The sequence below is a fragment of the Dendrobates tinctorius genome, unplaced genomic scaffold (genome assembly GCF_039654945.1).
Source record: "Dendrobates tinctorius isolate UK_male_01 unplaced genomic scaffold, ASM3965494v1 ptg000051l, whole genome shotgun sequence".
NCBI lineage: Eukaryota > Metazoa > Chordata > Amphibia > Anura > Dendrobatidae > Dendrobates > Dendrobates tinctorius.
The window spans coordinates 22,933,129-23,005,217 of record NW_027361719.1 but is presented as its reverse complement, the minus strand read 5'-3'; the positions used below and the strand labels follow the sequence as shown (position 1 = coordinate 23,005,217).

The 72,089-nt window shown below is 45.6% G+C and overlaps 1 long non-coding RNA gene across 1 annotated transcript; it reads right to left on the bottom strand.

The window, feature by feature from the left end:
- Positions 1-40,274: 40,274 nt before the first annotated feature.
- Positions 40,275-69,444, bottom strand: LOC141091403 (uncharacterized). The gene is made up of 3 exons (XR_012232505.1): positions 69,345-69,444; positions 42,504-42,702; positions 40,275-42,416 (listed from the first exon to the last, which is right to left on the bottom strand). It is a non-coding gene; the product is annotated as an uncharacterized lncRNA (long non-coding RNA).
- Positions 69,445-72,089: the final 2,645 nt, after the last annotated feature.

Sequence of the window (72,089 nt, the reverse complement as noted above, 5' to 3'; positions counted from 1 at the left end):
TTTAGACTTGCAGAGTTTGTAAGTCAGGAAAAACTATTAAAATAAATTTAAAAAAATTTAAATTAAACAATATACACACGAGGTCAAAATTGTTGGTTCCCCTCGTTTAATGACAGAAAAACCCACAATAACATAGTAACATAGTTATTAAGGTTTAAGGAAGACTTTAAGTCCATCTAGTTCAACCCATATCCTATCCTACTGTAAAGCGCTGCAGAATATGTTAGCGCTATATAAAAATAAAGATTATTATTATCCTAACCTGCCCTAATATGTTGATTCAGAGGAAGGCAAAAAAAACATGTGGCAAACAGTAAGCTTCACATTGGGGAAAAAAATTCCTTCCCGACTCCACACACGGTAATCAGACTAGCTCCCTGGATCAACGCAATATTAAGGAAACTAGTGTTTATATCCTGTTATATTATACTTTTCAAGAAAGGCATCCAGTCCCCTCTTACATTTTAGTAGGGAATCACTCATTACAACATCATATGGCAGAGAGTTCCATAGTCTCACTGCTCTTACAGTAAAGAATCTGCGTCTGTGAGTACGCTTAAACCTTCTTTCCTCCAGACGTAGAGGATGCCCCCTTGTCCCCGTCACAGGTCTAAAGGGCATGTCACACTAAGAGATATCGCTAGCCATATCGCTATAACTAGTGACGTTATAGCGATATTGCTAGCGATATCGCTGTGTCTGATACTTACCTCCGACCCGCTCCCCCCCGCTGGTTATCGCTGATCGCGCGAGAACGTCCAGGACTGTTTCTCGTCGTCAGCTTCCTGCGGCGCTTCCTGCTGTGACGACGAGCGACGCGTGGAGCCGAGCGGGAGTACGCAGGATCACCTGGTGTGACAGGTAAGTAGCGATCCCCGTCCGTCGGCGATGTCGCTGGTGAAATCTGCCTGTGTGGCAGCTCACTAGCGACCACTTAGCGATGTACCAGCGATCCTGACCGCGTCATATCGCTGGTCAGGATCGCTGGTACATCGCTAAGCGTGACAGTACCCTAAGAGTAAAAAGATCATTAGAAAGGTCTTTGTATTGTCCCCACATATATTTATACATTGTAATAAGATCACCCCTAAGCCTTTGCTTTTCCAAACTAAATAACCCCAAGTGTAATGACCTGTCTTGGTATTGCAGACCCCCTAGTTCCCTAATAACCTTGGTCGCTCTTCTCTGCACCCGCTCCAGGTCAGCTATGTCTATCTTATACACCGGAGACCAGAACTGTACACAGTATTCTAAGTGTGGTCGCACTAGTGACTTATATAGAGGTAAAATTATGTTCTCCTCATGAGCATCTATGCCTCTTTTAATGCATTCCATTATTTTATTTGCCTTTGCAGCAGCTGCCTGACACTGGCCATTAAATGTGAATTTGTTGCCCACCCATATACCCAGGTCTTTTTCAGTGACTGTTTTGCCCAGTGTTTTACAATTAAGCACATAATTATACATCTTGTTTGTTCTACCCAAGTGCATGACCTTACATTTATCCCCATTAAAGCTCATTTATTTATTCCCATACGGTATATATTGTGCACAGGTCCTATTCAGGATGCTAATAAACGTCTCCCATTTTCTTTGTGTATTTTTATGTCTCAGGATATCGTCCCAGTTTATTGCACCAAGATCATCTCTCATCCGTTGGAAATTTGCCTTCCTGAAGTTTAGTGTCCTTGTAACCCCTCTACTACACATCTTATTAAAGGACACATGAAAACTTATTATTTTATGATCACTATTACCCAAGTGACCCCCAACCCTTATATTTGATATGCGGTCTGGCTTGTTGGTTAATATTAGGTCTAGCAGTGCCCCCCCTCTTGTTGGGTCCTGAACCAGTTGTGAAAGGTAATTGTTTCTCATAGTTGTCAGAAACCCATTACCTTTGCTGGAACTGCAGGTTCCGGTTCCCCAATGTATTTCAGGGTAGTTGAAGTCCCCCCATAATAATGACTTCTCCTTGAGTCGCAGCTTCATCTACTTGCTTTATGAGGATATTCTCTGTTGCTTCCATTATTTTTGGAGACTTATAATAATAATAATCTTTATTTTTAAATAGCGCTACCATATTCCGCAGCGCTTTACAGTTTGCACACATTATCATCACTGTCCCCGATGGGGCTCACAATCTAAATTCCCTATCAGTATGTCTTTGGAATGTGGGAGGAAACCAGAGTACCAAGAGGAAACCCACGCAAACACGGGGAGAACATACAAACTCCTTGAAGATGTTGTCCTTGGTGGGACTTATAACAAGCCCCTATCAGTAATTTATTATTTTTTCCCCCTCCCCTTATCTCTTATCACGCAGGATGGGTTTTAAAGATGATTTTACATATAAACACACGCCTACCCCTCGCTTATTTGTATGGTCATTTCTGAACAGACTATAGCCCTGTAAATTAACCGCCCAGTCATGGCTCTCGTCCAGCCATGTCTCAGATGTCCCCATCATGTCATAATTATGTTCCAACAAAATTAATTTTAATTCCTTCATTTTGTTGGCGAGGCTTCTGGCATTAGTATACATGCACTTTATGTATCTCTCTGTACCTCTATTCTTTCTTAAATTATTAACTGTTCTAACCCCACCCCCCATTTCATTATTTGTGCCCAGGTCTCTATCTGCACTGTCTACCCCTCCTATAAAAGGAATACCCTCCCCCCAGTCCCTAGTTTAAACACTCTTCCAACCTTCTAGCCATTTTCTCCCCAGCACAGCTGCACCCTCCCCACTGAGGTGCAGCCCATCCCTAGCGAAGAACCTGTAGCCAACTGAGAAGTCGGCCCAGTTCTCCAGGAACCCAAACCCCTCCTTCCTACACCAATTCCTGAGCCACTAATTAACCTCCCTAATCTCCCGTTGCCTCTCTGACGTGGCACGTGGTACAGGAAGTATTTCCGAAAATACCAGCTTGGAGGTCCTTGCTTTAAGCTTGCAGCCTAATTCCCTTAAATCATCTTTAAGGACCTTACACCTACCTCTAACTTTGTCATTTGTGCCAATGTGCACCATGACTGCTGGATCCTCACCAGCCCCTCCCAAACCCCATAACCTAACTCTCCAACATCACTGAAGGAGAGCTTAATCGCCTCTTCTCCAAATCACACCTCACAACCTGTGCACTTGACCCCATCCCAACCCACCTCCTCCCCAACCTCACCACCACACTTATCCCATCCCTAACACACCTCTTCAACCTATCGCTAACATCTGGTACCTTCCCTTCTGCTTTTAAACATGCCACAATCACGCCTATCCTTAAAAAGCCAACCCTCGACCCAACGGCTATGTCCAGCTATCGCCCAATATCACCTACTCTTATCAATTTATACCCTTGGCCTGGGTCAACTCATAAAGTCCCATGGATTCCAAGTACCACCTTTATGCTGACGACACTCAGATCTACCTCTCTGGCCCATAAGTCACCTTTCTGCTGCCCAGAATCCCAGAGTGTCTATCAGCCATATCCTCTTTCTTCTCCTATCGCTTCCTCAAGCTCAATGTGGACAAATCTGAATTCATCATCTTTCCTCCATCTCACAGATCTTCCTTACCTGACCTATCACAATTAATGACATCACGCTTTCCCCAGTACTGGAAGTCCGCTGCCTCGGAGTAACCCTTGACTCTTCCCTCTCCTTCAAACCGCACATCCAAGCTCTTTCTACCTCCTGTCGCCTCCAGCTCAAAAATATTTCCAGAATCCGTCCTTTCCTCAACCCTCAATCTACTAAAATGCTTGTGCATGCCCTCATCATCTCCCGCCTCAACTACTGCAACATCCTTTTCTGTGGTCTCCCTGCTAACACCCTCGCACCTCTCCAGTCCATCCTTAATTCTGCTGCCCGACTAATTCATCTCTCTACTCCTCCGCTTCTCCCCTCTGCAAATCTCTTCACTGGCTTCCATTCCCTCAGCATATCCAGTTCAAATTACTAATACTGACCTACAAGGCCATCTATAACCTGTCTCCCCCATATGTCTCTGAACTAATCTCCCGATACCTTCCCTCACAAATCTACGGTCATCCCAAGACCTCCTTCTCTCATCCACACTTATTCGCTCCTCACCCAACCGCCTCCAAGACTTCTCCCGAATAGCCCCCATCCTCTGGAATTCTTTGCCCCAACACGTCCGACTATCAACCACATTCGGATCCTTCAGACGGAACCTGAAAACTCACCTCTTCAAGAAAGCCTACAGCCTGCAATGACCTTGATACCTCCTCACCACTATCGGAGATATCACCGCAACCAAAACCGGAACTGCTGTAACCCACCAACCTACTGTCTCCTTCCTCACCATCCTGTAGCACGTAAGCCCGAAAGGGCAGGATCCTCTCCCCTCTGTATCAGTCTGTCATTGTAAGTTTGTTTACTGTAAGTGATATCTGTAATTTGTATGTAACCCCTTCTTATGTACAGCACCATGGAATCAATGGTGCTATATAAATAAATAATAATAATTATAAATTATGCACTATTATGCACTATCAATTATATTCTTCTTATATGAGGTCTGTATTTTTATGGTAATTTATATACTATTTTATGGTGGACAATTTTTTCTTAGTGCACTTGGTATCAACATATGATGTATATTCATCACTTTAAATTCTTGCACTATTATTTAATTCATTTTTTCAAATATTTATAGTGATATTATTTTTGGGATGTGATATGAATTTTATTTAGTCACCTCTTATATTTATTATGCTTAATGCATTATTCATGGTGCTCTTGGCCTCCTATAATTGATTTCTTTTAGCTCTGATTTAATGGTTCTTGCCACCTGATCTGGCTGCTTTCTTGCCCCCGCACATACAATTCTTGGTTGTTTTTAATTATATTCAATAAATATTGTTTTTAATTTATTATTGAGATATTGTGCTTCCTTTGTTTATTTTAAATAAATATTGTTATTATATATATTTTTATGGGTTTATCAGTTGATGATCAGTATGCATTCTTAATCAATATATAAAAAAATATATTATTATTTTTTTTTTTTTACTATTGGTATTTCTTCTTCTGTGTAGGATTTTTTTCTGTTTTATTTTGGAAGAGACCATTAATATGGATTATAGAAATCGTGAATCTAATTGGATGTCACAAATATCCTCAATTTTCAAAGATGCGGGAAATAATGGAACTAATGGGAATCCTGATGGTATCCATGAGGATAAAGCAACTCTGAAGGAGATACTATATAAAAGAACAAAGTCATGGTGGAACAAGAATTCACTTGAACAGTATATGCGGCGTAATTTAATTCCACGTGGTTTACGGATACATGTATTTCCGTCCTTTCCATTAGAGGATGACATTTTATTGAAAATATGGGAAGATGCCTGTAATACATGATCCTGCACTTTTATGGAAATACTGATTGAAGTTGATAAGAAGAATATAGAGTCTATAGAAAATAATATTAAAATGTTTGGTATATGATTAACACACTGGCGCCAATCCACTTAAAAAGAGGAAGGTCTAATATTCCCAGCTGCAGCTGGTGGATAACAGGCTCTGTGCGGGTGCCTGTTTAAAAGAAGCTGGAGCTAATAAATAAGGAAATACGCCGCGCTATACTGGGATATAAAAAGTCGGGTGACCCGTTACTCACAGCCGTTGCTAGGCGACAAGATTGATATGATGAGGCGGCAAAATTGGTATATTTGCACTTGATAATTCTGATGCAAGAATATAGTGGTTAAAATATAAAGAAAAATGAAAATGAAAAAATAAAATATAATACAACAGAAAAAAAGAAGTATGTAGATGCTAGGATGGCAGACGGATGCTGAACTTACTGCAGGCTAAATTCAACAGGCACAGTCAAAATGATTTTTCAATGCAGAATTAATGGTAACACAGGCACTGCAAGGTAGATGAGCGTTAGTGACAGCTTGTGCCCGCTAGTGAAACGGGGTGCTGGATCTGGTGCACTTACTTGCAAGATCAGTGCTCAGTGAGGCAGACTGGGTGCTCAGCGTGGGGGCTGCTGCTGCTGAAGCGTATACACGTGGAGACCGCCGATGCCTCGCGTGCTCTGGCCGAGAGCAACGCTTAGGGAGGCGGCGTGAGGTGGGGGCGGAGCTAGCGTGACGTGAAACTGGGGATGGTGGCTCGAGAGCGGCACAATACCAACGCGTTTCAAGAGATAGCTTCCCTCTTCATCAGGGTTGTGCCTGTTAACGTGCGGACCGTCCATTTATAGCAGACTGAGCTTGAGTTGAATGATCACCCGTCCCAAATGCCTGTTTGAGCGCCTTGATTGAATGTACTGCATTATCATGATGTACCTGCATGTGGCTAAATGATTGCGGGACCCTGGAATTAACCATTGTTCCACAGAAATGGATTGAAATTTAACCCTATTCTAACCAGAAGTTCCTTGTGTAAGACAATAAAACATAACCTTTATTTAAATAGATATGTAAAAAAAAGTATTATTAAAAATGTGTGAAAAAAAATATGACAATAAAAATATGCCAAAGCCCAACCTTTACAAATAAGATTCCTCTTTGGATGTTAGTTTAATTATACTTAGAAGGTTCATAAGCTTATATGGCAACCAAATGGATGCATGATCCGGGAGTTTCATTTAGCATAAGAGCATGATTAAGACCACATAAAAACTTCATCTTACCAAATTTATTCATAAAATTTAGTTATGTGTTCCTATAAAGTAGAGAGTAGAAGATATCCATAAGGGTTATCTGCTTATATAGAACCGTTATTAAAATAAAAAATAAAATGTAAAAAACAAATAAAATGAAATATTTATTGAATTACATATGCACTACTAGCTTCATAGAAATGATTTTTCATGTTTTTTATTTTTTATTATTTATTATTTGTTATTGTTTAGTAATTGGTTCATATTAGTTGTTTGATGCCGTTACCACCTTCCTTGGTGAATTGCATACCTCTCTCAAAAATACATGGGCCCTGAGTTGGCCCACTCGTCCATTTATATATATTTTTGGAAAATTTTATTGTCAAGAGGTTTTTATATAATACATTATAAAATAGATTTAAAAATAAATAAAAAATATATATATATAAAAAAGAGGTGACAGGGAATTATAGATGAATAAGAGTCTGCTCATGTATAATGAGAAAAGAAAAGAAAAAGAAAAAAGGATAAAAAAAGAAACAAAAAGAATCAAAAAGACCCCTATGTAGTCTGAAGGGGTTATGTATAAGATCATACCCTTATGGATATCTTCTACTCTCTACTTTATAGGAACACATAACTAAATTTTATTCACATGAATACATTTGGTAAGATGAAGTTTTTATGTGGTCTTAATCATGCTCTTATGCTAAATGAAACTCCCGGATCATGCATCCATTTGGTTGCCATATAAGCTTATGAACCTTCTAAGTATAATTAAACTAACATCCAAAGAGGAATCTTATTTGCAAAGGTTAGGCTTTGGCATATGTTTATTGTCATAATTTTTTTCACACATTTTTAATAATAATTTTTTTTACATATCTATTTAAATAAAGGTTTTATTTATTTTTTATTGTCTTACACAAGGAACTTCTGGTTAGAATAGGGTTAAATTTCAATCCATTTCTGTGGAACAATGGTTAATTCCAGGGTCCCGCAATCATTTAGCCACATGCAGGTACTTCATGATAATGCAGTACATTCAATCAAGGCGCTCAAACAGGCATTTGGGACGGGTGATCATTCAACTCAGGCTCAGTCTGCTATAAATGGACGGTCCGCACGTTAACAGGCACAACCCTGATGAAGAGGGAAGCTATCTCTTGAAACGCGTCGGTATTGTGCCGCTCTCGAGCCACCATCCCCAGTTTCACGTCACGCTAGCTCCGCCCCCACCTCACGCCGCCTCCCTAAGCTTTGCTCTCGGCCAGAGCGCGCGAGGCATCGGCAGTCTCCACATGTATACGCTTCAGCAGCAGCAGCCCCCACGCTGAGCACCCAGTCTGCCTCACTGAGCACTGATCTTGCAAGTGCACCAGATCCAGCACCCCGTTTCACTAGCGGGCACAAGCTGTCACTAACGCTCATCTACCTTGCAGTGCCTGTGTTACCATTAATTCTGCATTGAAAAATCATTTTGACTGTGCCTGTTGAATTTAGCCTGCAGTAAGTTCAGCATCCGTCGGCCATCCTAGCATCTACATACTTCTTTTTTTCTGTTGTATTATATTTTATTTTTTCATTTTTCTTTATATTTTAACCACTATATTCTTGCATCAGAATTATCGAGTGCAAATATACCAATTTTGCCACCTCATCATATCAATCTTGTCGCCTAGCAATGGCTGTGTGTACACCAAGGATTTTATATTGTTTTGACATACTCAAATGAGTAATATAAGTTTAGTCTTATTTTTCTTTAAATATACAAACAGACTTATCTCTACTTAACCCTATATATTATCTACTCAGCAGCTTTTGCATCCAAATGGGATGCAATATACATCTGTGACAGTGTGAACAATCTCGGATACCGCCATACATCTCTTACCACGAGATCCTTCACACAATATCAAGTGAGTAACGGGTCACTCGACTTTTTATATCCCAGTATAGCGCGGCATATTTCCTTAAATATTAAAATGTTACAAGAAAAGCTTCAAAAAAATCTCACTGCTGAACAACTAACTAAATTTGATGGTGATCTGAACACATCATTTTCTAAATGGGAATCTGAATTTCAGAAACTCAAAGTAACAAAATTTCAACGTGACCTTCAAGATTATCAAACCAATAAGGTTTACAAATGGCGTGGTCGATCTATCATTAAAAGATCTGGATCTGTAAGCTCCTTAGGCCTGTTTCACACTTCAGTTTTTCACAATCAGTCAAGATCCGCAGATTTGCCAAAAAAACGGATCCGCCATTTTTATTGGCGGATCAGTTTTTTTTCCCCATTGACTTTCACTATCGGCGGATTTTGACTGATGATCGTCCGTTGCGTCCGTATTTGTGCGGATCCGCCAAAATTTTGGCGTCCGCTGAGATCACCGAACGGACCATGCAACTTTTTTTGCTGTCCAGATCCGCATTTTCCCCTTTTAACCCTGAATCAAGTCTCGCTGCTGGATGAAAATTCTCTCTCTCTCCCCTTCCATGATCGCTCGATGCCTTCTTCCATGATCGCGCGATGCCTTCTTCCATGATCGCGCGATGCCTTCTTCCATGGTCGCGCGATGCCTTCTTCCATGATCGCGCAATGCCTTCACTGCTGTACACCCGTGACTTCAACGCGCGATGCCTTCATATCGCAGCCATGGACCCCCGCTCCAACATGCAGGTAATCTGCTATATCGCGCCGATACGCTCTCTGCGAGGGTTCCTTTAAATTTTAACCATCGGCGAATCCGTACATCCGCCATTCCAGTGACACCCGTTCCTGTCAGTCCGCCTGCGGATCCGTTTTCCGCTATTTTGGCGGATTTAGACTGACAAGAAAAACTGATGTGTGAAACAGGCCTTAGCAGGCACTAGTTCCTTGAGTTCTACAAGTATCCCTAATGGTGACTCTTCTGAGGTTTTGAATAGATACAATACGAGATTTACAACTGGAAAAAGAAAATCCAACTATCGTGATCAGGAATCCAATAATGACGGGAATTTAAAGGTAATTAATTTGTCGGATGTGCAATTAACTCATGATCGAATTTCTGTATTATCTTTGGGTTTGGGCTTTTGCCCTACAGCAAAAATTGACCATTTTGTGGCTATTAAGGATACCTTTTTATTTGCACGAAAGTTATTATTTAAAAAAGTATCACGCTGATAAGTCATCGCCAAATTCTTTTTCCACAGAAGAGGAACTGGCAGCGCTACAGGCGTTAGAAGCTCTTCTTGCAGAGCAAGAAGAGACACCAGGTCAATTCCCTGATTATATTAAGAAGAAATCGAAGTCCTTCCCTCCTATTTCACAAATCTCATCTATTGAGGTGTTTGTGAAGATGGTTTGTGATGAGATACGTCAACTACCATCTACTAGGCCTTTTGATAACCTCAATTATGAACAGAGATTAGCATTGGAACAACTTAATGAGATGAAAAATGTTGTTTTTACACCATCTGATAAAGGTGGTAACATTGTTGTGTGGCCATGCATTCAAATTGAAAAGGAGGCAGCTAGGAAGCTAAATGATCCACAATGATATGAGCGGTTGCCACAGGATCCAACTTTTTCATATCAAAAAGAATTATTTTGTATTCTAGATGAAGCTTTGGAGGAAGGGATAATTTCAAAATCTATTCCAACATTATATTTACTGCCAAAAGTCCATAAGGATATGAAGGAACTGCCAGGACGGCCTATAATTTCTGGAAATGGCAGTTTATTGGAACCCATTTCAAAATTTTTAGATTTTTATTTAAAACCTATAGTAATAGAACTTGCTTTTTATATAGAGGATACCATGGAGGCACTGCAGAGACTGGATGGGATATACATAAATGCCAATATGCATATCGTAACATGCGATGTGGAATAGCTATACATATCAATTCCACATGAGCAAGGTCTTTTAGCAGTGAAGCGGTATTTATCCAGTCGTGGACTTGATGTTTCATTAGTAGGTTTTGTAATGCCATTGTTGGAGTATGCTCTTTTACATAACTATTTTGTTTTTAAGGATCGATTTTATGTTCAGAAGAGAGGCGTAGCGATGGGTGCGGCTTTCGCACCCTCCTACGCAAATGTATTCATGGGGGCATGGGAGCATGAATATGTTGACAATGGGGATTATATATCATCAGGTTCAGTCGTATTATTGATGAGGTTCATCGATGATATGTTATTTGTCTGGCACGGTTCCAAAGTGCAATTGGAAGGATTCCTTCGATATTTGAATGAAAACAGTATTAATATTTAACTTACCTGCACGATTAAACAGGATTCCATAAATTTTCTGGATCTGAAGATATCGGTTGATGACACAGGATTACTTCTCCCTTCCATCTACCGGAAAGAAACGAGTGTTAATGCATTGCTCCATGCCAGTTCATCACATCCAGCGCATATTATCCGTGTGATACAAACAGGACAATTCTTAAGAACTAGACGTATCTGTGGTCGACAAGATGTTTTCGAAGAACAGACCAATGAACTGACGAATAGATTTTTCAAAAAGGGGTTATCGGAGAGATATTGTGCATAATGCTTTTGTTAGAGCCAAAGAAACTGATTGGCAATTGTTGTTAATTTCTAAGGCCAAAAATTAAGAAACAGATGGTCATGTGCGGTTCATCACAAATTTTCACTCCAGATGGCATGAGATGACTGGTATCATCTCTAAGTTTTGGCCTATTCTTTTACAGGATCCAGGTATATCTAATTTAAGACCTGAGAAACCTTTGGTTGCTGCTAAACGCAGCAAAACTTATGGGGAAATATGAAGATTTGATGCTGTATTATTAGTGATATATATCATCTAGAACAATTCAAGTTTGAATGTAAATGCAGATCTTTATACTGTGAATTCATTATATGATTTTAATCATATATATTAACCCCTTCCCGACCTGTGACACAGTGTATGCGTCATGAAAGTCGGTGCCAATCCGACCCATGACGCATACCCTGTGTCATGACTTCAAAGCCCCCCTGCGGGTCAGGTGACCTTTCATTGACCCCGGTCACCCGACCCGCAGATACAGGGGGCTTTGTAATTCACCACAGGGGGAGTGGCTTCACCCCCACGTGGCTATGATCGCTCTGATTGGCTGTTAAAAGTGAAACAGCCAATCAGAGCGATAGTAATATTTCATCAATGAAAATTGATGAAATATTACAATCCAGCCATGGCCGATGCTGCAGTAGTATCGGACATGGCTGGAGACACCGATTCCACCCCCCCACCGGCGATCGCCCCCCCCCGCCACTGAATTACAGCGGCGATCTGCCGCCGCTGTCATCATCTGCCCCCCTCCCATTCCCTCCGCTCCCCACCAGCTTCCGATCCCCCCCGGTACCTTCTGAGTCCCTCTGTCTCTCCCGGTGTCCCGCGGGTCCGGCTCACGGGCGCCGCCATCTTGGAAAATGGTGGGCGCATGCGCAGTGCGCCCGCCTGAATCTGCCGGCTGAAGAGTCCATTCTTTCATTTTGATCACTCTCACAGTGATCAAAATGAAATAAAAAGTAAATAAATCACCCGATTATCACCCCAATAGGTAGGCACAACTAATAAAATAAAGAAAATATTTTTATTTTTCCATTAGGGTTAGGGTTGGAAAGAGGGTTAGGGTTAGGGTTGGAAAGAGAGTTAGGGTTGGAAATAGGGTTAGGGTTGGAATTAGGGTTAGGGTTGGAAATAGGGTTAGGGATAGGGTGGAATTAGGGTTAGGGTGGAATTAGGGTTAGGGTTGGAATTAGGGTTAGGGTTGGAATTAGGGTTGGAATTAGGGTTAGGGTTGGAATTAGGGTTAGGCTTGTGGTTAGAGTTATGGTTAGGGTTGGGATTAGGGTTAGGGGTGTGTTGGGGTTAGGGTTATGGTTAGAGTTGGGATTAGGGATGTGTTGGGGTTAGGGCTGTGGTTAGGGTTGAAGTTAGAATTCATGGGTTTCCACTGTTTAGGCACATCAGGGGGTCTCCAAACGCGACACGGTGCAACCATTGATTCCAGCCAATTTTGCGTTCAAAAAGTCAAATGGTGCTCCCTCCCTTCCAAGCCCCGACGTGTGCCCAAACAGTGGTTTACCCCAACATATGAGGTATCAGCGTACTCAGGAAAAATTGCACAACAACTTTTGGGAACTAATTTCTCCTGTTACCCTTTGGAAAATAAAAAATTGGGGGATAAAAATTATTTTTGTGGAAAAAAAATGATTATTTCATTTTCACGTCTCTGCATTATAAACTTCTGTGAAGCACTTGGGGGTTCAAAGTGCTCACAACACATCTACATAAGTTCCTTGGAAGGTCTAGTTTCCAAAATGGGGTCACTTGTCGGGGGTTTCCACTGTTTAGGCACATCAGGGGCTCTGCAAAAGTAATGACGACCGCAGACTATTCCATCAAAGTCTGCATTTCAAAACGTCACTACTTCCCTTCCGAGCCCTGACGTGTGCTCATACTGTGGTCATCCCCCACTTATGGGGTAACAGCGTACTCAGGACAAATTGGACAACAACTTTTGGAGTCCAATTTATCCTGTTACCCATGTGAAAAAAAATTGCGAGCTAAAAATCATTTTTTTTTTAGGAAAAAAAATGATTTTTTATTTTCACAGCTCTGCGTTATAAACTTCTGTGAAGCACTTGGGGGTTCAAGGTGCTTACCACACATCTAGATAAGTTCCTTGGGGGGTCTAGTTTCCAAAATGAGGTCAAATGTGGGGGGTTTCTACTGTTTAGGCACACAGGGGCTCTGCAAATGTAACATGACGCCCGCAGACCATGCCATCAAAGTCAGCATGTCAAAATGTCACTACTTCCCTGCTGAGCCCCGACGTGTGCCGAAACAGTGGTTCCCCCCCCCCACATATGGGGTACCAGTGAACTCAGAACAAACTGTACAACAACTTTTGGGGTCCAATTTCTCCTGTTACCCTTGTGAAAATAAAAAATTGCGGACTAAAAAATATTATAAACTTCTGTGAAGCACCTGGGGGTTCAAAGTGCTCACTATGCATCTAGTTAAGTTCCTTAGGGGGTCTAGTTTCCAAAATGGGGTCATTTGTGAGGGAGCTCCAAAGTCTAGGCACACAGTGGATCTCCAAACACGACATGGTGTCCGCTAACGATTGGAGCTAATTTTACTTTCAAAAAGTCAAATGGTGCTCCTTCCCTTCTGAGCCCTGCCATGCGCCCAAACAGTGGTTCCCCCCCACATTTGGGGTACCAGCGTACTCAGGACAAACTGGACAACAACTTTTGTGGTCCAATTTCTCCTGTTACCCTTGTGAAAATAAAAAATAATGTGCTAAAAAATCATTTTTGAGGAAAAAAAATGATTTTTTATTTTCACTGCTCTACGTTATAAACTTTTGTGAAGCACTTGGGGGTTCAAAGTGCTCACTTCAAATCTAGATAAGTTCCTTAAGGGGTCTAGTTTCCAAAATGGTGTCACTTGTGGGGGAGCTCCAATGTTTAGGTACACAAGGGCTCTCCAAACGAGACATGGTGCCCAATAACGATTGGAGCTAATTTTCCATTCAAAAAGTCAAATGGTGCTCCTCCCCTTCCGGACCCTGCCGTGCGCCCAAACAGTGTTTTTTTGTGAAAAAAGGTCCTTTTTTTTTACGGATCAATTTGTGAAGCACCTGGGGGTTCGAAGTGATCACTATGCATCTAGATAAGTTCCTTGGGGGGGTCTAGTTTCCAAAAAGGGGTCACTTGTGAGGAAGCTCCAGTGTTTAGGCACACAGCGACTCTCCCAACGTGACATGGCAAGCGCTAAATATTCCAGCATATTTTCCATTCAAAACGTCAAATGTGCTCCTTCCCTTCTGAGCCCTGCCGTGCGCCGAAACAGTGGTTTATGACCACATATGAGGTATCGGTGTACTCAGGAGAAATTGCCCAACAAATTTTAGGATCCATTTTATCCTGTTACCCATGTGAAAATGAAAAAATTGATGCTAAAAGAAAATTTGTGTTGGAAAAATTAAAATGTCCATTTTTTCCTTCCACGTTGCTTTAGTTCCTGTGAAGCACCTGAAGGGTTAATAATCTTCTAGAATGTAGTTTTGAGTAGCATGAGGGGTGCAGTTTTTAGAATAATGTCACTTTTGGGTATTTTCTGCCATATAGACCCCTCAAAGTGACTTCAAATGTGAGGTGGTCCCTAAAAAAAATGGTTTTGTAAATTTTGTTGTAAAAATGAGAAATCACTGGTCAACTTTTAACCCTTATTACTAACAAAAAAAAAATTTGTTTCCAAAATTGTGCTGATGTAAAGTAAACATGTGGGAAATGTTATTTAGTAACTATTTTGTGTCACACAACTTTCTAGTTTAACAGAATAAAAATTCAAAATTTGAAAATTGCGAAATTTTCTAAATTTTCGCCAAATTTCTGATTTTTTTACAAATAAATGCAAAAATTATCGACTTAAATTTACCACTAACATGAAGCGCAATGTGTCACGAAAAAACAATCTCAGAATCGCTAGGATGAGTTGAAGCGTTCCAGAGTTATTACCTCATAAAGGGACACTCGTCAGAATTGCAAAAAATGGCCAGGTCATTAAGGTCAAAATAGGCTGGGACATGAAGGGGTTAAAAGTCATATAACATGACAATGCAAAAGCACACAAAGAGCTCATAATAGAGCCAACAAGACACACGTGCCTTGTTGGCTCTATTATGAGCTCCTTGTTTGCTTTTGCAATGTCATGTTATACGACTTTTAAATGTTTTTATATGGTGTTGTTCAGATGTACCTAATAAAATGTATAGTATTTTGGTGATCCCTGCGTTTTTTGATCAGTAGCTTTTTCTACTATTTTCAAGATCGTTAGTGTGGCTTTGGTAAACTTGTCTCAGATTTCTCCAGTGAGGACTTTAGTGTTGGAATCAAACAGGATACATGTTCTGCTGTAGGGGCACTCTTGCCCTCTACATCCCCGAGCCTGTCTTGACCTTTATGACTGGGCCAAATTTTACAATTCTGACCAGTGACACTTTATATGGTAATAACTCTAAAATGCTTCAACGGATCTCACAGATTCTGTGACATATTGTACGTTATGATAGTGGTAACATTTATTTGATATGGTTGTGTTTATTTGTGGGAAAAAAACGGAAATTTGGCAAAAATTTAGAAGATTTTGCAATTTTCAAACTTTTAATTTTTTTGCTCTTAACTCAGAGGGTTATATCACACTCAATAGTTAATAAATAACATTTGCCACCTGTCTACTTTACTTACATCAGCACAATTTTTGAAACATAATATTTTTGTCACGCTGCAGCACTGCAGGTAAATACCTAGTAACTCAAACTCCACTAGATGGCAGCAGAGTGGAGAGTGAGCTGAAATCCTGCTCAGAGCAGACCAGCAGAACTGCAGCAAGGCTACCACCAGGTGGCAGCAGAATAGTCAGAAACCTGGGTCAACACCAGAGAGTTGCGTAGTACAAAGGGGAATCCCAAACATAGAGTCAGAGGAACGCCAAAAGGTCAGTGCCGGTCAGTAGCAGAGGTATCAGAAGGAAGGGAGAGAATCAGGTCAGAGTCAAAGCAGAGTCGAGTATCAGGAAATCCAAACACACAGGGACACACGGAGTCGGGAGGGTAGGAGAGGAGTGCACGGGTAAGGTCAGCTAAATGCAGCAGGACAAATTAGAGATTCACCAGATCCAGCTAAACACGCCGCAGGCAGGAAATATAACTGGCAATGCCTGCAGGATGCAGCGCAGAGATATAGCAGACGACACAGGAGTGAGGCAGAGAAAGTTAACTCCTGACATGACCAGATCGGGAAAGGAGAGACAAGACCAAAACCCAGTCTGGATCATGACCATATTTTGTTAGGAAGATATAAGGGTTAAAAGTTGACCAGCGATTTCTTATTTTTCAACAAAATTTACAAACCTTTTTTTAGGGACCACATCACATTTGAAGTGACTTTGAGGGGCCTATATGACAGAAAATATCCCAAAGTGACCCCATTCTAAAAACGGCCCCCTCAAGGTGCTCAGAACCACATTCAAGAAGTTTATTAACCCTTCAGGTGCTTCACAGTAATTTTTGGAATGTGGAAAGGAAAAATGAACATTTTACTTTTTGTCACAAAAATTTTATTTAGACCAAAAATATTTATTTTCATGAGGTTAACAGGAAGCAATGGCCTCCAGAATTTGTTGTGCAATTGCTCCTGAGCATGCCCATACCCCATGTCGGGAAAACCACTGTTTGGGCACACGACAGAGCTCGGAAGTTAAGTAGCATCATTTGACTTCAAAATGTAAAATTTGCTGGGAAAATTAGTGGACGCCATGTTGCATTTTTGGAGTGCTCAACCAGTGGAAACCACCCACAAGTGACACCATTTTGGAAAATAGGCTACTCAGGGAACTTATCTAGATGTGTGGTAAGCACCTTGAACCTTCAGGTGCTTCACAGAAGTTTATAACGATAAGCCGTAAAAATGAAAAAAAAATTGCATTTCCTCAAGAAAATGTTCTTTACCCCCAAATTTTGCATTTTTACAAGGGTAACAGGAAAAATTGCACCACACAAATTTGTTGTGCAATTTCTCCTGAGTACACCTATACCCCATTTGTTGGGGAAAACTACTGTTTGGGTGCACAGCAGGGCTTGGAAGGGAAGGAGCGCCATTTGACTTTTTGAATAGAAAATTTGCTGGAATAATTAGCGGATGATATATGGCGTTTGTTGAGCCCCTAATGTGCCTAAACAGTAGAAGCCCCCCAAGTGATACTATTTTGGAAACTAGACCCCTCAGGGAACTTATCTAGATGTGTGGTGAGCACCTTGAACACCTAGGTGCTTCACAGACATTTGTAAAATTGAGCTGTGAAAATAAAAATAAATCTAATTTTTACCCACAAAAATATTATTTAGCTCCAACTACAGTTTAGGCTCACGGCAGGGCTCAGAAAAGGAGTGACATTTTTGAACACTGACTTTGATGGAGTGGTCTGCCAGTGTCATGTCTTGTTTCGCTTCGAGAGCCCCTAATGTGCCTAAACAGGGGAAAACCCCCACATGTGACACCATTTTGGAAACTAGACCCCTCAAGGAATGTATCTAGACTGAGCATCTCCGCAAGATAAATAGACATGATGCGGTCTATAAAGTTGCGCCGCATGTGCGTTTAGGAGGGTGTGTCACCTGCGTCTTTGTACGCATGGTAGAGATGGGATTTCAAAAAATCCCCTCAACTATGCTGTAACATCTGGACGCTGCTGCTGTACGCTGCATAAAATCCGCAGCAAATCTTGAACGTGGAAACATAGCCTATAAGGATCCAAGATGGCCACCGACATGAACAGACACACATAGAGAAGCTCCAAGACTGGGCTTATCAATCCACTTCTTCCAGCTCAATTAGGACTCCCACAAACAACAATTGGAACACACCTAAACTCAGGATCCCTGAAAGCCCATTATATTGGGATTTGAACTGTAAATTCTTGCCCAGGGAAGTCAAAGGCATCATTGCCAGGGCCGTATTTCCATTAGGCACTCGCGGGCACGTGCCTAGGGCGAGACTCTGCGGAGGGGCGGCACCTCAGCAATTTTTTTTTTCCCTCTGGTCGGTCCATCCCTCCTCCCCCCCTCCTCCCTCCATCCTCCTCCCTCCATCCTCCCCCCTCCCTCGATGACATCATACTCACCTCCTGGCTCCTCCAGCGGTGCCTGCAGCTTCGATGATGTCTGGCGCCGCTGTGCTTCCTAACTCTGTGCGCGGTCACGTGGTACTGCTCACTACAGTAATGAATATGGATGCCACGCCACTCTCATAGGCATGGCGTCCATATTCATGAGCTTAATGAGCGGTACCACGTGACTGCGCACACAGGAAACATAGCGGCGCCGCTGGAGGTAACAACATACACGTGCAGGGACCACACGACTCGGAGGACTCAGGTGAGTCCGCGGGGGGGAGAGGGTAGGATGAGCCCAGAGAGCCATGCATACGGGGGGGGATGATCCCGGAGCGATGCATACAGGTGGGAAAGAGGATGAGCCCGAAGCCATGCATACAAGGGGGAGAGGATGAGCCTGGAGCCATGAATACAGGGTTGGGGAGAGGATGAGCCTGGATCCATGCATATGGGGGGAGGAGGATGTGCCCGGAGCCATGCATACAGGGGTGGGGAGAGGATGAGCCTGGAGCCATGCATACAGGAGGGGGGAGAGGATGAGCCCGGAGCCATGCATACAAGAGGGGGAGAGGATGAGCCAGGAGCCATGCATACAGGGGAGGAGAGGATGAGCCCGGAGCCATGCATACAGAGGGGGAGAGGATGAGCCCGGAGCCATGCATACAGGGGAGGAGAGGATGAGCCCGGAGCCATGCATACAGAGGGGGAGAGGATGAGCCCGGAGCCATGCATACAGGGGGGGAGAAGATGAAAATGAGCCCAGCCATGTATACAGGGGGGGAGGATGAGAATGAGCCCAGCCATGCATTCAGGGGGGGGATGAGAATGAGCCCAGCCATGCACACTGGGGGGGGGGGGAGGATGAGAATGAGCCCAGCCATGCATACAGGGGGGGAGGATGAGAATGAGCCCAGCCATGCATACGGGGGGGAGGATGAGAATGATACCAGCCATGCATACACGAGGGGGAGGATGAGAATGAGCCCAGCCATGCATACAGGGGGGGACCGGAGGGTGCGGCTGTATGAATTTCTACGTAGCTGACCGCTTTGGTTCCGAGTGCCGGCGGCAGTGCCATGTAATGAGGTGCGAGTTTGTCACAAGTGTGACCCCGGCCTAATGCAGATTTTATGTGTGTGTTTCTTTATTTAACTCTCTATGTACCATTTTATTATAAATATTACTAAACATCGAGCTTGGTATTATCTTGGTATTAGATATATACAGTGCCTTGCGAAAGTATTCGGCCCCCTGGAACTTCAAACATAAAGATACCAAATGTAAATTTTTGGTGAAGAATCAACAACAAGTGGGACACAATTGTGAAATTGAACGAAATTTGTTGGTTATTTTAAATTTTTGTGGAAATTCAAAAACTGAAACGTGGGGCGTGCAATATTATTCGGCTCCTTTAACTTAATACTTTGTTGCACCACTTTTTGCTGCGATTACAGCTGTAGTCGCTTGGGGTATGTCTCAATCAGTTTTGTACATCAAGGGACTGAAATTCTTGCCCATTCTTCCTTGGCAAACAGCTCGAGCTCAGTGAGGTTTGATGGAGATCGTTTGTGAACAGCAGTTTTCAGCTCTTTCCACAGATTCTCGATTGGATTCAGGTCTGGACTTTGACTTGGCCATTCTAACACCTGGATACGTTTATTTGTGAACCATTCCATTGTAGATTTTGCTATATGTTTGGGATCATTGTCTTGTTGGAAGACAAATTTCCGTCCCAGTCTCAGGTCTTTTGCAGACTCCAACAGGTTTCCTTCAAGAATGGTCCTGTATTTGGGTCCATCCATCTTCCCATCAATTTTCATCATCTTCGCTGTCCCTGCTGAAGAAAAGCAGGTCCAAACCATGATGCTGCCACCACCATGTTTGACAGTGGGGATGGTGTGTTCAGGATGATGAGCTGTGTTGCCTTTATGCCAAACATATCGTTTGGCATTGTTGCCAAAAAGTTTGATTTTGGTTTAATTTGACCAGAGCACCTTCTACCACGTTTGGTGTGTCTCCCAGGTGGCTTGTTGCAAACTCTAAACAACACTTTTTATGGATATCTTTGAGAAATGGCTTTCTTCTTGCCACTCTTCCATAAAGGCCAGATTTGTGCAGATTTGTGTATTAGTGAAGATGCATTTAGGCCTGTCTGGTCTGTATCTGAATTTTTTGGAGGTTTTTTCCTCTTTTTGAGGCTTTCATGCTAGTGTACGACTGATTGTTGTTCTATGGACAGACTGTCCCACCTGAGCTGTAGATCTCTGCAGTTCATCCAGAGTGATCATGGGCTTCTTGGCTGCATCTCTGATCAGTCTTCTCCTTGTTTGAGATGAAAGTTTAGAGAGACGGCCGGGTCTTGGTAGGTTTGCAATGGTATGATACTCCTTCCATTTCAATATGATCGCTTGCACAGTGCTCCTTGGGATGTTTAAAGTTTTGGAAATCATTTAGTATCCAAATCCGGCTTTAAACTTCTCCACAACAGTATCACGGACCTGCCTGTTGTGTTCCTTGGTCTTCATGATGCTCTGTGTGCTTCAAACAGAACCCTGAAACTATGACAGAGCAGGTGCATTTATAAGACTTGATTACACACAGGTGGATTATATTTATCATCATTAGTCATTTAGGACAAGATTGAATCATTCAGAGATCCACAATGAACTTCTAGAGTGAGTTTGCTGCGCTGAAAGTAAAGATGCCGAATAATATTGCACGCCCCACTTTTCAGTTTTTGACTTTCTACAAAAATTTAAAACAACCAATAAATCTCATTTACCGTATTTTCCGCTTTGTAAGACGCACTTTTTTTCCCCCAAAATTGAGGGGAAAAAGGGGGTGCGTCTTACAAAGAGGATATACCTTTGCGCTGCTGCTGAGGGTACTTGCCGAGGCACTCTGTGCCATGATGCTGCCGCTGCGCTGTCCGCCGGTTCTTACCGCCACTGCCGCGCTCCTGTCCCCCGGTGGTTTCTTCCGCCGCCGCCGTGCTCTGTCCCGTTCAACGTGGGGGGTCTCTGCTGCTCCATGCCTGCTTTCCTGTGGCTTTCTTCCTGGAAAATGGCCGCCGCGCATGCGCAGATGGACATCTCGGCACTGAAAACTCGGGAGATGAGATTTCAGCGATGAAATCTAATCTCCCGAGTTTTCAGTGCCGAGATGTCCATCTGCGCATGCGCGGCGGCCATTTTCCAGGAAGAAAGCCACAGGAAAGCAGGCATGGAGCGGCAGAGACCCCCCATGCTGAACGGGACAGAGCGCGGCAGCGGAAGAAACCACGGGGGGACAGGAGCGCGGCGGTGGCGGTAAGAACCGGCGGACAGCGCAGCGGCAGCATCAGGGCACAGAGTGCTGCGGCAAGTACCCTCACAACGGGACAGAGCGTGGCGATGGCGGCAAACACCGGGGGACAGAGCGCGGCAGTGGTGGCAAGCACTGGGGGACAGAGTGCGGCGGTGGTGGCAAGCAGGCAACGGAGGACAGAGCGTGGCGGTGGTGGCAAGCATCAGGGGACAGAGGGCGGCGGCAGTATCAGACACCGGCAGTGGCACGCTGCACATCAAAACACCCACTCATCCCAGCAGCAATGTTCCACGCCGTCCTCCTCCATCACCACCCCTGGTAAGCAATAAGACAAGACGCATGGATTATAAGATGCACCACCATTTTATTAAAAAAAAATATTTTTTTTCCTAATTTTCTCCTCAAAATTTGGGGTGTGTCTTATAATCCGGAGCATCTTATAAAGCGAAAAATACGGTAACTTCACAATTGTGTCCCACTTGTTGTTGATTCTTCACCAAAAATTTACATTTGATATCTTTATGTTTGAAGCATGATATGTGGGAAAAGGTTGAAAAGTTCCAGGGGGCCAAATACGTTCACAACGCACTGTATAGATAGATCTATCATCTATCTATTATCTACAGTATCTGTGTGTGTAAACATTATTCTTCAATGGAGTATGAAAATGAAGAGGTTGAACAAGAAATGGCATCACAATTCTTTTTTTTTGTTAAATAATAGATTATTTAGCCTACAAAAATGCATACAAATCTGCATTAAAAAAAACGCCTGAAAAACTGCATAAAAAAAGCACGGATTTTTACCTGCATTTTCTGCTAAGAGATTCAGATTCTGTGCATAAAATTCTGCAGACAAATCCGCACCGTGTGCACATACCCTAAGGCTACGTTTCCACGTTCAGGAGACACTGCAGAGAGGACGCAGCTCCGTCCAAAGCTTTGCCGGCTTTTGTACGTGCGGTGACTCCACGTGTTCACTGAACCATGTGGAATCACCGCCTCCTATTCATAGACTGAGCGTCTCCGCGAGATAAACAGACATGCTGCGGTCTAGAAAGATGCGCCACATGTGCATATATTCGGGTCTGCCACCTGCGTGTTTGAACACATAGTGGAGACGGGATTTCATAAAATCCCCTCCACTATGCTGTAACATCTGGACGTATTGGACATATGAATAAGGCCTTAGGCTGGTTTCACATTTGCGTTTTTTTGCGCTGGAAAAAAACGCATACGTGCGCATGCGTTTTTTCCCCTATATTTAACATGGGTGCGCATACCTGCGCGCTGGTAAGCGCATGTATGCGATTTTCATGCGCTGCGTTTTTTTGGGGTGTGCGTTGGTATTTTCCAGACGCAGCATGTTGCATTTTTTGGCCCTTGAAAAAATCGCATGCGCACGTATGCGCACGTTTTGCACTAAAAATGGCCATTATAGCCTATGGATGCGCATACGTGCGCACTGGCATGCGCAGGTATGCGTTTTTTTAGCGCTGCGTTTTTTTGGTGGTGTCCACTTGTTGTCCTAGTTATAATCTTCTAAAGTCAAAAAAAAAAAGTCTATATAAAGGAGGTGCCTGCCAAAACTCTGCCACTACTACACTGACAGATTGAAGAGCAGACAGTCAACCAAGAACCCATTATATCAGCGAAGAATGTGAGTATATTACATTATATGCCTGTCCTTTTAAATTATGTATGTACTAATGATTTTTATTATTTTTACATGCAGTATGTCTTCAGAATCAGAGTATTCCCCATCGCGGCAGGAATTGGCGCAAGCAGACCGTGAGGTGATTATTTTCGTGCATCTGGTAAGTATATCTGCTGCTTCTCCAAATCTCTTACGTTTTTTTCAACTTTTTTAAGACATCGTCATCATCATCTTCTGCGGACGGGACTAGTGAGGGCGAAGAGCAGGAGCAGCGAAGCCAAGTCCCGGTGGTGATACGGAATGTAAGTATCAAATGATTTGTAATGTTCTTTATTTTTTATCTTCTATTTTTACTCTATTTTATGTTTCTTTTTTTGTAACTTTTTATTCAATTTAAATTTGATTATTCTAATGAATGTGTTTTGTCTAGGTTCCACAACGGGATGAAGACGTCTACCTGGATAATGAGCAGCTCATCAGCCTGGTCCAGGAGCGTTCGCCATTGTGGGACAGCCGTGACCGGTTGCACAAGGACATTGTGGTGACCCGGCGGCTATGAATTGAGGTGGCCGCAGCGTTGATGGATGGCTGGGACAGCGCCACAGCATCCTCCAAAAAGGCGTTTAGTGAGTATTTCCCTGCTCTGTATTGTGCCTCAGTGACTGTTGTCCTTGACGGCACTGTTGGGTTTCGTGCTAGGCGTATTCTAGCAGGAAACCCAACAGTGTCATCGGGGTCTACAGTGACTGCTTTGAGTATTGTATTGCTACATTGTGCCGCAGTGACTGTTGTCCTTGACGGCACTGTTGGGTTTCGTGCTAGGCGTATTCTAGCAGGAAACCCAACAGTGTCATCGGGGTCTACAGTGACTGCTTTGAGTATTGTATTGCTACATTGTGCCGCAGTGACTGTTGTCCTTGACGGCACTGTTGGGTTTCGTGCTAGGCGTATTCTAGCAGGAAACCCAACAGTGTCATCGGGGTCTACAGTGACTGCTTTGAGTATTGTATTGCTACATTGTGCCGCAGTGACTGTTGTCCTTGACGGCACTGTTGGGTTTCGTGCTAGTCGTATTCTAGCAGGAAACCCAACAGTGTCATCGGGGTCTACAGTGACTGCTTTGAGTATTGTATTGCTACATTGTGCCGCAGTGACTGTTGTCCTTGACGGCACTGTTGGGTTTCGTGCTAGGCGTATTCTAGCAGGAAACCCAACAGTGTCATCGGGGTCTAAAGTGACTGCTTTGAGTATTGTATTGCTACATTGTGCCGCAGTGACTGTTGTCCTTGACGGCACTGTTGGGTTTCGTGCTAGGCGTATTCTAGCAGGAAACCCAACAGTGTCATCGGGGTCTACAGTGACTGCTTTGAGTATTGTATTGCTACATTGTGCCGCAGTGACTGTTGTCCTTGACGGCACTGTTTTTTTTTTATCAACAGTGGACAAAGTCCGAACACGTTGGCGTTCGATCAAGGACCGCTTCAACAGTGATGTTCGTGCTGAGGGCCAGGTTCGCAGTGGATCTGCGTCAAGGACCAGAACTAGATACCGTCACTATAACGCGTTGCAGTTCCTAAGACCGGTCCTTGCCACGAGATCGTAAGTATTATAAATTTTGGGTTTTTATTTTTATTAATCTGTGTTTTTCTAATCCACAGCTGATGCTTCTTGTAAAGGCATGGTAGTAATGATTTTCCTTTCTTCAACAGCACCTGGAGCAGCACCCTGCAACTGGCCCTGGAGCGGTCCTTCCTCGGACGTCCTCTGACCCGTCCCAGCCATCCGACAGCCAGGAAGCACCTTGCAGGTCAACCACACACACAGCTGGTGACCAGGAAGCTGGGCCATCAGGTGTTCCCCTGTCCCAGGTCTCTGCCACTGGTTATGCGTGCACTACCCGCCAGCGGCAGAGGGCCTTGGACAGGAATGTCTTGCCCGAGTTTATGCATTTGAGCGAGACATTTAATTCCAGCCTCAAGTCACTGTCCGACAGAGTTGAAAGCGGTTTTGCACTCATGGAACGTGGTTTTAACCACTTTGAACACCGCTTCAATTCTGTAGAACAGCGCCTTGACCGTCTGGAGGCCGACCTCAACAGACCAGCACACCATTTTTTTAGTAAGATTGAAAAGGGCATGGCGGAACACCTTAGTCCTGATCAACAGCTGAATGTGCTGCAGGCCTGCAACAATGCTTTCTTGCAGGCTATGCAGCATAATCGGTACGGTCAGCAGTCAGTGGTGTCCTTTCCACCTGTGCCACCATTGACTCGCTTCACCTCACTACCGACTTGTGCTGCATACCACTGCACGGACACCTCTATTCAAAGCCAGGACACCCACCGTTACACCACCACAAGTCTGAGTGCAGCTGGTCACTTCACCGACACCACCATGGCAAGCGCTGCTCCTGTCAGGAGCACCACCGCCACTCCCATGCATGCGTGGAGCTCAGCCACCACTAGGCAAACATGGAACAGCCCTGAAGCTACAACAACGTGTAGTAGCCCTGCCACCACCACTCTGCAAACCTGGACCATCACTGCCGCCACCAGTCCTCCTGCAAGGACGAGCACTGACAACGAAGAGCAGCAGCAGCAGCCACCTCAGCAGCAGCTCCAGCCACCTCATCAGCAGCCACCTCAGCAGCAGCAGCCACCTCAGCAGCAGCTGCAACCACCTCAGCAGCAGCAACCACCTCAGCAGCAGCAGCCACCTCAGCAGCAGCCGCCACCTCAGCAGCAGCCGCCACCTCAGCAGCAGCAGCCGCCACCTCAGCAGCAGCAGCAGCCACACCTGCAGACGGGGGACCTACACTCAATATTTGCCCCTAGTTCAAGGCGAAATCCATCAAGGCGGGCATTGGGCCAAAGTCGGTCCAGGCACACAAGCTTACGGCGACATGCCATTACAACTAATGTACCTGAACAGATTTCCTCTCCTCCAAGTGTTCCTAGTTTGATTCCCTTAACTGGACTACCTTCCCCCACAAGTTTTGTTGCCCCTTCCCCTCAAACACCGTCTTCAACAGCAAGTGTTGCATATTCCCTGCACACCCCCAAATTGAAACCATCTGCCCCCAAATTTTTTGGTTTATTTTTGTGTTAAAAAATAAATTTACATTTGTGGTTCACCATTACTAAGTTTCATTAATGTTGTTTGCGCCGCTCACACACACTGATGGGTAAATACATGTTAAAAACCAACCCAAGGCCTAGTATAGTCATATGTGAAATAACACGGACTAGTATAGTCATACCAAGGCCTAGTGTAATAACTCGAGTTTTACCAACTTGGATCTGGTTTCATGAAAAACAAACTGTTGAAACTTGTCTTAAAAATAAGTTTCTTTCTAGTTTCACCAGTTTGTTTTTTGTGAAACAAGATGCTAGTTGTTAAAAATCGAGTTATTACAGTAGGCCTTGGTATGACTATACTAGGCCGTGGTATTTCACATATGACTATACTAGTAGGCCCAAGGCCTACTATACTCATATTTGAAATACCACGGCCTAGTATAGTCATTCCAAGGCCTAGTGTAATAACTCTAGTTTTACCAACTAGAATCTGGTTTCATGAAAAACAAACTGTTGAAACTTGTCTTAAAAATAAGTTTCTTTCTAGTTTCACCAGTTTGTTTTTTGTGAAACAAGATGCTAGTTGTTAAAAATCGAGTTATTACAGTAGGCCTTGGTATGACTATACTAGGCCGTGGTATTTCACATATGACTATACTAGTAGGCCCAAGGCCTACTATACTCATATTTGAAATACCACGGCCTAGTATAGTCATTCCAAGGCCTAGTGTAATAACTTGTAAGTTGGAATGGAGCAGATTACATTCATCCACTCAATACTGACTTGTATTCCCCATGGACTTTCATTGGGGTTGGGTTTTGAGGGTTGTGTTTTGAGAAAATCACATACTTTGTTTTCAACTAGTTGCACAATTTTCTCTTGAAAAAAAATGGTTTCCTGATTCATGGCCTGCAGCTTTGCTCGTTACAATATATTTCACGCAGACTAGCAATGCTGCATTTTAACTCATATGTGTATTTACCTGCCCAGGTGTGTGAACATCAAAAAATTCAGTTATACATGGGAAGTTTTTTATTAAATTGGAGTTTCAAAAATATAGTGCACTCAGTAATGGTATCAAATAAGTTTTTTTATTACCATAAACAAACAAAAACATTACACCATTTCATCTTGCCAGTGCACCCGTCCTACATCAGAAATAAAGTAGGCCGCAAATTGGTCCCTCATTTGGCCAACTTCAATGGATGACCTGAGAGTGTGCTGAGTGAATTCAGGCAATGGGTTAGGAGCATCATCGTCCAGTTCAAAGGTCGGGTGCTCTTTAGCCATCACAAAGTTATGTAGAACCACACAGGCCTTCACCACCTCATCGACTGTTTCAAGTTTAAGATTAATGGCCGTGCCCAGAATTCGCCATCTGGAAACAAGAATCCCAAAAGCACACTCGACAGTTCTTCTGGCCCTGGTCAGCCTGTAATTAAATATTTTTTTGGTGTGGTCCAAGTCCCGGCTGGAGTAGGGTTTCAGTAAGTTTCCGCACATTTGAAAAGCCTCATCGCCAACCATTACAAAGGGCAGTTGCGGAGCTTCGGTGTGAGGAAGAGGCCGTGGCATAGGGAAATTAAATTGGTTGCCATACAACCTCCGGCCCATGTCTGAGTTTTTAAAAGCCTGTGAGTCATTACCACGGCCAAATGCTCCAATGTCCACTGCTACAAACATACATCCGGCATCCGCAATCGCAATGAGTACTATTGAAAAGTACTTTTTGTAATTATAGTACTCAGATCCCGTTCTTTGGGGTTTGATGATCCGTATGTGTTTACCATCAACAGCTCCCAAACAGTTGGGAAAATTGCATACTGTCCAGAATTTGTCAGCAATTTCCATCCACTTTTCAGCGGTGGGCAGGGGCATAAATTCTGGGCAAAGAACATTCCAGAGAGCCCGGCAGGTGTCAGCAACAATTCCAGACAAGGTAGAGATTCCAATACGGTACTGGAAGTGTAGTGAAGATAGGGTTTCTCCAGTCGCCAGGAATCTGTGAACAGACAAAGAAGTAAAATTAATATTTATGTATATTATTTTAAAAAACTATAAAATAAAATATTAGTACATTCACGAAAACTAATTACCCACGGTTTTGAATACTAAATTTAAAAAAAAACCATCAGACCGCACCCCTTGGTTTTTAAAACATACCGTAATGTCACCAGTAGCCGTTCCTCAGGAGGAATCGCACGACGGAGCTGTGTGTCCTGTCTCCGGATGGATTGTTGGACACGAGCAAGCAAATCCATGAAACTTTCGTGGGACATCCTGATATAATCTGTAAATTTCTCCGGATTTGCCTGTAGCTCGCTGTAGAGGGTGTGGTATGCCCCACGGCTCTCCCGGAGTTCAACAATCGGATGTATCCACATACGCCGCCGTCTTCGCTGCCTCTCTCTCTTCCTTTGTTCATGGCAAGCAACTGCATACGCCTGAGCCATCGCGATGTCCAAATCCAAGTTGAAGTGAAAACTCTTCCAGCGCAGATCCATGGTCACGAGAAGAATCAAGCAAATGTAAAGAATACTGTAGACAGGGTCTATATATTAACATACCACACCCACAATGAAGTCCCATTGGTCTTGTGTGTTGTTGAATGGTTGTTTTTTCATTTTTGTGGGGTTTTTCCAAAATCTGTAAAAAAACGCAAACGCACAAAAAACGCATACAAACGCGCAAAAACGCTGCGTTTTTTTCCTGCATGCGCATAAAAATGCTTGAAAAAAACGCAGCGTTTGTATGCATTTGTATGCGTTTTTTAATGCGTTTTTTTGCGGGAAAAACGCGCTGCAAAAAAAAGCAAGTGTGAAACTAGCCTTAGTCAGAGACTGGGCAGTAATCTATAATAATAAATGCCCTAAGCAGCTTCCGGTTGTAACAACTTCCGTCCAGTTGTAACTGGTGATGTCACCGCACACCTCTTTCCATGTTAACCCTCAACACACACACTCCTCTCACCTTTCACCATCTCCACTCACTCTTTCACTCCACATACGACCCTTTCTCTCACTCCGTCTCTCATACTCACGCCGTCATCGCCGCTGATCCACGATCCCCGACATCTTCTTCCGCCGGCGCCATCCTGGATCCAGACGTCCTCCATGCCGGCGACATGTTCTTGCGGCGACGCCATTTTGGATCGGCGAAATCCCGCGATAGTCAAGATGGCGTCGCCGCAAGAACATGTCGCCGGCGTGGAGGACGTCGGGATCCAAAATGGCGTTGGCGAAATCTCGCGAGATTTCACCGACGCCATTTTGGATCCCGACGGCATCCACGCCAGCGACATGTTCCTGCGGCGACGCTATTTTGGATCGGCGAAATCCCGCCATAGTCAAGATGGCGTCGCCGCAAGAATATGTCGCCGGCGAGGACGACGTCGGGATCCAAAATAGCGTTGGCGAAAACTCGCGAGATTTCGCCGATGCCATTTTGGATCCCGACGTCGTCCACGCCGGCGACATGTTCTTGCGGCGACGCCATCTTGACTATCGCGGGATTTCACGATACTCAAGATGGCGTCGCCGCAAGAACATGTCGCCGGCGTGGACAACGTCTGGATCCAGGATGGCGCCGGCGGAAGAAGATGTCGGGGATCGTGGAGCAGCGGAGATGAGAGCTCAGTTAGTACAGACACCAGACTTCTTGCTGTTAACCAGTTAATGCCTTCTTCTCCACCACACTGCAGTGTCAAAAGAGGAAGACAGCGAGACAGGCAGCAACATCTCATCAGAGAGCTTGTGACCTCGAAACGGAAGATCCTCAGATCCTGGTATTGTCACATAATATTAAGAATAATAGCTATTCATTGATATGGCGCTATTAAGGCCAGGTTCAGATTGCGTTTTGCAGCCCGCTCAGCGCATAGCGTTATGCTATACCCGCTAGCGCAGATGAATCATCTGTGCTAGCGGTGACGGAGCCTCAAACGCTGTAGCCCGCGTCCGAGGCTCCGTCACAGAATGACGGCACATCGAGAGCGCATGCCGCTTTATGGCATGCTTCGCGATGCGCCACATAATGGGGGTCAATGGCAGCGGACTGCATAAACGCAATATGACCCCAGCCTAACCCCGCAGCACTTTACATACATCATCAACACTGTCCCCATTGGGGCTCACAATCTAAACATCCTGTTAGTAGGTCTTTGGAGTGTGGTAGGAAACCCACACAAACACGGGGAGAATATATAAACTCTTTTCAGATGTCATCCTTGTTGGGATTTGAACCCCAGACCCCAGTGCTACAAAGCTGTTGCGCTGACTACTGAGCCACTATATACAGTACTAAGCCACTGCGTACAGTGCTAACCACTGAGCCACCGAGCCGCCATAATAGCTATGCAAGAATATTTTTGCTGGCAGCATTGTATGTTAGCTTCCTTTCACCCCTTCAAACTTTTTATATGTGCATGTAGATCTTTCCAAGACAAACTCCATAAATATATATATGGTCAGTCCCTTTCTCCCATATTCAGAAATCAGCATTTCAACTGATATATAAATAATGCCTAACGACTATGGTGGATCTTATCCCTCTGTCACTCCAGCTCTATTTCCCACAGAAAACTCCTTCACTGACAGCCTCTATGATGTGTATCCTTCTGGAAAAAAAAGAGCTGTAATCAATCAGGAAGAGGTGGCACTGAGCGGGTATAGAGCTGGAGTAACAGATCTACTCCCTCATTTGAATATCTATGCAAACCGATTTCAGATGAATGGACTGAACATGTAAAAATATTGCTGGAATTGTCTTTGAAAGAGCTACATGGGCATACACATAGATTCGGACCCCTTACTCATTCCCTATGGGACTTGCGAACGTGTGCAGCCCTTGCGGTTTTGCACTTGCGGTGAGACAGATAAAGCACAGCTAGCAGCGTTTTTTTTCCGTTGCTGCAAGTACTGCATTTGTGGGATCGCGGCAAGTGCTGCACATGTCCGCAAGACCCAAAGGGAATGAATGAGGCCGAACGCAGTGTTGCCATACGCTGCCAACGCCAGCCAGCGCCTCCCACTCGTGACAGATGCGGAAAAACTGACGGATCTGCTGTGAATAGAGAAAAACACTGATGTGAAAGTAGCCTAAGTCACTGCCGACAGCGTCTGCATTAGTCAAACTCGCCAATGGGGGGAGGCAGGACGAAAAGTGCCTAGGGCAGCATAAAGTCTAAATACGGCCCTGATCATAGCAGATGTGAGGCCTGCGGCCTACACCGACAGATGAGAGCCTGACCAAAAGTGATTGCTGACCCACAGCAGAATCCCTGCAGCCACCACAGAAGCCGGACAGTAGAAAGGAGCCCCGGGGTGAGCTCACACAGCCCCACCACTGGGTGCACAAAGACTGGACAATGATCCCACCAGCAGATGGGACTAGAAACATCCTCCTCTCCACCTTTCCTGAGGGAATCTGACTCACCCAGCCTGGCAGTGGATCCACAGCAGCACTTGACTGGTAGGTGCAGGCACTAGGGAGAGAGAGGGCAGTGCAGAACCAGTGAGGCCATAAACGCTGAGGGGTAAAAGGCAGGAGGCCAAGGAGTGCTGGCAGACACACACAGGCTGGAAAGTCCCCAGCACAAGCTGGAACTTTGGCGTTATCTTGTGGCCAAGAGAGGAAAACACACTATAAATATATATTTGGTGTTTGTACACTACATATCCTCTTGATCATAACACAGAGGGATGAAAACTGAAAATTTGCCTGCAACTACATAGCCAGTTATTGAGATAAACTTCCGGAGGTCAGCGCTGAGCAATAAAATTTCAGTGGCAGAACAGCGGATTTCTGACTTGGAGGACACGGTACAATGCTTTGTTACTCAGATATAGGACAGAGACCACGAGATAGAGCAGCTTCGGGAGAAATTTGATGACCTGGAAAACCGGAGTCGTCGTAACAATCTACGGATCATGGGTGTTCCTGAATCTGTAAAGGACCTACACCACCTTACTTCCTCATGGCTCCCATGAGCACTCAATTTGCCTGACATGCCTGGCTCTATGGTGGTGGAGCGAGCGCACAGAATTGAAACTAAGCGCTCTGCTCCGAAAGCTCGTCCACGCCCGGTAATTTTCAAGTTACTCAGTTACGAGGACAAACTTCAGTTGCTCCGGGCGTACCGAGCCACCTCCTCATTGAAATACGAGGGCCATTCCCTCCTTATGTTTCAAGATTTCTCCTCCTTGGTGGTGACCAAGCGCCGTGCTTTTTCTTCATTATGTAAACTATTACATGACAAAGGCAATCGTTTTGCTCTTCTCTACCCTGCACGCCTTCGTGTGTTGCTTCAAGGGAAACCGGTGTTTTTTGATGACCCAGATAAAGCATTAGACGAAGTTGAGCGCTCTTCCAGGGCTTCCTCTCCGGTCATTTGACTCTGATTTGTAGCCATGTGTTATTTTGCCTTTAAGATTTGATTTTGAGCTTATGAATTGATTTATATTGAACTTTTGTTCTTATCTCATGTTTTTCCTTCTAGGGGATACCATTAATTAAGATAACTTAACCTGATGTTTAACTTTTTGGTTTATATGTTGTTTCTCAGTTCAGTTGGGGTTTGGGGGTGGGTTCCCTCTCCTTGGGCATGCTCTATGTCCGGTCTTTTTGGCTAACTTGGGTTGGTAGGTTTGCTCGCTGGGACAGACCTTTGCCCAACTACTCTTTTTTTCTCATTTCTACGTTCTGGCCCCAATGTGGGATAGGTTAACATGGCCACCCCTAATAACATAGCTTCTCACATTAATATATGCTCCTTAGAACTTCTATCATGGAATGTGGCTGGCCTCAATTCACCGGTCAAGCGCAGAAAAGTACTAGATCACATTAATCGTCTACGCCCCCATATTGTCTTTTCACAAGAAACCCATTGGCTATGCAGGGGTCACCCAGCGCTCCGTAATAGATATTATGTGGAGTGTTTAGAGGCTTCCTTTACACAGAAAATATGTGGTGTGACCATTTTGTTTCATAAGGATCTCGATTATTCTATACAGGATGTGATGAGGGACCAGGCAGGGCGATATATATGTCAGAGCTATTATTGAACAGCGGGAATATTGCCTTATAAATGTTTATGCACCCAATACTACTAGCCTCTCCTTCGTTGCTAAACTTGAAGAGATGGTTCACGGCTGGCATCCTACCAATATATTATTGGGTGGAGATTTAAACGCCCTTCATGATGCTTTTTTGGACAGATCTTCCCCCCTGCCCACATCTCACCCTCCATCCAGAGCGATTTTTACCTTGTTAAACAGGCTTGACTTGGTTGATGCCTGGAGGTGCAGCCACCCTACGGAAAGAGAATATACCTTCTATTCTGGGGTACATGATGTTCACACTCAAATTGATTATTGGCTAACTTCTGCCTCTCTTCTTTCCCTTCTAAAAACAATTGACATTCTCCCTTCAATTATCTCAGACCACTCCCCGGTCTTACTTACTCTGGAACTCCCCACTAATAGATCTGTGTCTTTGCGCTGGCGCTTCCCCTCTTATTTCTATACTTCAGATGATTTCAAGCACTCTATGACAGGCTGGTGGGAGACTTTCATGGAGGACAACTTGGAACACTTGGACGATATCAATCTCTTTTGGGCCACAACTAAAACAGTACTTAGGGGACATGTTATCTCTTATGTGTCTCAGAAAAAAAGGAAGTTGTTGTCCTCCTTGCGGTCTCACCTAGACCAGCTCACTCAGTCGTATAGAGACTTTAAATTACATAATACTGCCTCCTCCAGAAAGGCTTACCTGACAGCTAAACAAAATTTAAATACCCTATTACATGAGCAGGCACACAACCAATTAGCTCATCAATGTAACCGTTATTTTCATTGGGGTAACAAACCAGGCCGTCTCCTGGCATCTTTACCGAAGCCATTCAAAGCGGCTACTAGGGTTCCCAATATTGCCTTACCTGATGACTATCACTCGTGACCCAACCCAAATTTGTGCGGTTTTTAGAGACTTTTATGCAGATCTTTATGGCCATCTCTGGACTCTCAGGAGGATGGATATGCATTCCTACGCAAGGCTTGTCCACCAAGGCTTTCTGACTCTCAGCGGAAGATCTTAAACCATCCAATTTCTTCTGAGGAGGTAAGATCAGTCATTAAATCTTCAAAACTGCATAAAGCCCCTGGCCCGGATGGATTCTCGGTAGAGTTTTATAAACTGTTACAACCCTTAATTACTCCACACCTCACTTCTCTTTTTAACCATAATTTGGACTCGGGTTCTCTGCCGGATCGATTTAATGAAGCCTGTCTGTCATTACTACTAAAACCGGGCAAAGATCTGCTTCTCCCTGCCTCGTACCGCCCGATTTCCCTTTTTAAATGTTGATTTTAAATTGCTCACCAAAATCATGGCTAATAGATTACAGTCTATGCTTCCTGATATTCTTACTTCATCTCAAATGGGCTTTGTCCATGGTCGGTCTATCACTTACAATATCAGGACGGCGTTAGCGGCCATCACACATAGTTATCAGGCTAAGGCCAAGCAGAATATACTGGCCAGCCTCGACGCTGATAAGGCTTTTGACCGTGTGTCCTGGTCTCATCTTATCAGAACTCTGAAGTATAGACTGTTTGGCTTTACCTTTTTTAACTTTACACGCACAATTTACACTAACTCCCAATCTTCGATTTGGCTTAATGGTATCCAGTCAACCCCTTTTTCCATCTTCAGGGGGACGATGCAGGGCTGTCCTCTGTCACCTTTGTTGTTTAATATTGCCCTTGATCCCTTAGTAAGATATCTGGAGAAGATCCCTTCCTTTAGGGGCGTAGGGGTCGGTCACCATACACTTAAAACGTTGGCATTTGCTGATGATATCTTACTCATGATATCCAATCCTAAGGAATCCATTTCCTCTATAATGGATGCCTTTAATGAATTTGGAGCAGTTTCGGGATTTCGTATAAACTTTAATAAATCTCATGTTTTAGCTATTTTTAAAACTGCTCAGGTGGCCGTTCCCGTTTCCCTTTCAGTGGAGAAATTCTTTACCTTATCTTGGCGTTGACCTACCATCAAATCCTCATGATATCTATAAATTAAATGTTCAGCCTCTTATTTCTGTAGTTATACAAGAAATTCAATCCTGGAAATCCCTTAAATTATCCTTTGCAGGTAAAGCCCATCTAATTAAAATGATCTCTTTCCCTAAAATACTCTTTCCTTTACAGACACTCCCGGTTCTACTTTCTAAAGCTGATGATAGGCTACTGACACGAGCCTTCCGCCAATTTATTTGGGGCTCAGAAGGGGGCTCTAGAATTAGTGTTTTTAAGCTACAGCAAACCAAATCTTTGGGTGGACTTAATGTCCCAAATTTACGCCTCTACAGTATAGAAGCTGCTTTTCGCCATTCCCTTGATTGGGCATACCTATCTGTCTCCCCGGAGTGGGCCATATCTAATATTCTCACACAGGACCAGTTGGTGAGGCTTTCTGTCCAGCAGTGCCACATCTTGTTCATATGGGCAGCAGCCACACGTAAAAGCATTCTCCATTTGTGGGCACAGGATGTAACATCTTCTTTAAGCCTAATTACTATAAAAGTAACATCTATTCAAAATGGATTGGATAGAGGCCTTACTTAATAAAGAAAAAGATACTGAACGCTTTTTTTTCCCATGGTCCTCTTTTATCAATACTCAGACATCTTCCACTTGCCAGGCGATACATAGTTGTTTCCAGCTCACCAACTGGTATATGAGAGAGCAGCTTGCTGGTAATATCCCTGTTAGACTGGATTGAAATTGTGTTACGAAGTTATGGAGTTTGCCCGAGTGAGTGGGGGGAGGAGGGGGAGGGGTGTGTTAGGCTGTGTGCACACGGTGCGGTTTCTGCTGCGTTTCCGCAGCGGTTTTGCCCCTGCGGAAACGCAGCAGTTCCGCTGACCAAGTACAGTACAATGAAACCCTATGGGGTTTCAAAAACGCTGTGCTGACGGTGCGTTTTTTTCCGCGCGGTTTTGCTGCGGTTTACAAACCGCAGCATGTCAATTGTTTGTGCGGATTCCGCAGCGGTTTCATACCTCTACCATAGTAGAGGTGTGAAACCGCAGGGCAAAACCGCAGACCAAAACGCAGGAAAACCACAGGTCACTTTACCTGCGGTTTTACCTGCGTTTCCGCGCGGTAAAAACCGCAGCGGAATCCGCAACGTGTGCACATAGCCTTATAGTTGAAAAAATGCCGTCGAATGTTAATAACATTGCATAAATGTTCTCCTGTTATGTTATTGGACATTATATGTATACTTTGTATTACACTCAATAAAGACGGTTTAAAAAAAAAAAGAAAAAGAAACATAGCCTATAAGGGGCAGCACGCAACCCTGATGTGTGCCCAGGCTATTGCTAACAGGCATTAGATATTTAAGGCACCCTCTGCTGTAGGTAGGTGTCTGAGAAACTTCAGTTCCTAGTCTGTGTCTTCACCTACTAGTCCATTGTCCGCTTCCCATCATGCTATCCTGTACCTGTACACTGACCCTGAACCTCTTCTCTCTGATCCAGCCATCCTGTCCAACAGACCCTGTACCCATGCTGTCTGCACCAGTCATTTCATCTGAACCTGAACCCATTCTGTCCGAACCAATTCTGGCATTCACACTACTAGTGATTTTGTTCCTGTCCTGCCTGGCACTCTGAGTCAGTAGCTGCATCTCTGACCCCTGGGGTAAGCTGCTGCGGTACCAGGTACTGCCTTAGGAGTGGTACCTGGCAACCACCTGCAGCTCAAGTCTAACCACATCATCAGTGGCTCATGTGAAAAACCAGGTGGTCGCCTAGTTACACTTTTCCAGGTTAAAACTCATCCGTGGCGCAATGGGCCTACACTCACCAGTGTGACATTATGAAATTGGAATAGCATTACTGCTATATATAAAATATGTTAAAAAAAATGGTGGTAGTTAGTGCACAATTTGGGTAATTTGTGAGAGCCCATCAGCCATGGCAAGGCGTTTCCATTTGATGGGAACCTAACGCTTAGGCTGATTACCAAGGTACACTATTGCAGCCATGGTTTAGTGTTGTGTGTTATTCTGTAGGGTGAATATTAGATAAATGCTTGATTTGCTTCAAAAAGCTAGTGTACTCATACAAGAAACTCCTAAGCAAGTTATGCACATAAAGTAAGGCTGGATGAAAAGAGGTCTATTTCTTGTAAATTTAGTGCTGTTATCAGACAAGAAGTACAGCTATCACTATCTACAGTAAACCTGCTTCCAAGTTCAAGCTGTCGTCCTTAAAAAAAGGAAAAAAAGAGGATACAAAATATTATTTCTCTCCTTTTTATTGATGAATGTATGAAACAGAATCTCAAAGTCATCTGAAGGTAGAGGAAAAGACTGAACCAAGAACCATTCAGGAAGAAATGTTTTATGAGCTCAGATTTTGTAAAAGAATGGTCTTTACTATAAGGTTAGGAGGTTGATTCTGGATAAGGCTAGGTTCACATTTGCCATTGAGTCCGCAGCGTAACATCCGCATTCCCAAACGCATGCAAATGCATGTTTACGCAGCGTTTTTTATCCGCATCATCTTACGCATGACGCCAAAAACGCAGCGTTTACATGCTTGTATATGCGTTTTTGCATGCGTTTGCGTTTATGTGCATGCATTAGAAATTTTTAATTTTTCCAGTAGCTTTTACTTGACATCAGACACCCAGTAGACGTGTCTCATGGGATTTATATATATACTAGATTATGGCCCGATGCGATAGCATCACACCTCTTGCCATGTTAACCCTCAACACACACACTCCTCAACACACACTCATCTCACCTTTCACCATCTCCACTCGCATCCACTCACTCTTTCACTCCACATACGACCCTTTCTCTCTCTCGCGAGATTTCGCCGACGCCATCTTTTTGGATCCCGAGTCGTCCACGCCAGCGACATGTTCTTGCGGCGACGCCATCTTGAATATCGCGGGATTTCACAAAATCTAAGATGGCGTCGCCGCAAGAACATGTCGCGGCCTGGAGAACGTCTGGATCCAGGATCGCGGCGGCGGAGGAAGATGTCGGGCAGCGACGATGACGGTGTGAGTATGAGAAACGGAGTGAGAGAAAGGAACATATGTGGAGTGAAAGAGTGAGTGGACGTGAGTGGAGGTGAAAGGTGAGAGGCGTGTGTGTTGAGGCGGTGTGGTGTGTTGAGGGTTAACACGTGCGTGTGTGTGTGGTGACGTCACCGGTTACAACTGGACGGAAGTTGTTACAACCGGAAGCTGCTTAGGGCATTTATTATATATATATGAGACACACTGCACTGAAGAAATCTTCGTCTTTGGCTGCTGTATCTACCTGCAAGATGGATCTTGACCTGGACACTTTCCGAGAAGATCTGCATTTACAATAGAAGTTGGCTGCTCTCTTTGCTTGTCAGGAACACAGAAAAAGAGAAAGACTGAGAAGACGTCCTCGTCGCTATAGGCAACATCCCATCATCGAACCTACCTCCTTGTACACCGAGCTGCATCAAAACCCGGAGAAGTTTTTTGACTACGCGAGGATGTCGCAACAGAGCTTCCATGAGTTGCTGATACACGTCCAAGGATCCAGCGCCAGGCAGGACGCACAGCTTCAGAAAGCAATTCCTGCTGAGGAACGTCTCTTGGTCACCCTGAGATACGTAGTGTTGAACACTATCCCTAACCCTAAGCAGTGTACTGATTTTTTTTTTTTTTATTCCTGCAGATTCTTGGCTACTGGATAGACATTGTCCTGATTACATTTCCAATTCCGGATTGGCTTATCAACCCTCTCAGGGATTATTGTAGACACTTGTTGTGCTTTAGTTGGCATTCTGCAGAAAGAATTCCTCCCCCAATCCACAAGTGAACTCTGGATTGAAAATGCTTCCAAATTCCAGGAAATTTGCACTTTTCCTAATTGTGTGGGGGCTGTGGACGGCAAACACATTAGGATTATGAAATCAGCTGTAAGTGGAACAGAGTACTTCAATTATAAAAAATATTTTTCCATAGTACTAATGGCTATTGCGGATGCCGATTGTAAATTTGTTGCCGTGGACATTGGCACTTTCGGACGAGGCAATGACTCGCAAATGTTTAAAAACTCAGACATGGGCCAACGTCTGTTTGGGAATGATTTTAATTTTCCACCGCCATGACCTCTGCCCAACACTGATGGACTGCCAATGCCTTTTGTTGTTGGTGATGAGGCCTTCCAAATGTGTGCCAACCTCATTAAACCATACTCTAGTAGATACTTAAACCACACCAAAAAAAAAAAAATGTACAACTACAGACTGACAAGGGCACGAAGAACCGTGGATTGTGCATTTGGATTGGTGGTATCGAAATGGCGCATTTTGTGCACATCCATTAACCTAAAAATTGACACTAGTCATGAGGTTGTGAAAACGTGTTCTTCTGCACAACCACATAATGTTAAAAGAGCGACCAAGCTCACAACCTGAGGAACCTGTTACATTGCATGATTACCAATTTCACCCTCTTAAAACCACTGTTGAAGTTGCCCAGATGAGGGATAAGTTTGCCACTTACTTTTGTTTCAGATAATGGACGTGTGGCCTAGCAAGACGAAATGATTTAAGCTGCTAAGCTAAATGTACCTGTTATGTTTTGGACCTGTTATGTACCTGTAAGGTCAAATATTAAATACCTGTTACGTTTAAATATACCTGTGATGGTAAAATGTACATGTAATAATTTACCCTTAATGTTTCCTGATTTAAATATAAAATACCTTCCCTCCCCAAAAAAGTGTCTGTGTTGTACTTTACCTAAAAAAACAAGTGTGTTTGTGTCTGCGGTGTCGCAAGTGCATTTGTGTCATCGTCGGTGCATAAAGATAAAGACAAACAAATAAGGTATAGTGGTAACAAAATACAACAACTTTTTTATTTTCAACATTTTTAACAAAAAAAAAAAAGTGTTCAGGTTGGGGTGATTTATTTTTTTTGACGGGGTTTACGTGAGGGTGAAATTTGTAGGACCTTGAGGGTGTGGAGCTGTGAGGATTGGGTGGTAGTTGATGAGGATGGGGTTACAGGGGAAGGGGCAACCAATTGAAGGATTGGATCAGGGATGGCAGTGGAGGCATTGGGGATAGATGACAAACTGGAATCATGGGAATCGGAAGGAACAGACACAAGGGAAGGTAGTGACAAATCGATAGGTGAGGGTGGAGGTGGTGGGTTCAAGGTGGGTAGATTTCTGTGGCTCCTGGTTTTGGTCCTGTTGCCAAGATTTATTTTTTTTTTGATCTTGCTTTTCTTGGCTGAGTGGGAGTGCTGGGTTCTGTAGCAGTCATTGGGCCTGTTGCTGGACTGGGCCGCATTAGGGGTGCTGATGTGGGCAGGGGTGATGTAGTGGGCAGGGGTGGTGGACTGTGCAGGGGTAGTGGACTGGACAGCATCGCTGATCCTGATGACTGCAGGGTTGCTGTAGTCTGGAGCATGGTGGATGCTTCTGGATGCAGGGTTGAAGGACTTGATATCGTTGTCACTCGGTGAACTGGAGGTGTTGGCAGATAGTTCGGTGCTGTGGGAGCGGGATAGTACATTTGCTGCTAGTAGTATCCTCCGGCCTCTTGACTGTACGATTGTGACTGCTGCTGCTGTAAGTTGTGGCTGTAAGCAACCTGGCAGACTTGCATGACGGACAGCTGGAGTTGAAGTGTAAGGTTTTCAGACACCCTCCACCCAACTGCAGAAAAAAAATGTTGCGCCGGTCTATTAAGGTCGGCTTCCAGGCGGTCTAGGCGATTGCTTACTTCCTTGAACCCACTCTTCACTCTGTGAGCAATCAACCTAACCCCAACCTGGAAGACCGAGCTTAATTGAAGAAACTCTGGCATGCCTGACCTCTCCCAGGCCCTATGCCACTGACGAGAAGACCCAGCAAAAGCAGAGGTAGAGGGCTGGGAGAGGGGAAAACCTGATGGCCTGGCTGCCTCTTCCCCAGCCTGTGCAGCCTGCAAGGTTGCTCCATCGCTGGTGGATGACTGGGACTGCATCTGTTCAGTGGTTAGGTAGATGAGGGGCCGCTTCAACCGAGGAGACTCCGGGTTGTGTTGTGCTGCTCCAGGTTCTCTGTGGTGGAAAAAATAAAACAGTCAAAAGAAAAAAATGATGACCACTATGTCCGCTAGGGGGCGCTGTGTGGGTGTCCCAGGACGGGCCTACAGTCATATCCATTGTGGTAATGGGTATAGGATGCTGAAGGATCGTTATGTATCTCAAGGTAGGTGGCCTTGAGATGAAGGCTTGCTTATGTGCTGATCAGCAGAGGCACTGCTGAGCTGTTGTTACACTGTGTCAGCGAGAGCTATCTACAAATCCACCCAGGGGTGTGTTTAAGAGTGTCATAATAAAGTATATGTGTATGAATGCTTGAAGGACCTGTGATGAGGTCATAGTCATGTGACCTGCTGGGCGTGGCTACAGACCATATAAGGTAACCAGAGTAGGTCACATGAGTGAGAGCGCATGGATCTGATTGGGCCGTGTGGAAGGTCCCGGCAGGCCTATGTGGAGGAAGGTTTGCTACCTTCCTAAAGACCACGTGCTGAGGCTGCTGATTCGGTGAGGCCTGTGGATATTGGCTGTATGTGAGGATGGATAAGCCTCCTGTGTATGCTGAGGCTCCGGGACTGAGTCTGAAATCATGGACACTTATGCTTGCTTTTGCCTGAGCTAAAGGCTATTCCTTATGTTTTGTGCTGGTTTATGGGTTATGGTTCAACTTTTAAATGAACGCGCCTCCGACTCCCGTGGCTCCTGAGCAAATTGAATCCCTACTATATATATATATATATACATATATATATACACACACACACACACATACATACACACACACACTTATGTTCGCTGAGCAAGCGCAGGCCTCAGAAAAGCATGTTGCCGCTGGTATTTGTATTTTCTGAACCTTGCAGCAGAACCACTTCGAACCCGAAGCTCCTCTCTCATGTTCTTGTTGAAGCGGTCCATCGAGCGCCAACAGATTTTGGTTTGCTTCACTGTGAAGGGGAAAAAAAAAAAAAAAGAAAACAAAGCACATCCATTTATAGGTTCACTGCCGGTCCAGACCACATTGCAATACTTACCAAAATCTGTTCTGGCATGCGGCGTGGCACGGTCCCAACCAGGCAGCAGTGATGTTGCCACTTGTTCCCAGAGCCGTCGAATGACAACATTGTCGGAGTGCTGATGGTCACAGGTGTCCCACAACAGTACTTGCTCTTGCACTAGGTGGATGAGTAGTTCATTATCTATATCTAGTGTGGCTTCTTCCCATTGTGAAACCTATAAATAAAATAGAAAAAAAGAATTTTAATTAAAACTGAAAACACATACCACAACTCATCATGCTCCGATACGGCAGATAAATAGCGGTATAGTACAATGAAAAATACCTCACTTTTTACATCTCATGACGAGGCCCATCTATTTCTCCATACAGAATCATTGGTCCCATATAATGTTTGAAACAGTATATGATGAGCTCCACATAATGCTACAGTATATGTTGGTCCCCATGGATGAAGCTCCACTCTCTTATGGGCCCAAATAATGCTCCAAACATAATGGGCCCCATTTCTAATGCTCTAGTGTATAATGGGCCCTGTAAATGCTGCTCCAGTGTCTGATGTCCACCTTTGGAATGTTCCAGTGTATGGTGGGCCCCATCTATCATTCTCCAGAGTATAGTGCTCCCCAAAAATTGCTGTCCCAACATTGAAAACAATCAAATAAGTCTCCTCGCTAGGGAATCCCTGTACTTGTCTGGACAGGTGCTGTAGCTTGCTTAACAGCTCGCCAGCCGTTCTCACGCCCAGTATGGATTGCACGTGATTGCACAAAGGTTAGAAATGGTACCGTATCCCTGGATAACATGTATGGATAGCGTACACATTCAAAATATATGTCTATACAGCATGAGGCAGGCTCAGACGGTGTTAGGCCCAGTATGGATTGCACGTCATTGCACAAAGGTTAGAAAGGGTACCGTATCCCTGGATAACATGTATGGATAGCGTACACATTCAAAATATATGTCTATACAGCATGAGGCAGGCTCAGACGGTGTTAGGCCCAGTATGGATTGCACGTGATTGCACAAAGGTTAGAAAGGGTACCGTATCCCCGGATAACATGTATGGATAGCGTACACATTCAAAATATATGTCTATACAGCATGAGGCAGGCTCAAACGGTGTTAGGCCCAGTATGGATTGCACGTCATTGCACAAAGGTTAGAAAGGGTACCGTATCCCTGGATAACATGTATGGATAGCGTACACATTCAAAATATATGGCTATACAGCATGAGGCAGGCTCAGACGGTGTTAGGCCCAGTATGGATTGCATGTGATTGCACAAAGGTTAGAAAGGGTACCGTATCTCTGGATAACATGTATGGATAGCGTACACATTCAAAATATATGTCTATACAGCATGAGGCAGGCTCAGACGGTGTTAGGCCCAGTATGGATTGCACGTGATTGCACAAAGGTTAGAAAGGGTACCGTATCCCTGGATAACATGTATGGATAGCGTACACATTCAAAATATATGTCTATACAGCATGAGGCAGGCTCAGACGGTGTTAGGCCCAGTATGGATTGCACGTCATTGCACAAAGGTTAGAAAGGGTACCGTATCCCTGGATAACATGTATGGATAGCGTACACATTCAAAATATATGTCTATACAGCATGAGGCAGGCTCAGACGGTGTTAGGCCCAGTATGGATTGCACGTGATTGCACAAAGGTTAGAAAGGGTACCATATCCCCGGATAACATGTATGGATAGCGTACACATTCAAAATATATGTCTATACAGCATGAGGCAGGCTCAGATGGTGTTAGGCCCAGTATGGATTGCACGTCATTGCACAAAGGTTAGAAAGGGTACAGTATCCCTGGATAACATGTATGGATAGCGTACACATTCAAAATATATGTCTATACAGCATGAGGCAGGCTCAGACGGTGTTAGGCCCAGTATGGATTGCACGTCATTGCACAAAGGTTAGAAAGGGTACCGTATCCCTGGATAACATGTATGGATAGCGTACACATTCAAAATATATGTCTATACAGCATGAGGCAGGCTCAGACGGTGTTAGGCCCAGTATGGATTGCACGTGATTGCACAAAGGTTAGAAAGAGTACCGTATCCCCGGATAACATGTATGGATAGCGTACACATTCAAAATATATGTCTATACAGCATGAGGCAGGCTCAGACGGTGTTAGGCCCAGTATGGATTGCACGTCATTGCACAAAGGTTAGAAAGGGTACCGTATCCCTGGATAACATGTATGGATAGCGTACACATTCAAAATATATGTCTATACAGCATGAGGCAGGCTCAGACGGTGTTAGGCCCAGTATGGATTGCACGTCATTGCACAAAGGTTAGAAAGGGTACCGTATCCCTGGATAACATGTATGGATAGCGTACACATTCAAAATATATGTCTATACAGCATGAGGCAGACTCAGACGGTGTTAGGCCCTGTATGGATTGCATGTGATTGCACAAAGGTTAGAAAGGGTACCGTATCCCCGGATAACATGTATGGATAGCGTACACATTCAAAATATATGTCTATACAGCATGAGGCAGGCTCAGACGGTGTTAGGCCCAGTATGGATTGCACGTCATTGCACAAAGGTTAGAAAGGGTACCGTATCCCTGGATAACATGTATGGATAGCGTACACATTCAAAATATATGTCTATACAGCATGAGGCAGGCTCAGACGGTGTTAGGCCCAGTATGGATTGCACGTCATTGCACAAAGGTTAGAAAGGGTACCGTATCCCTGGATAACATGTATGGATAGCGTACACATTCAAAATATATGTCTATACAGCATGAGGCAGGCTCAGACGGTGTTAGGCCCAGTATGGATTGCACGTCATTGCACAAAGGTTAGAAAGGGTACCGTATCCCTGGATAACATGTATGGATAGCGTACACATTCAAAATATATGTCTATACAGCATGAGGCAGGCTCAGACGGTGTTAGGCCCAGTATGGATTGCACGTGATTGCACAAAGGTTAGAAAGGGTACCGTATCCCCGGATAACATGTATGGATAGCGTACACATTCAAAATATATGTCTATACAGCATGAGGCAGGCTCAGACGGTGTTAGGCCCAGTATGGATTGCACGTCATTGCACAAAGGTTAGAAAGGGTACCGTATCCCCGGATAACATGTATGGATAGCGTACACATTCAAAATATATGTCTATACAGCATGAGGCAGGCTCAGACGGTGTTAGGCCCAGTATGGATTTCACGTGATTGCACAAAGGTTAGAAAGGGTACCGTATCCCTGGATAACATGTATGGATAGCGTACACATTCAAAATATATGTCTATACAGCATGAGGCAGGCTCAGACGGTGTTAGGCCCAGTATGGATTGCACGTCATTGCACAAAGGTTAGAAAGGGTACCGTATCCCTGGATAACATGTATGGATAGCGTACACATTCAAAATATATGTCTATACAGCATGAGGCAGGCTCAGACAGTGTTAGGCCCAGTATGGATTGCACGTCATTGCACAAAGGTTAGAAAGGGTACCGTATCCCTGGATAACATGTATGGATAGCGTACACATTCAAAATATATGTCTCAGGAGGCAGGCTCAGACGGTGTCAGGCACAGTATGGATTTGACGGCCCAGATTACACAGCGGAGTTGCAGGGAGAGGTAAAGATTGCAAATGCTGGGGCCCTGCCCAAGCAAGGGGGGCCCACTCGTGGGCGTCAGTACTGGCACTGGGCCCCTCATAGTACAGCGGTGTGTCTGACGGCGGGTGTGCACCACCACCGTCAGAGACACTTGATTGCACTATGAGGGACCCTGTGCCAGTGCCCGCGCCCAAGAGTCGGCCTACCCACCTGTCCAGGGCAACGGCACTCGCACGGTGTCGTGCGCTAGGTGGTTACCCCGGCCATGGGGGGGGAGGCAGCACAGTTAGGGAGTTTTAGAAAGTGGCATATGTTGATGTTGGACATTCAGCTGATGTAAAAGGCGAAATAGGTGAAGTACCAGGAAGAGGTGGACCAAAGCAAGCCATTTTTCTGTCACCCTATGTGTCATCAGGGGAAGGTGGGACAAAATCCTTGGAAACCCATGCGTGGTTCATTTTAATGAAGGTTAGATCATCCACATTTTGGGTTGACAGACGGGTCCTTTTTTCTGTCAGGATTGATCCAGCTGCACTGAAGACTCTTTCCGATAGCACACTTGCAGCTGGGCAAGCGAGCTCCTGTAAGGCATATTGGGCCAATTCAGGCCAGGTGTCCAGTTTAGCGGCCCAATAGTCAAAGGGGAATGACCTGTGTGGGAGAACATCAATATGGGAGGAAAAGTAGTTTGTAACCATAGTTGACAACTGCTGTCTCCTGTCACTTTCCATCGATGCAGTATTACCAGTTGTGTGAGCGGTATTTGAAAAATCAGTCCACAACATTGTCATGAAACCCCTGTCTCCAACGCCACTTCTGCTGTGTGCACCACGAACACCTCTGCCAAGCTGCCCCCGGCCCGTACGGCTCGTGTGAGAACCATCACCGCTGCTGTGTGCTGGGAATGCCTCAAGCAACCGATTTACCAGAGTTGCTTGTTTATTAGCCAATATTAGGTCAAGGTTCTCCTGTGGCATGATGTTTTGTAATTTGCCTTTATAGCGTGGATCCAGGATGCTGGCCAACCAGTAGTCGTCATCGTTCATCATTTTGGCAATGCGGGGGTCCCTTTTTAGGATCCGCAAGGCATAATCTGACATGTGGGCCAATGTTCCCGGTGTCAATGATGCACTGCGAGTGCTGGGTGGAGGAGCACTTTCTGGCAAATCCACATCCCTCCAGTCACGCACAAACCCTGTACCAGACCTTGCCACGCCAACATTTTCACTTGCCCCACGAGATGCATCCTCCTCCCCTAAGTAATCATCCCCATCATCCTCCTCCTCCTCCTCCTCTTCTTCCTCCACTTCGTCCAGGAGAGGTCCCTGAGCAGACAATGGCTGAATGTCATCAAGGATTCCCTCCTCCTCTTCCTCCTCATCAACATTGGCTGCAGACGCCTGCTCCTTAAGGTGCGTCAAAGTTTGCATGAGCAGACGCATAAGTGGGATGCTCATGCTTAGGATGGCGTCGTCTGCGTTTACCAGCCGTGTGCATTCCTCAAAACACTGAAGGACTTTACAAAGGTCTTTCAGCTTCGACCACTGCACGCCTGTCAACTCCATGTCTGCTCTCAAAGTGCCTGGCCGTGTATCCTCCCACAAATGCATTATGGCCTGCCTCTGCTCGCACAGCCGCTCCACCATGTGCAGGGTGGAGTTCCACCTTGTTGCAATGTCGATAATGAGGCGGTGGTTGGGAAGGTGGAGCAATCGCTGCAGCTTCTGCATACGAACGGAGTGTACAGGCGACCGGCGGATGTGCGCGCACAGTCTTCGCACCTTCTGGAGCAGGGCTGTTAACTCCGGATAATTTTTGAGGAAGCACTGCACCACCAGGTTCAAGGTGTGAGCCAAGCAAGGTATGTGGCTGAGTTTTGAAAGGGCTATGGCTGCCACAAAATTACGGCCGTTATCACTAACTACCTTGCCTGCCTCAAGATGTACACTGCCCAGCCATGACTCAGTTTGTCGCTTCAAGTACTCGGCCAGCACCTCGGCGGTGTGTCTGTCGCCCAAACACATCATCTGCAACACAGCCTGCTGACGCTTTCCACTAGCTGCTCGATAGGGGGACACATCGTGTGCAACAGTGGCAGCTGCAGATGGAGTGCCCGTACGACTGCGCTCTGTGGATGAGCTTTCGCTTCTGGAGGAGGAGGAGGAGGAGGAGGGTCGAACGCCTACAGCCAACTGTTTCCTATACCGTGGGCTAGGCAGCACTGTCCCACCACCGCTGTCCCCTGTGGACCCTGCATCCACCACATTAACCCAGTGCGCAGTGATGGACACGTAACGGCCCTGGCCATGCCGACTGGACCATGCATCAGTTGTGAGGTGCACCTTTCCGCTCACTGACTGCTTGAGTGCATGGACAATGCGGTCTTTCACATGATGGTGGAGGGCTGGGATGGCTTTGCGAGAGAAGAAGTGGCGACTGGGTAGGTCATAGCGTGGTACTGCATAGGCCATGAGTTCGCGGAAAGCTGTGCTTTCCACCAACCGAAAGGGCATCATCTCAAACGAGATTAGTTTGGCAATGTGGGCGTTCAAACCCAGTGTACGCGGATGAGAGACTGAGTACTTTCTTGACCTACTCATAGTGTCTGGGAGGGTGAGCTGGACTTGAGAGCTGCATATGGTGGAAGTAGCGGTGGACAGGGCGGACTGAGAGAGGGTTGATGATGGTGATGGAGTTGGTGTTCTTTCTGATGGCCTAGAATCAGTCTTTCGTTGATATAACAGTGGGATTCCCTGACTGCTGTGGCCTTGCAACGACACCTCAACATTTGCTGCTGTGCTAACCGGTGGGCTTACAGTGGGGGAAACAATGTAGCATTGCTGACTACCTTCGTTGTGATCAGTTGCACATGTGGCACTTGAGGTTTGGTGTTGTGTCCACGCTTGCAAGTGCATGCTGGTTAAATGTCTAAGCATGCAACTGGTATTCAAATTTTTCAGATTTTTCCCTCGGCTAAAGGTCTTTGCGCACTTCTTACAGATAACCTTGGCCTGATCATGAGGATTTTGTTCAAAAAAGTGCCACACTGCCCTCTTCCTCCTTTGACAGACATTTTACGGCCTAGCACGCTGTGATCTTTTGACCCTCTGGACAAGCTGTCCAGCAACTCTTTTGATGTTTGGAACCTGTCTTTGGAGTGCTCCGGGCCTGCCAGATAACAGCTGTTGCGATGTCGATGTCTGCTGTGGATGCTCCTCATCTGAGCTATTGGAAGCAGCACCCTCTTCCCCCAATGGATGCCAATCTGGGTCAACAACTGGGTCATCCATCACCTCCTCTTCTATGTCATGTGCACCTTTCTCTGTGTCACCGTGTATGGTGGTATAGTGTGCGGGAAGGGACACCTGAGTCTCATCAGGGTCAAAATCTGGCTCTGTACACTGCGAGGACAATGTAGTGCTCTGAGGGAATGTACCAGCAGAATCATCCATCAGCGGCTGTGCATCAGTGCACTCCATGTCAGATTCATCTTGGCCTGGGTAATTCACCATTTGACTTGATAATCCAGGCATGGTATGTGAAAACAGCTCCATGGAGTAATCAGTAGTATGGCCTGCGTCATCCTTCAATCTTGGTTGGGGTGAAGGACACAAGGAAAGGTGTGGTTCATGAACATGAGCCTCCAATATCGACTCAGTGCTTTTACTTTTTACAACTGAAGAAGAGGAGGCGATAGAGCTGGAGGCTGAGTCAGCAATGTAAGACAAAACTTTTTCCTGATGCTCTGCCTTTAAAAGCGGTTTGCCAACTCCTAGAAAACTAAGCGTTCGAGGCCTTATGTAGCCAGACGATGACGCAGGGTCAGCACCTCCTGCATTCGGTCCTATTTTGCTCTTGCCACTACCATCAGATCCACCACCAACACCATCATTACCAGCTGCCAACCCCCGCCCAATTCCACGGCCTCTTCCACCAGCCTTCCTCATTTTTGGTAGAAATGTAGACAAAATCCAACAAACTATATAGTAATGTAAAACAAGGTACAAGGTGTCTATAGGACAGGGGAGATTTAGAATTTCTGCACACACTTGTGGACAGTGGACACTTTTGGATTGTGTGAGGCCCACTGATATCTGAGCGCTATGTGACACGCTCGATGGCACAGCTGCCTGTGACCAAAGTGACGAGAGGATAATGGAGATTTTGAATCTCTGCGTACACTTTTGGACACTGGACACTTGTGGATTGTGTGAGGCCCACTGATATCTGAGCGCTATGTGACAGGCTCGATGGCACAGCTGCCTGTGACCAAAGTGACGAGAGGATAATGGAGATTTTGAATCTCTGCGTACACTTTTGGACACTGGACACTTGTGGATTGTGTGAGGCCCACTGATATCTGAGCGCTATGTGACACGCTCGATGGCACAGCTGCCTGTGACCAAAGTGACGAGAGGATAATGGAGATTTTGAATCTCTGCGTACACTTTTGGACACTGGACACTTGTGGATTGTGTGAGGCCCACTGATATCTGAGCGCTATGTGACACGCTCGATGGCACAGCTGCCTGTGACCAAAGTGACGAGAGGATAATGGAGATTTTGAATCTCTGCGTACACTTTTGGACACTGGACACTTGTGGATTGTGTGAGGCCCACTGATATCTGAGCGCTATGTGACACGCTCGATGGCACAGCTGCCTGTGACCAAAGTGACGAGAGGATAATGGAGATTTTGAATCTCTGCGTACACTTTTGGACACTGGACACTTGTGGATTGTGTGAGGCCCACTGATATCTGAGCGCTATGTGACACGCTCGATGGCACAGCTGCCTGTGACCAAAGTGACGAGAGGATAATGGAGATTTTGAATCTCTGCGTACACTTTTGGACACTGGACACTTGTGGATTGTGTGAGGCCCACTGATATCTGAGCGCTATGTGACACGCTCGATGGCACAGCTGTGACAAAAGTGACTAGAGGATAAGGGAGATTGGATTGCTTTTAAAAAAGCAGTTTGCGGAGCAGTGGGTAAACAGCAATGCCAGCGTGTCAGGAAGCCTTAAAAGGCAGCCCAACAGCCTTTTATACCCCCTGTGACGCCCACCAAAGCAAGCCAATCACTTGCATGCCCTTCTGAAAGATGGTGGTGACCCGTGCCTAGGTCATCACGTTGCCCACAGTGTCCGTGGATCCTGATTGGCTGAAAAAGAGCGCAAAACAAACTTTTGAAACGCGACTTTGGCGCGTAAGTCGCCGACCTCGTGGCCGACCTCATCCTAGGGTCGGGTTTCGTTTCATGAAACCCGACTTTGCCAAAAGTCGGCGACTTTTGAATTTTTTCGACCCGTTTCGCTCAACTCTACTAATAACCTGTCCCTGTGTTCCATGCCAGTGTTATGTAGACTGCCCTAATAACCTGTTCCTGTGTGCCATGCCAGTGTTATGTAGACTGCCCTAATAACCTGTTCCTGTGTTCCATGCCAGTGTTGTGTAGACTGCTCTAACAGCCTGTTGCTCTGTGGAAAAAATCCTATTGCTCTGTTGCATAAAAACCCTGCACTCTGAGGCATAAGATCCTGTTGCTCTGTGCCATATAAACCTTGCTGTCTGCGGCAACAAATCATATTGCTTTGTTGCATAAAAAGCTTGTACTCTTTGGAAAAAAAGTGTACTCTGTGTCATAAAAACTTGTTTTGTGGCAACATAGCCTTGAGTAGAGTGCTCAAATCCAGCCTATTGCCTACAAGGTATTTTTTTAAGGGAAAAACTTGAGGAGAGCAGAAAATTGGGGACATGGACATGGTGCTGCTCGTGGTGATCGTCTAGCTGCTACAGGAAATGGACGAGGTCAATCTGCGCATATTACTTTTAATAATAAATTTTATTTCTATAGCGCCGACATATTCCGCAGTACTTTACATTTCGGAGGGGATTTGTACAGACAATAGACATTACATCATAACAATAATCACATAGATTATAACAGATACCAAGAGGAATGAGGGCCCTGCTCGCAAGCTTACAGTCTATGAGGAAAAAAAAGGGAGACACGAAAGGTGGGTGGTAACAGTTGCCCTGATTGTATGGACCAGCCACAATGTTAAGTGTGTATCAGTACAGACACAGAGGGATAATGGATGCATAAAGCATGTGGGAACATGATGCGGGGAACCTGGTTATGGTAAAACTTTTGGCTGTGCCACACAGGGATAGATTAGGTTAATATGTTGAGGTGATAGGCCAGTCTGAATAAATGCGTTTTCAGGGCATGCTTAAAATTGTGGGGATTGGGGACTAATCATATTGACCTGGGAAGTGCATTCCAAAGAATTGGCGCAGCACGTGTAAAGTCTTGGATACGGGAGGTTCTGATTATTGAGGATGCTAACCTCAGGTCATCAGCAGAATGGAGGGCGCGGGTAGGGTGGTATATTGAAACAAGGGAGGAGATGTAGGGGGGTGCTGAGCCATGGAGGGCTTTGTGGGTGAGGGTAATAAGTTTATACTGAATTCTGGAGTGGATGGGTAGCCAGTGTAATGACTGGCACAAGGTAGAGGCATCGGTGTAACGATTGGTGAGGAATATGATCCTGACTGCAGCATTCAAGAAAGATTGGAGAGGGGAGAGTTTGGAAGAGGTAGACCGATTAGAAGAGAGTTACAATAGTCGAGACGAGAATGAAAAAGAGAAACAGTAAGAGTTTTTGCAGAGTCAAAAGTAAGAAAAGGTCGAATTCTAGAGATGTTTTTGAGGTGCAGATGACAAGAGCGAGCCAGTGATCGAATGTGGGGGGCAAAGGAAAGCTCGGAATCAAGTATGACCCCAAGACAGGGGGCATGTTGCTGGGGAGTGATAGTGGAGCCACACACAGAAATGGCAATGTCGGGTATATGTATATTAGCAAAGGGAGGAAACACAAGGAGTTCAGTCTTTGACAGGTTCAGTTTCAGATATAGTGATGACATGATGTTAGACACAGCGTTTAGACAATTGCCGGTGTTTTCTAGAAAAGCTGGCGTGATGTCAGGAGAAGAAGCGTATAATTGGGTGTCATCAGCATAGAGATGGTACTGGAAACCAAATCTACTGATTGTTTGACCAATAGGGGCAGTGTACAAGGAGAAGAGGAGGGGGCCTAGGACTGATCATTGAGGAACCTCAACAGTAAGGGGAAGGTGAGAGGAGGAGGAATCGTCAAAAGATACAGTAAAGGAGAGGTCAAAAAGATAGGAGGAGAACCAGGAGAGAACGGTGTCCTTGAGGCCAATGGAACGGAGCATAGTGAGGAGGAGCTGATGATCCACAGTGTCGAATGCTGCAGAGAGATCCAAGAGAATTAGCATGGAGTAATGACCATTTGATTTAGCTGTTAGTAGATCATTAGAGACTTTAGTGAGGGCAGTTTCAGTAGAGTGTAAGGAGTGGAAGCCGGATTGGAGAGGGTCGAGAAGAGAGTTATCAGAGAGATAGCGGCTAAGACGGGAGTGGACCAGGCGTTCCAGGAGTTTAGAGATGAAGGGAAGATTAGAGACAGGTCTATAGTTAGCGGCACAGTTTTGGTCGAGGGATGGGTTTTTTTTTTTAGTAGTGGATGTATGATGGCATGCTTAAATGAGGAGGGAAAGATACCAGAAGAGAGAGAGAGAGGTTAAATATTTTAGTTAGGTGAGTGGTGACAGCAGGGGAAAGGGACTGGAGGAAATGTGACGGAAATGGGTCACTGATGCAAGTGGTTGGGCGAGAAGATGCAAGGAGCCTGCTTACTTCTTCTTCTGTGACTGGTTCAAAATCAGAGAGTGAGCTAGGTGCAGTGGGGGAGGGAGGACAGTGCATGGTATGAGGTGATTGGGAGATAATTTCCTGTCGAATCTGGTCAATTTTTTCTTTAAAGTAATTGGCCAGATCATCAGCTCGGAGCTCCGTGGTTGGGGCCTGTACTCTTGGGTTGAGTAGAGAATGAAAAGTGTCAAAGAGACGTTTCAGGTTATTGAACAGTGAGGTGATGAGGGTGTTGAAATGGTTTGTTTGGAGGGGTGAAGGGCAGTGTTGTATGTTCGAAGCATAAACTTATAACGGATGAAATCTTCGTGTAGATTGGATTTTCTCCACAGACGTTCGGCGCACCTGGAGCACCGCTGCAGGAAGCATGTTTGCAGGGTGTGCCAGGGTTGTTGCCGTCTGTGTTGTGGTGTTCTATTTATAGCGGGTGCAAATTCATCCAGGGCACTTTGAAGTGTTTCATTGTAATGCTTCAATGCAGAATCAGGACATGAGAGGGAGGAGATGGGGCCAATGAAGAATGCAAGTTCTTCGTAAGTTTCTGGGTGTTAATGGCCTGTATGTTTCTATAAGTATGGACAGTGGGGTTACCTGAGCGGCCTGGCAATTCTTGATAGAGAATGAAAGAAGATTGTGATCAGAGAGGGGAGTTTGCAAAATCATCCACTGCACAAAGCCGAGAGAAGACCAAGTCGACGGAGTTTCCGTCTTCATGCGTTGGAGAATTAGTAAGCTGCAAAAGGCCAAATGAGGAGGTTAGAGATACAAGGTGAGTAGCAGATGGGGAGAGGGGAAGAGCAATGGGGATGTTGAAATCTCCCATGATGAGGGTTGGGATGTCACAGGAGAGAAAATGTGGAAGCTAAGTGGCAAAATGATCCAGGGACTGATGGGAGGGGCCGGGAGGATGATACACCACCGCCACTCGCATGGAGAAGGGGGTGTAGAGTCTGACGGCATGTACCTCAAAAGAAGGGAAGACTAGTGAGGGTAGTTCAGGGATAACCTGAAAGGTACATTTTGGTGATAGAAGCAGACCAACGCATCCACCTGCATCACCTTCCTCAGGCGCACGCAGGAGACAGAACGTTCTGCGTTATTTGTTAGACCCCATTACCACAGAACAAATAATGAGGCCAGAACATGTGGAGGCCATGTTAGATTGGATGGCTGAGAGTGCCTCCATTTCCTTCACATTTTCTTCCACCCAATGCTCTGCAGAAAGAATTGAGTTGGCACTTGAGGATTTTAGTCATCGTTCTTCCACCTCAGCCCCTTGTAAATCATCCAACAATTCTGAGCCCCAAGTTATGCAGCAGTCTCTTCTGCTGTTTAATGAGTCTGTATTGGCTGGGATTCCATGGCCCATCCTTCTGGCCTTGCCCCAGTAATGGAAGAGAATGAGTGCACTGATGCCCTACTACTCATTGGGTTGAAGCACAAGTATGTGGGAAAGCCAGTGCACACAGTCAGTATACCACCGCAACACATCTGTAGGGATGAGGAACCACAGGTACCGACTGCTGTAGCTTTTTGTAGTGTGCTGACTGTCAAGGAGGGCAAGGGTCAGGACTGAATGGAAGATGATGTGTGGGTTGATGAGGTCCTTGACTCCACATGGATCAAAGGGCCTCATATTGATGTGTGCATTTCGGAAGAAGAAAAGGTGGTCACGCTTCCCAATCAGCACGAAATTACTAGCGTATGACATTCCATCTGCTGGGCACAGCCAGTTTAAAAAAAACTGATGTCTGTGGCTGTCCTGCAGTACGTTGTTCCCAGCTGCCAGGTAGGCCATCCTTGCCCTGCACACACACACATTTCTGATCAGATAAGATGTGTACTGTGCAACGCCATCTCTGGCAAGATCTATGTTAGAACAGATGTGTGAACCAGTAAGCACGAACAAGGACATTACAGCTCCGTAACTGCTCACTGGGCAGTCAGTAGTAGGGGCAGGGACAGAGGCGAAAGACATTCCAGCAAACATCCTAACACCACCAAAGATTGGTGGACATTTCTCTGTAGATGTATATATTTCTTTGTATATAGTGAGCCCCACACGACCAATTTCAGCACAGGCAGGAGCACACGCTTGCAGCCTGGTCTGCAACTTATCTGTTTGGGGGACAGATCGCACACCATGCAGGAGCTCTGGATGGGGATCAAACAGCAGACTGATGAGTGGTTGGTGCCCGTGAAACTCAAGCCTGGCCTGGTGGTGTACAATAACAGGTGAAATCTGGTACCAGCTCTGGGCCTAGCCAGTTTTATTTTGCTTTGCTTACAGAGCGCTATCATATTCCCCTACGCTTTACATATATTATCATCTCTGTCCTCAATGGGTCTCATAATCTAAATTCCCTATCAGTATGTCTTTGGAATGTGGGAGGAAATCGGAGTACGCGAAGGAAACCTACACAAACAAAGGGAGAACATAGAAACTCCTTGTAGATGTTATCTTTAGTAGGATTTGAATCCAGGACCCCAGCGCTGGTATTGGAGGTTCTGGCCTGCCCTATGGCAAGTGTCATGTTGGAAGATGTATTTAGCATAGCAGGCGGTGTCATCTCAGGCCGGCGCATTCAACTGTCCACAGCCAACGTGGACAAGCTCACATTCATTAAAATGAACTAGACATGGATCATAAAGGACTTATCCGTACATTTAGCTAATTAGACAATTATACCAGCTGCACCCAGCCATGGTTAGACTCTATTTGCCATTCACTTAATTTTGGGGCCTCCCCCACCAAGAATAAATTAAAAAAAAAAAAAAAAAAAGTGTTGGATACTTCTTCTGCCTCCACTTTCTCCTCATCCTACAATTGGATCTCAGCCTCCTAGTTCAAGATAATAGTTTGTATTTGCATTTAATTTATGGTATTTTTATTAGTTCTCCTTAAAAAAAATATATATATATTAGTGCCTTGCGAAAGTATTCAGCCCCCTGGAACTTTTCAACCTTTTCCCACATATCATGCTTCAAACATAAAGATACCAAATGTACATTTTTGGTGAAGAATCAACAACAAGTGGGACACAATTGTGAAGTTGTACGAAATTTATTGGTTATTTTACATTTTTGTGGAAATTCAAAAGCTGAAAAGTGGGGCATGCAATATTATTCAGCCCCTTCAACTTAATACTTTGTTGCGCCACCTTTTGCTGCGATTACAGCTGCAAGTCGCTTTGGGTATGTCTCTATCAGTTTTGTATGTACATTGAGAGACTGAAATTCTTGCCCATTCTTGGCAAACAGCTCGAGCTCAGTGAGGTTTGATGGAGATCGTTTGTGAACAGCAGTTTTCAGCTCGTTCCACAGATTCTCGATTGGATTCAGGTCTGGACTTTGACTTGGCCATTCTAACACCTGGATACATTTGTGAACCATTCCATTGTAGATTTAGCTTTATGTTTGGGATCATTGTCTTGTTGGAAGACAAATCTCCGTCCCAGTCTCAGGTCCTTTGCAGACTCCAACAGGTTTTCTTCAAGAATGGTCAGTGGCGTAGCTTGTGTGTGTGTGGGGGGGGGCGGTCCGCCCCAGGCGGCACCTGTGTGGGGGCGGCGCGGCAGCAGTTCCTCTCTGTGGGAGAAGCGCGGAGGCACAGTGCAGTGCTGCGCGGGCAGGGAGCGATCACAGCAGCTCTGCTGCCTGCAAGAGGGAATAGCAGGAGCGGAGCTGCCCGGAGGCCGCGCTTCCTGTTTGACACGCTACGTCATCATTCAGCGGCCACTGCTGTGTGAGCGAGGAAGCGCGGGCGATGCTGCGTACAGGTGAGAGGAGAGAGGTGGCGTGTGTGTGTGTGTGTGTGTGTAGGTTAGCCTGGCCCTGGAGGAGATATGGGGCATGAGAAGACCGTGATGGGGAGAGAAGGCCATGGGGGGGTAATGCAGAGAAGGCAATGATGGGGGTGATGGAGCAGACATTGATGGGAGTGATGGAGTGATGGAGCAGGCAATGATGGGGAGGTGGGGGAGAATGCAATGATGGTGGTAGTGGAAAGGGCAATAAATGGGGTGGTGGTGGTGGTGGAGTAGGAAATGATGGAGGAGGAGGAAATGATGGAGGTGGTGGAATGAGCAATGATGGGAGTGGTGGGGGAGAAAGCAAAGATAGTGGTGGGGGAGAAGAAAATGATGGAGGTGGTGAAGAGGGCAATAATGGGATGTGAGGGGAGGAGGACAATGAGGGGTGTGGGGAATTGGGATGGGAGGAAAGGGGACTTATAATGGCCTTAGGAACAGGGGGAGGTGGAGGAAGACATCGCTTATTATGTCTAACACAGTCCCTTAGTATATAGTGTACTCACTATGTCTAACACAGTCCTTTAGTATATAGTGTACTCACTAATTCTGTATAATACCATCCTTAGTTACATAGTTTCCTCTTTTATTCTGTATAACACCATCCCTTATTACGTATCATCCTCTCTAGTTATATACGTATGATGTCGTCCCTTATTATATAGCTTCCTATGCTGTTATGTATAGTGCTGTCTCTTACATAGTGTATTCTTGTTAATTTTGCTATTTACAGTGCCCTCTTTTATTACATAGTCCCCTCTCTTTTTAGATATAAAATGACTGCTGATCAAGGAGCCGGTGACCAAACTATCAGCTCCTCCATTAGAAAGGAAGCTTTCCCATGCTCCATCAGCCATCATTGCATTATACAGCCAACAAGACAGGACGGTATGTAATAAAAAACAGGGCTCTATATAATCCAATATGTAAGGGACGGTACTGTACATAACAAGAGAGGGCAATGTGTAAGGGACAGCAATATACATAATAAAGGAGACTATAATATATATACGTGTGTGTGGCTATATAATATCAATATCTATCTATCTGTATATATGCACATACACACGTAGCTTTGACGCCATAAAAGGAGGGGGGCCTGGACACATTTCTTGCACAGGGAAACCAAGAGCAGGGGCACCACAATAAATAACAGAGTTGGATCCAACCCCAGCCCATTCAAAGGGACTATATTGAACATGAAAGAAGAACAGGGATGGGCTATACACGGGGGGGGGGGGGGAAATCACCACAGACAAGTAATTGACATGTAGATAGACAATTTTTATTGGACATGTATAAACCACACACAAATTAAAAACATTAAAAAGTCACATATGTGACATGGCAGTAACATACACTGGCTCGCAATAGAACCTACACCCTGTTATTTGACTCCACAAAAAACCTGCCTATATAAACAGCATACCAACTGATGACTAGATGTAAAAAAATGAAAAAGCTTCCAAGGGGATATAGACGTACGTGAGCATGAGGTAACACCCACTATACCCAATACATGAAGGGGAAAAACCCCAAAAAAACTTTTAGAGATCAGGGGTCAACAGTGTTATACACTCTAAATAGATTCTATAGATAAGACACTTGGTCACCATCGCCCACAGTGCCCGTCGTAAGAGTCATATATACACATAGAAATCAACAAATAAATGCTTTCTCAGACCCAAAAAAAACGACATGAGCACATAATCTATAATGGACAGGATCAGTCACCCATACAGTGACAGCTCTTTGGTCTTCACCATAGTGGAGTTTGGAGTCAGACTGTTTGAGGGTGTGCACAGGTGTCTTTTTATACTGATAACAAGTTTAAACAGGTGCCATTACTACAGGTAATGAGTGGAGGAAAGAGGAGACTCTTAAAGAAGAAGTTACAGGTCTGTGAGAGCCAGAAATCTTGATTGCTTGTTTCTGACCAAATACTTATTTTCCACCATAATATGCAAATAAAATGAAAAAAAAACAGACAATGTGATTTTCTGGATTTTTTTTTCTCAGATTGTCTCCCATAGTTGAGGTCTACCTATGATGTAAATTACAGACGCCTCTCATCTTTTTAAGTGGTGGAACTTGCACTATTGCTGACTGACTAAATACTTTTTTTCCCCACTGTAGGTTGTGGCATGAAATAATGGCATCAGAAAGCAGAGCCCATGTGGAGCGAGATCAGGGAGGAAAAATGCCCGACGCGTGTCGCCACCCGCAGTGGCTTCGTCAGGGGTAATGAGTGCAGCAACAGCATGTCCTTATATATGTGGAGTTAATGAATCATGGCGCACAGCTGCGCCACTTACCAGGCTAACGTAGGGATGATTTGATGTCCAGAGACACAAACACCGGTGATCCACCATAATCGGAGACACTGCGCATGCGCCGGCGTGTGATGACAGGAAATACGTCATGGCTCAAGGTTGCCATGTGAACCAATACACATAGTTGCTGCGCGTGTTTATGGCGCACAGTTGCGCCACTAGCCCAGCTAAGGTAACGGTGAATTGCTGTCCAAGGACACAAACACCGGTGATTCACCATAATCGGAGACACTGCGCATGCGCCGGCGTGTGATGACAGGAAGTACGTCATGGCTCAAGGTTGCCATGGAAACCAATACACATAGTTACCGCGCATGTTTATGGCGCACAGCTACGCCACTTGCCCAGCTAAAGTGACGGTGAATATAGACGCATACGCCGGCGTATGATAACAGGAGACACATCATGGCTCAAAGTTGTCCTAAAGGCCAATACATATAGATACTGCGCATGCTCCAGGTCAAACACCGCTTATATATGGAACATAATAACATAGTAGTTTGTGGGCACTAGAACCGATCACGACACAAACAAATGAGCTCAATGCAATGTGTGCATTCGGCTCGCAAATAATAGCTCAAGATTGCCATAGGAATCAATGCACATGGTTGCTGCACATGATCGTGACGCACCGCTGCGCCACTTACCAAGCTGAAATAACAATGAATTAGGCGCATATGTCGATGATCCACCATGATCGGAGACAATGCGCACATGTCAACATATATAGACAAGAAACACATGATGGCTCAAAGTTGCCAAAGAGGCCAATAGTTAATGCGCATGCTCCAGATCAATCACTGCTTATATATAGAACATAGTAGCATAGTGGTTTATAAGCGCTACAGGCGATCACAAAACAAACAGATGTAATCAATGCGGTGTGTGCATTCGGCTCGCAAAACATGGCTTGAGGTTGCCATAGAGGTTAATGCACATAGTTTCTGCGCCTATTCATAGCGCACATCTGCGCCACTTACCCAGCTACAATAGCAATAAATAAGGCGCGTATATCGATGATCCACCATGTTCGGGGACAATGCGCATGCGCCAGCATATGACAACAGTGGATGCATCATGGCTCAGAGTTGCCATGAAAGCCAGTACACAAAGTTCCTGCGCATGCTCCAAATCAGTCACTGCTTGTAAATGAAACCTAATAGCATGATGGTTTGTGAGGACTAAAGCCAATCCCAACATAAACAGATGAACTCAATATAGTGTGTGCATTCGGCTCGCAGATGTTCACACACGTATCAAAAAGCAACACAATAGATCATGCCAGCCCATCTATAATGCCTATTATTTAGATGAAAGGAGAAAGATCAGGCATGACTGTATACAAACATAATTTTGATATTGGTATTAAAATTCAACGCATACACTTAGTCCACAATATGCAGACAGTGTGTCCAAATGAATAGTTTCCCAAAACAAGATCCCAATGGAGGGAGAAACATGAAGACCAAAGTGCTAGTCGACTGCTAGTGCTACAGATTAGTCAGAACGCTCCTAAATAAGCCTAATACGACATTGCGGATGAAAATCATAGACTGTTTAGATAATCGAATCAACGTCCCACTACAATACTGGCGCCATACAATATTTTGATACAGAAAATAGACTCACTAATCTACATGAAAGAAAAGTGGGCATGTGCAGGGCACCCAGACATGAATGAATGCACTGCACATGCACTAACCACCATTGCTCGGTGACATTATAAGGCCATATGCCAATCATACCCGGACCCAAAATGGATTACAACATATAGATTAAGACCAAAGAGAATGTCCCTAAGGACTCTTAGTAATATATATATATATATATATATATATATATGGGTGCATGAAGGTTTTCATGAAAACAAAAAGTTTATTCAGGATAATAATAATATCATTTTAGAACAATACTGAGCAACATACTGTTTGAATGTGCTGTACAGCCCTCAAGATAGTAATGGTCCATGATGGACCAGGAATTGTCCTCAGAGCAATATACGGACCTCAGTACACCGATACAATAGGCACTTCCATACAAAATACACACTTAAAGCTGAAGACCAACAATGACACTTGCAAGGTGTCCAAGCGGTCAAGGAGCTTACTCAAGGGATAAAGAAAGAATCATACCTATAACTGGGATGGATAAACAAAGCTGGTATGCTGTTTATATAAAGATGAAAAAAGACACATAAAGAGCCCAAAAAAACCTCACATAACAAAACAATCCCCAATCGTCCTAGGAGCAGGAGAATCCACAGATATAAAGCACTGGAGTGAGGATCAATTCTGTTTGTAGAACCCTGTGAAAAGCAGATCTTCATTAAGGCCAACAGGAGCTAGAGAGTTCAGATTAAAAATCCATTTAGATTCTCGTCTAAGGAGCTCCAATGTTATATCCCCCCCCCCCTAATGTCAGGTTGCACAGACTCCAATCCCAGAATCCTTGTTCCGTGCCACTGTGAGTTATGTGCCGCAAGGTAATGCGAGGCAACTGATGTGAGCGTGTTGCCCTTTTCTTTGTCCTTTTTAGCCGTAGTGATGTTTGAGAAGTGTTGCTGCATTCGCCTTCTCAGCTCCTGAGTGGTCTGTCCCACATATACCTTCGGACAGGGACATACGAGAGCATAGATTACACATCGTGATTTGCAGTTAAAGTATGATTCAGTCGTAATCTGAAAAGGAGAGAAGGGGAGAGTAAAAAAATTGTCGTTGATCATATAGGGACAGATATTGCAGTTCCCACAAGGAAAAGTACCCCTTAGCCGTATACACCTGTTGAACCTGGTGACAGGGCGTTTGAAATGGCTATGACTCAAACAGTCCTTGAGATTTCTAGCCCTCCTTGCCACCAGATTTGGCTGTGTGGAAGTATGGGGCTTTAATCTTGACTCACTAAGGAGAATTCCCCAATGCCTAGTAAGAATACCCCTAATGTCGTACCACTGGTTATTGTAGGTGGTTATTATACCCAGTGGTTTGGGGGGGGGACCCTTGGTCCGTGGCTGTAACAGCCTATTCCTATCAACATCTCTAGCCATCCTGAAAGCATTTGAGATTACCTTCTTGGGGTATCCCCTGTCCTTGAACCGGCAGGTCAAATCCCGTGCTTGGGTCAAGAAATCATCTTTATTGCTGCAATTTCTTTTGGCCCGAAAAAATTGGCCTTTGGGGATGCCCTTTTTAAGATGTTGAGAATGAAAACTTGTAAAGTGTAGTAAACTATTTGTAGACGTGGGCTTCCAATATAGAGTTGTGGTAATCCGAGATCCATTGAGGGAAAGTTTAATGTCCAGAAATTCCACCTCACTTTGCGAGAAGTGTGAAGTCAATCGGATGTTCCAAGGGTTGACATTCGAAGAGTCCACAAATAACCGACAATCATCCAGGGTGCCTGTCCAGAAAAACAGTATGTCATCAATATAACGATACCAGTTGGTAATGTACCTGGAGAATGCCTCCAGACAGAACACCCTGGTGACCTCCCACCAACCCAAAAACAAATTTGCATACGAGGGCGCACAACGTGCGCCCATCGCAGTGCCAGTGACTTGTCTATAGTGGACCCGATCAAAAATAAAATGATTTTTTTCTAAGATGAAAAAAAGCAAGTCCAATAGAAACGAGTCATGTTTTCTGTCTCTTGTGGACTGCTGGTCTAGAAAAAAAGAAACCGCTTGGATACCGAGATCATGACGTATACAGGTATACAGCGATTTCACATCTAATGTTAAAAGCCACACACCAGGTGTAACTGTAAGGTCCTGTAACTGTTGAATTAGATAAGTGGAGTCTCTCACAAAAGATTTAAGAGAAGTCACCAGTGGCTGTAAGAAAAAAATCAATAGATACAGGGACGTTCCAACAAGCCACCAATCCCGGACACAATGGGCCTACTTGGAGGTGCCTGGAGGGACTTATGGACCTTAGGAAGCATGTAAAAAGTCGGAATCCTCAGATGATGATTCGTCATGAAGTCCTTTTCCCGTTTGGTTATAATATGGCAACCCAAGGCAGAATCCAGCAGTCTGTCCAATGTAGCCTTAAAGGCAGAGGAAGGATCAGAGGGTAGAACCTGATAGCAATTGGCGTTTGTTAATTGGCGTTTCGCCTCATTCAAATATAGATATACCGGCCAAATAACCAGGTTTCGACCCTTATCCGCTTCACGGATCACAAAGTCACGATTAGACCCTAGTCTTGCAATGACCCTGTTCAAGCTTGCTCAAATTTCTACCACTGTTCGGATCTAGCTTAAGGTCCTTAATCTCCCTACATACAGTGTCGAAGAAAATTTGTACCGCTGGAAACAATGAAAATGACGGGGTAGCCTGAGATGGTAACCTACCCTGAAAACGCCTTCTCGGAGGTCCAACGTCATTTTCGTCAAGTAAATCCAGTAGATCTCTAAAGGCCTGTCTTTCCATCATGGGCAAATCATCAATCATAGAGGGCTGGTGATATAAAAGTTTGAACGTCAACTGTCTGCAGAACAGACACAAATTTCTTGCACAGGGGCCTCAAGCCGTCAGTGTCCGCCAAAATAATTTGTACTGCATTTTAGAAATAACAGCAGAGTTAGTAGCAGACTAAAAATTAGATCTTTGAGTGTAGTGTGGGCTCTTCGGATGCTTCCGAATTATCAACGACCAAAGGGGTGGCAAATTTTTCGACCGCCCCGGGCGCCACAGTTGCTACTCCACTGAGAATGGTCCTGTATTTGGCTCCATCCATCTTCCCATCAATTTTAGCCATCTTCCCTGTCCCTGCTGAAGAAAAGCAGGCCCAAACCATGATGCTGCCACCACCATGTTTGACAGTGGGGATGGTGTGTTCAGGGTGATAAGCTGTGTTGCCTTTACGCCAAACATATTGTTTGGCATTGTTGCCAAAAAATTTGATTTTGGTTTCATCTGACCAGAGCATCTTCTTCCACATGTTTGGTGTGTCTCCCAGGTGGCTTGTTGCAAACTTTAAACAACACTTTTTATGGATATCTTTGAGAAATGGCTTTCTTCTTGCCACTCTTCCATAAAGGCCAGATTTGTGCAGTGTACGACTGATTGTTGTCCTATGGACAGACTGTCCCACCTCAGCTGTACATCTCTGCAGTTCATCCAGAGTGATCATGGGCCTCTTGGCTGCATCTCTGATCAGTCTTTTCCTTGTTTGAGATGAAAGTTTAGAGGGACAGCCAGGTCTTGGTAGATTTGCAGTGGTATGTTACTCCTTACATTTCAATATGATCGCTTGCACAGTGCTCCTTGGGATGTTTAAAGTTTTGGAAATCAGTTTGTATCCAAATCCGGCTTTAAACTTCTCCACAACAGTATCACGGACCTGCCTGTTGTGTTCCTTGGTCTTCAATCAATCAATCAATTATCAATCAATCAAATTTATTATCGCCAAGTACATATTACATATATACAAGGAATTCTTTGTGGCAAAGAGGCAACATAATATATAACAACAGATACAACAAGTAACATCTAACAAGACAGATACAGTATATAGTCTACACATGACGATTTAATTGTTGAACAGAGAGTGGATAGAAGCTGTTCATATGGCGGTTGGTACTGCATTTGGGGACTCTGAAGCGACGTCCTGAAGGGAGTAGTTGGAATGAGGAGTGTCCCGGGTGAGAGGGATCGGATGAAATTTTCAATGCGTGGAAAATTTCATGAAGCTCTCTGTGCTTCAAACAGAACCCTGAGACTATCACAGAGCAGGTGCATTTATACGGAGACTTGATTACACGCAGGTTGATTATATTTATCATTAGTGATTTAGGACAACATTGGATCATTCAGAGATCCACAATGAACTTCTGGAGTGAGTTTGCTGCATTGAAAGTAAAGGGGCTGAATAATATTGCACACCCCACTTTTCAATTTTTGTATTTCCACAAAAATTTAAAATAACCAATAATTTTCGATCAACTTCACAACTGTGTCCCACTTTTTGTTGATTCTTCACCAAAAATTTACGTTTGGTATCATTATGTTTGAAGCATGATATGTGGGAAAAGGTTGAAAAGTTCCAGGGGGCCGAATACATTTGCAAGGCACTGTATATATATATATATATATATATATATACACACACACATACACCAAAAACAAAAAAAGTGTTGGCTACTTCCTACTTGGACAGTTATAACTACATGACAACGTGTACTCATCATCGACTTGGACCTCCATTGTTCTGTATCTTGTTCTCGGTTATTTCCTCTTAAAAATAAAAAATGATAAAAATAACAAAAAACAAGTCCTATGTTGTCTCTTACAAGTACATCACGAGGTCCACCGCCACCTCTACTTGGGCTTCAGCCTCCTGGTTCAAGAACCTTTGTCCACCCCCTCAAGTAATTTCCCTACTCACATTTGTTTTGTCCTGCTCTTAACCATTGCTTCTGTCATGATCATGTGTGTCTGGACGCAGCGAGTACCGCAAGGCGAACCCATGACACGCGTGACCCTGGATACACCGCCTCCAGTAGGGCGAATTTAAATAATAAAACGTGCAGCTGGATACACCGCCTCCAACTGGCGAATTTAGGTAATACACGTATTACCTAAGTCCAGCATGCTGAGTGCAACTCTCACCATAGTTGCCACTCCACCAAGCCATGCAAGCACTTCCTGCTGACTCCATAAACTGCGACTCCACCACGCCATGCCAGCCCTTCTTGCAGACCACATCGCTGGACTCCACCAATCCATGCCAGGACTCCCTGCAGACTCCATAGCTGACTCAACCCCTCTGGCTGGGCTGCCCAGGACTCTAATTCAGCTCCTTCATCACCCAGGCTTGCTTCCCAAATGACGAACTGTCAATATCACCAACACTGATTGATACACCTGACACTCCTTTATAGAGCATTCACACCTGCATTATAATTACGTGCACAAACTAAGGTACTAGAGTGCAATACCGCTCACCACCACCTGGGCAACTTAGAACAAACGACACCACGTGTAATAATTCTAATGGCCACGGGGGGCAATCAACCCACTTTGGCACCAAGCCAAAGGAAAAAAAGTTCACTTTGTCCATTTACTTGTCAGATCCACCTTGGATCATGACAGATTCCTTTTGCAGAACCCTTCCCCTAAGGACAGAGACAGACTGCCGTATTTCTCGTGTGAGAATCGTATCAAAACTCGTACTGGCTTTCGGCTCTCCTGACCTGAGCTTGACAGCTGCATAGAAATCCATCATATGCTCAGGTCAGGAGAGGTGTCGGGCCAGTCTGTGCAGTGCGAAGCGATTATCGCACGAGTTATACGGAAGTCTGACTCAGCCTTAACTATAACCATTTTACAGCACAAAATTTCAGGCACCCATTGCCTCTTGGGGTGAAATTTGAATCAGCGCCTACAGTGGTATTGTTCCCCATGCTCTGTGTGTGAAATCTGAAATAGCCTATGTTGGAGTACTGTGCCCCATGGTCTGGGGGTGAAGTTTGTAAGCAGCTTCTCTGGGGATACTCTCCCCCATGCTCTGTGGGTGAAATTTTTAACTAGTCTGACGGTAGCAAGCCGCAGTTTCTGTGAGGGCGCTGTTAAAATGTGTGTTATTCATTGTTATTCATTTACTTCCTATGTTACCATGATTGCTATGGTGAAATAACCCCTTTAAGACATTCATTCCTATCCACCTTTGTTTGCAGGGCAATTGTCCTGCTCTTACCCCCATTTTGCTTCCTTTTGCAGACCCTTAGCCCTACCATTTTATAGCTCTGAAGCAGGGGCGTACATAGAAATCATGGGGCCCCATAGCAGAAGTCTGAATGGGCCCCCCCCCAAAAAAACAAAAAACAAAAAAAAAAAAAAAAACCCATCAACAGGTGCTCTTAACTCCAGGCATGCATGTTATAGGTCAAACATCCAGCCACAGCACAGAGGATGTCAGGAGAGCCAGCCACAGCAGCACAGAGGATGTCAGGAGAGCCAGCCACAGCAGCACAGAGGATGTCAGGAGAGCCAGCCACAGCAGCACAGAGGATGTCAGGAGAGCCAGCCACAGCAGCACAGAGGATGTCAGGAGAGCCAGCCACAGCAGCACAGAGGATGTCAGAAGAGCCAGCCACAGCAGCACAGAGGATGTCAGGAGAGCCAGCCACAGCAGCACAGAGGATGTCAGGAGAGCCAGCCACAGCAGCACAGAGGATGTCAGGCGAGCTAGCCACAGCAGCACAGAGGATGTCAGGAGAGCCAGCCACAGCAGCACAGAGGATGTCAGGAGAGCCAGCCAGAGCAGCACAGAGGATGTCAGGAGAGCCAGCCACAGCAGCACAGAGGATGTCAGGAGAGCCAGCCACAGCAGCACAGAGGATGTCAGGAGAGCCAGCCACAGCAGCACAGAGGATGTCAGGAGAGCCAGCCACAGCAGCACAGAGGATGTCAGGAGAGCCAGCCACAGCAGCACAGAGGATGTCAGGAGAGCCAGCCACAGCAGCACAGAGGATGTCAGGAGAGCCAGCCACAGCAGCACAGAGGATGTCAGGAGAGCCAGCCACAGCAGCACAGAGGATGTCAGGAGAGCCAGCCACAGCAGCACAGAGGATGTCAGGAGAGCCAGCCACAGCAGCACAGAGGATGTCATACAGAGGATGTCAGGAGAGCCAGCCACAACAGCACAGAGGATCTCAGGAGAGCCAGCCACAAAAGCACAGAGAATGTAAGGAGAGCTAGCCACAGCAGCACAGAGGATGTCAGGAGAGCTAGCCACAGCAGCACCGAGGATGTCAGGAGAGCTAGCCACAGCAGCACAGAGGATGTCTTGAGAACCTGCCACAGCAGAATGGAGGATGTCAGGAAAGCCAGCTACAAAGGCACAGAGGATGTCAAGAGAGCCAGCCACAGCAGCATACAGGATATCAGGAGAGCCAGCCACAGCAGCACAGAGGATCTCAGGAGAGCCAGCCACAAAAGCACAGAGGATGTCAGGAGAGCCAGCCACAGCAAAACAAAGGATATTAGGAGAGCCGGACGCAAAAACACAGAGGATGTCAGGACAGCCAGCCACAGCAGCACAAGGGATGCCAGTAGAGGAAGCCACTGCAGCACAGAGTATGTCAGGAGAGGCAGCCACAGCAGCACTGATGACGTCAGGAGAGGCCCAGCCACAGAAGCACAGAGGAATCCACACACAACTGCAGTGCATGCAGGGCCCCCTCCACAGTGCGTGCAGCCGGGCCCCCTCCACAGTGCGTGCAGCCGGGCCCCCTCCACAGTGCGTGCAGCCAGAGCCATTGTAAATGTAAAGTGCCAGGCTGCCAGCACAGCGAGGGGACACATTTAACAAAAAAAATCGACCCCCAGCCGGGCTCACCTCACTGTTTTGTGTGTGTGTCCACCCTCTCCCTGAGTGAGAGAGGCCTCATGAATGTTTTCTGCTTCCTGCAATGCATGTGGTGTTCTTATGCAAATCCAGCCAGAGACTGCTGGCCAGGAAACAAGGAAAGCTTAAGGGGCCCAGCCAGGGGGTATACAGTGGCCGGCAGCCAGCGCTTACATTTAATTAAAGGAGATAGTACTGTGTCAGCACAGAACAGCTGCCAAACCGCGGCTGTCGCATACCCCCTCACCCATCCAGGCCCCCTCACCTCTTCGGGCCCCATAGCAGCTGCTGGTCTGCTCCTATTGACGGTACACCACTGCTCTGAAGTCTGAGTTCCCATTGATTTATATGGGGTTTGGAATTAAGTTCGCAACCGACCCGAACCAGACTTAAAAAAAAATTGCCCTAACCAGCCAACCACAGACATCCACAGGTTTGTTGTACACACGGATCCGCTCCGTACACATAAGACTCCGCTCCGTACACACGCGGCTCCGCTCCTTACACGTCGTACACTCGTGGCTCCGCTCCTTACACGTCGTACACTCGTGGCTCCGCTCCGTACACCTCATACACGCGCGGCTCCACTGCGTTCACCTCGTACATGCGTGGCTCCGCACACCTCATACACACATGGCTCCGCTCCGTACCCCTTGTACACACGCAGCTCCGCTCCGTACACCTCGTACACACATGGCTCCACTCCGTACCCCTTGTACACATGCAGCTCCGCTCCGTACCTCTTCTTACAAGCGCGGCTACGCTCCGTACTCCTCGTACACGCGCGGCTCAGCTCCGTACACCTCGTAGATGCGTGGCTCCGCTCCGTACCCCTCGTACACGCGCGGCTCCGCTCCGTACACCTCGTACACGCGCGGCTCCGCTCCGTACACACGCGGCTCCGCTCCGTACACCTCGTACACACTGGGCTCCGCTCCGTACACCTCGTACACGCGTGGCTCCACTCCGTACACCTCGTACACGCGTGGCTCCGCTCCGTACACCTCATACACGCGTGGCTCCGCTCCGTACACCTCGTACACACGCGGCTCCGCTCCGTACACCTCATACACACAGGGCTCCGCTCCGTACACCTCGTACACGTGTGGCTCCGCTCCGTACACCTCATACACGCGTGGCTCCGCTCCGTACACCTCGTACACGCGTGGCTCCGCTCCGTACACCTCGTACACGCGTGGCTCCGCTCCGTACACCTCGTACACGCGTGGCTCCGCTCCGACAACCTCGTACACACGTGGCTCCGCTCCGTACACCTCGTACACTTGTGGCTCTGCTCCGTACACCTCGTACACGCGTGGCTCTGCTCCGTACACCTCGTACACACGTGGCTCCGCTCCGTAGACCTCGAACACACGCGGCTCTGCTCCGTACTCCTTGTACACACACACGGCTCTGCTCTGTACACACATGGCTCTGCTACATCCCCCCTGTAAACCCCTCCTGACCCCACACAGAAACATGACAACCAGCACAGCAGAGGGTAGATGCTAGACTGTATGGGCTTAATGATGCACGCTTGGGGTGTCTGGCAGTCCCGAGAGAGGGGGGTTAATGATGCACGCTTGGGGTGTCTGGCAGTCCCGGGAGAGGGGGGTTAATGATGCACACTTGGGGTGTCTGGCAGTCCCGGGAGAGGGGGGTTAATGATGCACGCTTGGGGTGTCTGGCAGTCCCGGGAGAGGGGGGTTAATGATGCACGCTTGGGGTGTCTGGCAGTCCCGGGAGAGGGGGGTTAATGATGCACGCTTGGGGTGTCTGGCAGTCCCGGGAGAGGGGGGTTAATGATGCACGCTTGTGGGGTCTGGTTGGGGGTTAATGCACGCTTGTGGGCTCTGGTTGTACTTCGGGGGGTACTAATACATACTTGTGGGGTCTGCTTGGGCTCCCAGGAGGGTTAATGCACGTTTGCCGTGTCTGGTTTGGTCCCGGGGGGGGTTAATGCACGCTTGCCGTGTCCGGTTTGGTCCCGGGGGGGTCAATGCACGCTTGCCGTGTCTGGTTGGGTCCCGGGGGGGTTAATGAACGCTTGCCGTGTTTGGTTGGGTCCCGGGGGGGGGTTAATGCACATGCTTGCAGGGTTAATGCACATTTGTGAGGTCTGCTTGGGCTCCCGGGGGATTAATGCACTCTTATGGGTTCTGGTTGGATCCCAGGGGTGGTTAATGTACGCTTGTGGGTTCTGTTTGGGTTTCCGGCAGGAATAATGAATGCTTGTGAGGTCTGGGTGGGCTCCTCACTGTGGGGCGGATTAGTGCACGTTTTTGTGGTTTGGTTGGGCTCCGGGGGGTTAATGCATGCTTTTGGGGTCTAGTTGGGCCCCGGGGGGGTTAATGCACGTTTGCGGGGTCTGGGTGGACCCTGCATTATCCCACCCAAGAAGCCCACCAGATCCCACAAGCGCGGAGGGTTTAATGCACGCTTGTGTGTCTGGTTGGGCTCACTGGGAGGGGGTTAATGCATGCTTTTGTGGTCTGGTGGGCTCCTTGGGGGTCTAATGCAGGGCCCAACCAGACCTCTCAAGCATGCATTAATCCTCCCCCGGGGCCCTACCAGACTCCACAAGCATCCGTTAATCGACCCCCAGAAGCCCAACCAGACCCCACGAGCGGGCACTATCCCCAGTAGGGACCCCCCGGGGACAAACAGACCCCACAAGCGTGCATTAACTCCTGGTCTGGTTGGGATCTTGGGACCGGGGGGATTTAATGCACAATT